Raw genomic sequence first — 72,089 nt, 5'->3', positions numbered from 1 at the left:
ACATCAGGAATGGTGCCTCTATCGGGTTCCTAATGTAGAACCACTCGTCGTGCCATCTCTGGTTGGAGTCACTAGGGGAGTACGTCGGGTAGGGGACCGATGGCTTAGGCCACTTCTGTAGGGCGAACCCACTGACCAGAGCGATTCTAGGCAGTTTCCCCTCGGACAGGGCCCGCCCGCTGAAGATCCGCCAGAAGAGGTCCATGTGCGGCTCCATCCCAAGGAAGGCCTCATAGACGGTGATGAAGCCGACGATGTGCAGCACCCTAGTCAGGTTGAGGTGCTGCAACTCTAGGATCCACTTGTTGAGGAGCCTGCGCAGTAACCAATGCGCGGGGTACTCAAGTCCGTGCTCAAGGAAGTCAAGGAAGGTGACGACCTTGTTCGCCTAGGGTTGCGGAACAATCTCCCTCGGCATGGGAGCCCTCCAATACGCCACTTCCTTTGATGGGAGTAGCCCCTTCTCGGCGAAGGTAGCCAACACCTCCTCATCCATGCTAGAAGGCCTCTAGTTTGACATCGCACCTTGGATTTACAAACAAATCTATGAGTTTTTCCTCTCCCTCGCTCTGCCTCCCACTCCCCTAGAAACCGTCGTGGCACATGAATAGGCTTGGCAAAAGGAAGGAAGTAGAAATGGCAGTGGTTGAAGAAAGGCGAAAGAGCAGGAGGAAAACCCTCTCCCTTCCGCCTATTTAATGCAGAAAGGCATGCGACGAGACATGGCCCTGGCTGACAGGACATGGCCTACCCGATGGGACGTCGCCTGGCTAATGAGACATGGCCTAGGCGAGGCCCACCACTACCATAACCTAGGTATGGGAAACAAGGTGCAACCACACGCAAATGACCCTCCGCCTTCTCAGGTAGGGTTTGGAGGGGCCCACCAATGGAATCTCCATCGAGGAGAGGCCAGCGGGTCATCCGAGTCGATCGGACGGCTCAGGCGACTGCCAAGAGATAGGTAAGGAGCAGTATGATGTCCCATTCGGGTTATGTTGACTCCATCACGGACGATGGACCTAGATTCCACTTGGACATGTCCAATAGGAGCTCCCCGAACCCGTCACTCCAGCCATCAAGGTAACTTTACCAACTCCCATTTTTCTTTTCCAGTGCATGAGCATTCATTAATCCATTCTCATGCACGCATTCATACATTTAGTCATAAATTCATCCCATACATCCAAGCATTGCATATGCAATTAGTGCATCATAATGCTTCATGTTGCGTCACGAAGCGGTAGTCGTCTCATTTGATATGAGCTACGACCGACCAGGGTTGGAAGGCCGGCCCACGAAGGGCTCGAGGCCGCCTCGCGTCAAACAGAGCTAGGGGAGAAAACACAAATGAGCCCCAGTGTCCCTCGCCTAACCCGCTTGAGAGTGGACAGGGTCATCTCAACCTTCTTGTTTGATCCTAACCTCGAGCCATGCCCACAGAATCTCCATCGAGGGAAGGCCAGCGGGCCACTTGAGTCGGTCTTTGAAACGGCTCAGGCATCTACCGAGAGGCGGGTTAAGGAGCAGTGGAATGCCACATGAGGGCTATGCTGACCCCGTTACAAACGATGGACCTAGATTCCACTTGGAGATGCCCATTAGTGAGCTCACCGAGAGCGTCACTCGAACCATCAAGGCAAGCAACGTTAGCTCAACCCCTCCGATTGTGGAAACTATGGATGAGGTGACACAGGAAACACGACCGACCGCTACCGAGCCCAACGAGGCTCGGGGGCTCGGGCCACTCGACCCTGACTCGGGAATCTAACCAACCGCGTAGGTCATGGCCAGGACAAACACGGGCGAACACCTAGACCAGCAGGAACATAGGAGTCTGGGGTCCTAGGAAAGAGTACTAAGGTGTTCAGCCTCTGACCAACTCACCAGTCGGCCGTAGGCTCGAGGGCTACACCCCCCCCCCCTGAGTGCGCTCGTGCGTAGCTGGCAGAAGATAGACTATCAACAAGTTCCCCCTTTGGGGGATGGGCGCCTATGTCTACTCAACGCGCCTCCATGGCCTTCGCCAGTCCCCTCATCAGGGGTTGGGTGCCAATATCCCCCCGGCGTGCCTCCATGGCCTTCGCCAGTCCTCCCCGTGGAAGCTAGGTGCCTAGATCCTACTTGGTTACCTTACGCGGTACAACAAACCAAGGGGGAAAACACCAAAGTTCCAATAAATAGCCCGTCTCCACGGCGCGATGGGCACAGGAATTACAAAGCAAATACAAGTTTTCATTAAGCTAAAAACACAAGCCCCTGGCTTTTACAATAACACACAAAGCGTGTGTGAACAACCCTGGGACTGCTCTGCACGTTGGGGCATGAAGCGGAACAAGGGAGCCAAGATCCTTGTTCTCCCGCTACAATGCTCTCCTCCCTCTCTTCGTCCTCTGATCTAGATTCCAGGACAGGGGCTCGTCCGAGACATACGATGCTCTCTCCTTACGAGAGATCTTCTAGCATCGTACTCCCGTGTGCTCTCAAAAGCAGCAACTCAACAACCCCTTTACATCTTCATAGAAGCCCCAAAGGGGCTCGGGGGCTCTTGTCAGGTTCATAAACCCAGGGTGCCCAATGGACCCATTTCTCTACAATACTTGGCCCAACAGGCAGCGTAGCGACAACATGCGTCTGGGTCGGCGTAGATACATAATGACAGGCCGAGACCACGATCTGGTCCCCGATTGGCACCTCCAGCCAGGAGACCTAGTCAGAGCCCCAACCGAAAGGCCTGGACATGGTGAGACCATAGTCCGACTTCGACCCCGTTCCTCCAACTGGGGATATGTCGGACCTTTGCTCGCCTCTCTTTCCCGATCGACACGGTCGGGGCCAACTAGGAACGACCGACCAGGATGCCTACTCGATGTGGGCTCAAGGAGCAGGCGGAGCATATAAGGTAACGCGCTCAAGTCAACCTCAATATCGAGGACCGTACCTTGCCATGCCCTGCGCACCTGCAGGACGGTGCCACCAGGCCATGTCAGATGGACACTATACAGCCTTCCAGACGCGTCAGAACACAAATAGTATTATGGGTGCCGTCATTTGCCGTCCCTAACGAATATTGTGCAACCTGCTAGGTCATGAACAGTAAGGTGGGCGAACACTGTGCAGCCTATTAGATACAGGTCATGAACAGTAAGGTGGCGATGGCGTGCCGTATCCGACGGCGTGGGCAACAATACTAGGTAGCACATATACACGTTCTCTCCCTTTCCGTCTTTGACTTGTAAGACCATCCCCTTCATCTATAAAAGGGGATGCGCTCTCTCCTAAAAGGACGACGGCTAAACAGCTCAGTAGCTCTAGAGCTTGATAGCTACACAGTCTACACGCTCTCAACAGCTGATAAGCTCGGACACACAGAGCATGCGCTTCAATACTTAGCACACATTTGAGCATCCGTCACTCTCTTCCATTCGGTTCAGAGTCCGACCGGACCTCTAACACCCCCCTTCTTATTCCTTACTCGTTTGTAACCTCACAGCAAACTTCGAGCACCTGAGCTCAGGAATAAAGTCACCGACCGACTGAAACTGGATGTAGGGCACGTTGCCTAAATCAGTATAAATCTTGTGTCGTCGCGTGCTAGGCCACATCCGATCACAGCGCATGGCAAAACAACAAATATTTACTTGTTGGTCACATTTGGCACCGACAACACTTCTTTTGTATTTATTAAAATAAGGATTTTAGGCAGTATTATACTGAACTCTGAAGTACTATGATAGCAAAAATGCTCATTCAAATCTTATCATGTCGCTCAAGATTGATGGTAAGTGAGATGTAGGATAGAGCAGTCGAGCTAACCTTAAGAGGCTATTATATTTAAGCCTGATATCATTACTTATTTCAAAGAAATACCAAAGCCCATGAGTGTATTAGTTACCTTTGCTTTGCACTAACCTCTTCCACTTCTCAAGATTTGTTTCCAATTTTCTATAATTTGAATTGAATTATCGGCGTCTTTGATATGTGGTTTCTCAAGCGAATATTTTTCTATGATTGATAAATATCAAAGTAAATATATTTTTCTAATGTATGTATGTTTACTTGGTTTACATGGTGACGTGTAGCATTGTTCTTACTTTTAAATTAAAAGTGGTAGAAGTGAGTAATTTAGTATATATTTGCTTCATGGTTATTGAATTATTTTCATAATAGCTTCCATTAACATTTATATTCGTAGATTTGAGGGCGGATAATTTAGATATGAATGAAATGTGTTACTTTATGTTATCTTTCGTAGTGACATATGTGCGTAATTATTTAGATGCAAATTTAGATGTTACTTTGCATTATTTTTCATATAATGGCATATGTCATTAATTTATATACAAACTTATGAGATTATTTTAAATTATCTTTCATAACAGTAGAGGTTGCTAGTTTATGTATAAATTTAGGGAAGTTATTTTAAATTATATTTCATAATAACGCAGTTGGGTAACAGATGCAAATTTAGGGGGGGGTTTCATAATAATACAGTTTGACAATGGAATGGAGTGTCCTCGATACTCAGAACGTGGCAAGTTTGTTGAAGTGAAGTCTTCTGCAAAAAAACAAGAAAAAAGAAACTGACGTCAGGGAAGCTACGTATGCACAAGTGTTCTCATAGTGGCGTTACAACTCTTGATAGGAGAGTTAAAATTGTTGTCCTCCAAGAATATGACCTCAACGAGTGGACAGCATGCGCTTGACTTGTTATTAACAGGTAAAAGTCATAAAAGAAGACGTACTTATGATTCTAAATATCTAGTGTCAAGCGTACGTGTCGATAATGACGAGATAGAATGTTAATGACTTTGAATCACGAAAGTACAAATCTTTATGTTCGGGTCACAGGAGGTACAAAAGTTTGTCCGAAAACCATGGAAAAGGAACCCAAACCAAAGACTATATGCAGAGTTAGGCTTGAGTAGTTGTATATGTAGAACACGTGTCTCAGCTCTACTTTTTCTTTTTCTTTTTCCAGTACAACGCGCACACATGGAGATTAGGGCAACTTCAACAGTTATAATGTCTCAACGCGGTAGGGGTGGTTGTGGGCTTGTGGCGGCAATTGCCTAGTAGGGATTAGGGCAACTTCAACAGTTATAATGTCTCTTTTGTTTTTTCTTAAATTGCTATAGAGGTATATAACCATTTTTATTATATTATTATATAAAATAAAAATATATAAGGATGCGTGGTGCAACGTGCCATCCCTTATAAGTGAGACCCATATATATAAGTGTCCTAGTTTATTTTACTCTTTTATTTTTCCTCGCCATATCTCCATCTGTTCTCTCTCCTAGTTGATACCTCATGTCCTCTTGTGCTCCTCCATTATTCTCGATGCAGCGTGGCAAGAGCGATGGAGGTGCACACCTTGGCAGTGGAGAGAAGCGAGCAAGGCCAAGAACTTGTGGATCCGAGGACTTGCCGAAGCGGACGGCCATGGCCATGTTTCCCACAAGCTCCTTTTCACCATAAAGTAGGAACAATGAGGGGATTCATAATGTGGTGTGGCTAGCAGTGTGTGAGAGAGAACCACGAGCAGCATGACAACGAGGTGCTCGTACTGCTCTTCACTAACCATGACGTGGAGAAAACCCATGCTGCTCCTGGATGAGCGGTGGTAGGTAGCTTGATTCACGTCATTACTGTTGCTCGAGGTGATGAGATGTTTCACCTCTTATTGTGCTTGTATGCCTACACTGGCAACACTAACCTAGATAGCTTCGCCTAGTGGTGGATTGGGGCATGTTGCGGTTGTGGATTGCAGGTGGAGGGGAGAAAAAAAACTATCACCGGAGAGCAAAGGGGATGAAGGTGGTATCCCTTTTGTCTGAGGGAGAGATGAGAACTTTTGAGGGACCGAGAAAACAATTTAGGGAAAGGGGACTATTTTCTCAGTCTCCTAAAGCATGCTATTACCCTTCAGTTTTCTGTTTGACATTTCTTTTAAATAAGGGTATGAATTTTCTTATATTGCTAGAGAAGCTCCAATGGCGAGCAGTGAGGGCATGATGGCATGCGATGGGTGAGGAGCATAAGGCCATGTGACTTAGGAGGGGGCCCAATGGTGGTGGAGCATGAGGTATAGTTGTCCAAACGGGCCGCCCAGGCACGACATCATGGCACTGGCACGACGAGGCACGGCACGGTTAGGCACGGCGGGGCTGCTGTGCTGTGCCTGATAGTGCTACTATGCCGGCAACTCGGCCAAGGCACAGCACTACGGCCTATTAGCCGTGCCATGCTGATGGGCACGGTAGCCCACCGTGCCGTCCCGTGCCAGCTTGAGCACCGCCGTCGCGCCATCGAGCACCGCCGTCACGCCATCGAGCAATAGGCCGCACCGTCGAGTAGCAGCAGCGCGCCACGCGGACGCACACCACCGCCTCCATACAGTCGTCGCAGATCCCGCGCCTAGATTCGCCGCTGCTGCAGATCCCACGCGGATGCACCCCTGGCAAAGTGCCGCCGCCGCAGGGACGTGCCCCTAGCCAAGCACAGCCGTCGAGGGGACGCGCCTCGCTCGAGCGTTGCTGCGGCACGGACATGCCCATGGCCGAGCGATGCCACCGAGGGGACGTGCCCCAGCCACGCGCCTGTGCCACAACCGCTGCGCACCCTCGGCTATCGCCTGCTCCTGCGCTTGCGCTGCCGCGTGCCCTTGGCCCCGCGCCGCCGCCGCTGTTAGTTTGTGTGGTAAAGAAAGGAAGGTAGAGGCAGTAGAAGTTAGGGTTAAGGGAGGAGGAGATCATTATATATTTGCATCCAATGGCTCTGGTCCATCCAACGTTCATCCAATGGTACAAACAAATCGGCCGTATAGTGCCAATCCATTAACCATGCCATGCCCGGACGGTATGATGGCCCAGGCACGGCACTACCACCGGGTGGTTCCAGGCACGGGCACGATGGACCTCAGGCTGGGCCGTGCTTTTTAGTTCCGTGTCAGTGTCGGCCTAGCGGGCCTGGCCCATTTGGCCAAGTATAGCATGAGGCCATGTGACTTAGGAGGGGCTCCGATGGTGGTGGAAGAGCCGAATTAGGGTGGATTTCGTAGCAATTGGAGCATCATTGTGGTGTAGTAGAAGAGTAGCGCTGAGATTTTAGTAGGTGCGCGCTTTGCTATTGCTTAATCTACTTCGATTAAACCAAAGGCTAACCTAAAAAGGGTTAACCAAACTTTCGATCCCATTTATACTTTGGTTTCTATTTTTCAAAGACTGAACCTTACAATTCCGAACTACCAAATCGAGATATCTGTTTAGACTGAATGCCCACCCCCTGTCTGGCACTAAATTTAACGCTAAAACTAAGCTTGACTTAGATTTTAAATGGTATGGTTTCTGAAAATATTTTTTATTCGTTTTCCTGATCAAATACTTTGTTTAGTTGGAAACTTACCCTGTTTAGATCCCATGGCAAAACTTTAGCCCTGCACTTTTAGCCCTTTTTTGCCATGGGGATCCAAACATGGGGGCTAAAAATGAGCAAATGAGTAAAAACTAGGCTAAAATACTTTGCTCCCAAAGAGGCCCTAAACTGGGCTAAACTCCCTCGGGGCGGGCGCTGGACGCCCCATACCCCTTATCGCTCGCATGCATGGCTGTGCATAGATAATTAAATAAGAGCAAATCAGTCATTGTAGATTAGAGGACTAAAGTTTAGCCCCATGGATCAAACAGCCCAGCAGGACTAAACTTTAGAGGCTAAACTTTAGTCCTAGGAACAATGATCCAAACACCACCTTAGCTTTGTTGGTTAGGTCTGTTATGATAGAACATATCTATCGGAATTCAAGTCTTTAACTTGATATGGATGCACATATTTTTTTTCTAAATTCATTTCATGAAGAAGAAATATTATTCTTTTAGTGTTAAGTGGTTTGCCTACTATCGACGCCTCAGCAAGGTTTGTACGGTGACATTATGAGGCTTAAGATTTTCTAGTGTACTATCTTGAAGATATTCAGTTCTCACATGAGTGAAGTGTTGTGGTTCACTCTGCTTGGTGTCGTGGCTGAGGGTCTCCTCCCACAGCTTTTTCTTGCTGATCTTTGTGTCTAGTGGTAATCCTCAGATTATCGTTGGCTAACATGTACTAAAACTTCTGCTTTTCTTAATGAAATACATGTCTAAGGATATGATCGCAAAAAAAAAAAAAAAAATTGGTAGATGCGCTTACATAAGTGGATGGTATACCGTACGTGTTTCCAAAGTACCTTGTTTGGTTGTTGAACTTGAACCTAATTTTACTGGCTCACTGCACTAACCCTTGTTCCGTACTTTCATGCATCTCGGCTAGCTTCAGTCCTCGATGTCGTCACCACGAAAACCACGGCATGCGTCAGACTGGAGGCGTCATCGAGGCAAGTGGAGCACGGCTCGGGTGAAAAAGATGCTGTGGAACCATAACATGTTGCCATGTTGAAACATGGGGTTACATGATTTCCTTTTTCAATAATGACTTCCAGCGGACTTGACCAACCTCATCTCAAGTCCTGGCCGTCTATTGCTCCACTAGTAGCAGTAGGACACTGCGCCATCCTTGTTGGCTTTTTTCTGAAGTGAACACGGAGAATTTGGAGCAAATCATCTGACGCATGATCGTCGCGAAGTCTCATCGCTCATGGTGGGGGGCTGACAAATTGCGTACGAATTTTCTGCGGAAACAGTTGCTCCAAAAGAAAGAAAGAAAGAAAAAAAATTGAAGATTATAATTGTAGAGACTGGAAACCCATTTCGGCCTTATGCGTTCATAACCAAAATTTGGTAGTTATTACATAGCTTAAGCGCCGGTAGAACAAATGGCAGAGCCAAAACATGTGAGAAACGATTCCACGTGTCACCTCTCGCGAAGCACATGAGGTGTGGGGTACTCGTCAGCAAAAGGGTACGTCACAAGACGACCAATAGAAAACGTCACGCAACCGGACTGAACGGATGTTCCCGTACGCCGCGCAGAATAGGACTTGAAGGGGGTGTTAGCATGTGCTTGACTCTCCGGATAGCACAGGCAGCCCTGCATAATATGATTTGAAGACTTGACTGACTTGACAACACTTTAATCCTTTCTTAACTACACATATCTAGTCAGGACTACGTGTTATCAATATAGATAAGATAATATATACTATTGTCTTGTCACCAAAAAAAATATAATGTTTAGGCTACCAAAAGTAACAACTTTTGGAAAGTAAATCACGGAAAAGTAACTACGTGTCATTAATTAGCTTGATCAATTAAGACGGACTATTACAGTAACCAAATAAGCTTAAAAAGTTATGTCACGGAGAATAGCGGAATAGCTGATGTGAGGATGCGTCAGACTCGTGACATCAGCAGAGAAAATATCATCAGTACTTCGTCTTCGTGCCAATTGCCAAGTGGAACAGCTTGGCTGAAAAAGACCTCTACTTCTAAACGACTTGACGACGAGCATCGCTGGAGACAGATTTGTTTTGTAAGGGCCTACTACAGCTGCCTGTTGACTTGACCTCGTATTCCCGAGGGCTTTAGCCACTACGGAGTACTACTGGTGGCTAGTGGGGCAACTGATTAACTTTCTCAAATAGGCAAGGAAACCTAACATGGGACATGTCCCCTTCCAGCAGCAAGCCGTGCACGATGATGCAGTGCATTATACTAGTATATTCTACGAGTGGCAGTGAAACTATGTCCGCAATTTCCATAGCTATCAACTCATCTAAAAACTGTCTCTAGAAGCTACTTTCTCAACCCACTATTTCTACTCTATATTTTCTTCTCACTCCCCTATTCTGACCGTTCTCTCCTATCCTCTTCCTCCCCCCCCCCCCCCCCCCCCCCCCCCCCCCCCCGCCCCCCTCGTGCTGACTTCATGGGCACAAGCACCATGACCGAGCGTGGGCGGCAGGTGTCGAACGGTGCACGGGCATGAAATGGTGTTGGAGGGAGGCAATGGGAAGGGAGGCACAGACGTAGGGGGAAGGGTGGAGGGCACGGTTACAACCAAGGCAGAGGCGAGGAAGGCGGCGCAGATGAGGAGGAACGAGCAGATAATAAAGAGAGAAGGGAAAGAAAAGAGGCATAGGAGTGAAGGAAAAAAATAAAGGAAGAAAAGATGAAAAGAAAGAAGAAAATAAAAAAATAATTACGAATATTTTACTCTTAGCAATTGTTTTACCAAATGTTCTGTCACACCCGATTTTAAGATAAAATGAGATGCATAATCTTATGTGTGCTCAGAAATCAGTCACACACATAAGCCGATAAATTAAAAATAGTATCATCACAAGTGTTTATTATATCACGAATAATATGACAGTCTTCACATAAATACATCAGAAGTATAGAGATAACTCTCTCGCGGAAGCTCCATAGCACATGGACGTCAACTGGTTGACCACAAGTCTAGTAATCCTCAGGAAAGTCGTCATTACCATTGCAATCTGTTACCCATCCAGGATTTTTATCCAAATAATGAAAATAAACAAGCGTAAGTACATGTCGTACTCAACAAGTGTAACATGAGGTTCATGAGACTCAAAAGGATTGACACGGGTTTAACAACATTTAGCTTTTGGTTGTCATAGTTTTAGCATAAGAGTAGCAACAAGTTGTTTTAATCCCAAAGTAAAACACATGATCAATGTAAACATGAGTAATATATAGCAAAAACAATTACTTAATAGTGATCATCTATTCCATAAGGGTTCCAAGGCTGCTCGTGACCATGAGCACAATAGTTATAACAGTTTTACACTCTACAGAGGTTGTACATTTTCACTATGAGTCGCGATACCCATATGCCCGGGTTTATAACTCCCAAAACACTTCCAAGATGAGCAGACAGTGTACACTATGAAGCATTTTAAAGGTTCGTCTAACACATTAGGGCCACTAGGTTTCCAATTGGCAAGCAGATATAGGAACCCCCTGTCGAATGGCATAATTTCTTTATGGCTACACACAAAAGAGTAGAGGTTGTCCTATACCCGTCTCGGCAAGCCCCTCTTGTGCCATAAAGGTAACTACTAACAAGCTAGAAAAGATCCTCATACTTAACTAAAGCCAGAGCCATGTGGCCCTCACAGCTGTACTGTAAGTCCCGGATGATCACTTACAGATAAGTCCTTAGGGAGAGGAAAATGAAGCATTTAGAAAGTAGCTAAACACTCCAGGTCCCTTTTTCCAAGTTGCTAAAAAGTCATGTTTTAATGTTTATTGCATATACCATTAGTCAAGTTACAAGATCATGGTTTAGTTGAGCATTAGCAAAGCTACCCAATGTATATCCCATAGGAGTCAAGGCATAAGTACAATTCTAGAAAATCCTTATCAAGGTGACACATGTAAATATGGATTGATTATTAAAGTGAATAGGTAATAAGGATGATCCCATACTATACTTGCCTTGACCAAAGTGTTCCTGCTGATTCTACTCGTCAAAGTAGTACTCTTGATCACCCATAAATTGCTCACCTTCTATACTCGATAATCACAGCAACATACAAGCATCTAGAGCAATCATACATAGCAAACAAAGACTATATATTAGAACAGTACATTAATAGCATAAAATTAAGATGAAAAGTTTGTAAAACGAATCTACATCTCGCTACGAATACACAGATGCGAAGATCACAAAAATCAGAGCTAAAACGAAGAATTTATGAATTAAACAAGATTTCCTTTAACAAAATAATAATTTAAATCTAATCTCGAATTTCAAAAGTTGAAAACATACTTAACAATAGTATAAACATGTAGATTATGCAACTACGAATCTAACGCAACTTGAACGGATCAAATCAGAGTTAAAACGAAGATTTTAAGGCCTAAATAAAACTAGTGACAAAACTTTAAATAAATGAAAGCGTATTTTGGATCTAACCAAAGGAACTATGTTTTCTCGAAGAGAAAACGTATTCTAGGAATACGTTTTGGACCGCGGGTTCGAATCTACAAACATGCGGGGGTTCTTCTGCAAAACTACCGGCCAAAACGGTACCGGTGAATATCGGTTGTTGGATCGATAATGGACGACCAGAGAGAGGGAGGGAGGACCGACGGCAAGCTGATGGCGGCGCCATGGCCGGAGATGGAAAGCTCGCCGGCGTAACTGGATACCGGCCTATGGGTCACGACAGCACAAAGCGAGGGCACTGGAAGACAGAGAAAGCGATGGCGAACTCACCACGGCAAAAAACTACAGCGTGGAGTGGATGGAGACGGCGTGCGGCTTGGGATGGCGAACGGCGGACGGCAGCGCTAGGGCTTTACGGCGGCTGAAAGGTCCTAATATGGCTAGAGGGGGGGTGAATAGCCTATTTAAAAATCTATAAATCAACTAGAGCAATTTGATTAGTATGACAAATAGCGTAATGCAAACTTGCTCTAGCTCTAAAAGGGTTGCAAGCCACCTATCCAATAATTCTAGTTGCAATGATTACTTAGGCACACAAACTTGCTATGTAATTACTCACTAAGTGCTCTCAATCTTGCTACTCTAAAGAGCTCAACTAGATGAATGTAAATAATAAAGCAAGCTCTCAATTCTAATTACACTAAAGAGCTTGTATCAACTAGTTTACAAGAAAGTAAATAAGTGAGTAGGGTGATTATACCGCCGTGTAGGGAATGAACCAATCACAAGATGAATATATAGCCAATCACCGGGAGAATGCCAAAGACAAGAGACAATCGATTTTCTCCTGAGGTTCACGTGCTTGCCAACACGCTACGTCCCCGTTGTGTCGACCAACACTTGGTGGTTCGGCAGCTAAGAGGTGTTTCACAAACCTCGTCCACATGATAGGACACCACAAGAACCAACCCACAAGTGAGGTAACTCAATGATATGAGCAATTTACTAGAGTTACCTTTCGGCACTCCGTCGGGGAAGATACAACTCCCCTTACAATCATCGAAGGTGGCCACGAACAATCACCAACCCATGCCGATCCTTCACCGCTGCTCCAACCGTCTAGGTGGTGGCAACCACCAAGAGTAACAAGCGAAATCCGTAGCGCAACACGAATACCAAGTGCCTTTAGATGCAATCACTCAAGCAATGCACTTGGATTCTCTCCCAATCTCACAATGATGATGGATCAATGATGGAGATGAGTGGGAGTGCTTTGGCTAAGCTCACAAGGTTGCTATGTCCATAAAAATGTGCAAGAGTTTTGGCTTGAGCCGGCCATGGGGCTATAAATAGAGCCCCCATCAAATAGAGCCGTTATACCCCTTCACTAGGCAAAACGCGCTCTGACCGGATGCTCCGGTCATATTGACCGGACCCTGGACTCAGCGTCCGGTCCACTGATTCATGTCACGTGTCACTAGCTTCAAACGTTGTTTGTCAGATTTCAACGGCTACGTAGTTGACCGGACGCTCCGACTAAACTGATCGGACGCTGATGCCCCAGCGTCCGGTCGTTTCCAGTAAGCTCCCCGAGGCGTATTTCTTCGACCGGATGCGTCCGGTCCATCTTGACCGGACACAGACCAGCGTCCGGTGCAATACCCTAGGTACTGTGCCGACCGACCAGTTTGACCGGACGCAAGATGCCAGTGTCCGGTGCTTTCAGACCCAGTGTCTGGTCAGTTGACCGACGCCAGCGTCTTCGTGACCAACTCGTTTTCACTTCTAACTTCTTCACCCTTGCTCTAATGTGCCAACCACAAAGTGTATTACCTTGTGCACATGTGTTAGCGTATTTTCACAAACATTTTCAAGGGTGTTCATACTTCACTAGATCCTAAATGCATATGCAATGAATTAGAGCATCTAGTGGCACTTTGATAACCACATTTCGATACGAGTTTCACTCCTCTTAATAGTACGACTATCTATCCTAAATGTGATCACACTCACTAAGTGTCTTGATCACTAAAACAAAATGGCTCCTACTTTTTATACCTTTGCCTTGAGCCTTTTGTTTTTCTCTTTCTTCTTTTTCAAGTTTAAGCATTTGACCATCACCATGCCATCACCATTGTCATGATCTTCACCATTGCTTCATCACTTGGAGTAGTGCCACATATCTCATAATCATCTTTGATAAACTAGGTTAGCACTTAGGGTTTTATCAATTAACCAAAACTAAACTAGAGCTTTCAATCTCCCCCTTTTTGGTAATTGATGACAACCCTTATACAAAGATATGAATTAAAGTACAATTGAATCTATGTTGCTTGCCCAAGCATATTTACCATGTGTAAAAGATATGGACAAGTTTCATGAACTCCAAATGGTAGCAATTGCTCCCCCTACATATATGCTAAGAGTTTGGATTATAGCTTTGCACATATGATTAGATAGTAAATATAGGAGTCAATTTCTACCAAATGATGCTAAGGTATAAGAGATGGACCTTTGAAGCGTGATACCAATCGGAGTGCGCCAATATATCATCCTTAGCACCATTAGTAACTAGACATATACAAAAACTAGAATACCCCGTGAGATCAATATTACATGCAAGGGTCTAGTTTCCATAGAATGAACATAAGTCTAGTTACTTAGCCTATGCATGCTAGTTTTTTATTTCAACATTCAAACCTACAACTAGCATATACCACACAAGCATGGATATTTAAAATTAAAACTTATGCCATGCAAGCAAACATATGTAATGCTCATTCAAATGCACCATACAAGTTTATGAGCTTGCTCCCCATATTTGTGTGCTCAAAATTTTAATTGATCCCCTTCTTTTGTCATATATTATCTCTCCCCCTTTGTTTTCACTATCTTTGTATACTATTTCTCCCCCTTTGTCATCAATGCCACAAAGGCTTAAAGTATAGATAGGGTAGGATTATTAATATCAATAATTTGCACAAAAGGTGGCCTCAAATTATGAATATGTTGGGGTGAAATCACGTGAAATGAGGATCATTTTTCCAATTTGGTTTAATCTAGATTACTTGCTTAAGATATTTAACTCGGTTTGATCCAAGGACAAGCTTCTTCACACCTCTAAATAAGGGTTATCTTGTACCATGTTGAGTTAAACACTCATAGCTCATTTTCTAAATCAAAGACTAGGTTTATAAGCCCATAAACATATCATATGCTACCACTAGACCGTTTAGGTGAACAGTGATATGACGCCATAAACCTGATGTCATAATGAAAGGTGGAAAAGGCCGAAACGTCTACACCGTGCAAAGAATCCAAAGAAAAGGTAGAGAAAAGTCTAGGCCGTATATAATCGAATCTGTTAAAAACGGGAGGCTTCGATGCGTCAGATCTAGCGGGTCGTGCTCACCTTTCTAATCTAAGGGTCAAACTAAATTAGCATTGCTGACAAATGGCTATTAGGCAGTACTAGATCCAATGCAACTTGCTCAATTCGTCAGGGAAAAAAACACTATAACAACGGTTACACATACGGAAGGGCCAGTGCACAGACATCCGGCTGCAGGATTCGTCCAGACGTTGCTTGTGCATTTCGCATCGCATCCCATGCCCCGCACATTCCGCATCCTATCCCACGCCAGCGCTGCATCAAAACGCAGCCCCTCAACGACCCCCACTCCATCGCCAACGCCGAGGCGAGATGGAGGGAAGGGAAGGAAGAGGAGGGAGATGAAAGTAGAGGGTGAGGCACGCCGCGCAAGGTAGAAGCCGAAGCCCTGCGGAAGGCCGCTGTCCGTCAACCACCGGTGCTGTTGCAACATGTACAATATCCGATCTACTTTGAAAACATACAGATGCAACACTTGCAACATACGTCTGAAGACAGATGAAATATTTGAAATATGCGTCCAAAACACTTGCAAAAACACCCGAAAACACATGAAAACCCACTGTAAAACATACGCAACATTCAGATAAAACACTTGCAGCATACAAATGAACACACTTGCAATATACGTCTGGAAAACAGATGAAACATTGAGAATAGAATCTCGCAACATACGTGCACAACCCTTGCAACATATGCAACATCTTAATCTACCTTTGCAACATCCATATGAAATACTTGCAACATACCTATGAGACATCTGAAACACTTGAAACATAAGGCTTGCAACATGCGTTTTCCACCCTTCTTCTATACGACGCAGCGCAGAGCGGGGGAATGGTCGGTTCTGGCCCGCCGGCGGCGTAGGATATGGTGGCGCGGCCTAGCAACGGCCAGCTGCGCCTGCGCTTGGCCTAGGCCCAGCCAGCGACAACCCCTTCTCCTGACCGCCTGGCCTTGGCGCGGCAGAGGACGGCCATGGCGCGGCAGGGGATGGAGGCACTGTGGGGGATGGGGGCGCCGCGGGGATGGCGGCGGCGGCGTGTTGGAGTGGGCCACAACGTGGGATGGAGGCGCCGCAGGGGATGGCGGTTGCGTTACAGTGGAGCAAGGTGGGTGGACGGGCCGCACGATGGACGAGCGCGGAGTGGGGAGACAAGCATAGAGTGGGGAGATTTGATTTTTTTTATTTTTCAGATCTGGACGGACGGACGCCCGAGCGTGAGCATTATCGTTACACTGGTGTTGCTTGGCAACTTTTAAGTACCAAATGACCTTATTATTTCTTGAGTTGGCGCTAGCTACAGAAAGACATCCTTCTATGTTTCTATTGTCTTCTAACAGGGAGATAGGAGTGTTTATTTTTTCCTTCACATTCCCACGTGACTATGTTGAGAGCAAGAAAATCACGAGAACCACAAAACAAATTAAAATATATTTAAAATGCAGGGGCACTAATGATGGTCACATTAATACTATAATTTATGAAAAAGAGGCTATTAGCAGAGTTTTTTAAACTCTAAAAAAGCAATAGTTTTAACAAAACTACGGTTTTAAAAAATTACAAGATTTGTTGTATTCATTCAAATGTCCAGCTGCTTTTAAAAATCATAGTATTTTGAAAACTATAATACATCTTTAATACTTGAAAGATAGTTCAAATCGTGGCTTAGTTCAGTCTCAATGGAGAGTTTGATGGCGCTGTTTCCTAGACTGTCACGTCATATGAAATAAAATTAAGCTTAAATGAAACATCAACTCTCAATGTAGAGTTTAATTAGTATTTAATTTTATGACTCATAGAGAGTTAGTAATAGTACAAGAGTTTCATCTAGATGAAACTTATTTTTTCTCTCTTCTTAAATACGCTATCGTGTCATAAAAATAACTATTATTTAATGCAAATAAAACTCACCACGGCTGGCCTTAGGGGGTGTTTGGCACGGCTAGTCTTGAAGGGCTCCTCCAGAGGAGCCAGAGCTGTTTTTGGAGAAGCTACGATCTCCGGCTCCTCTACTTTTTACTGAAAAACGGCTTCTCCAGAAAAACGTTTGGCGGGACTCCTTCGCAAGAGCCAGAGGCAGAGCCGGAGAAAAACCCTACCAAACAGGCCCTTAGTCTGTGACCAGACCAGGCCGGCATTTTTTTTTTTTTTTTGTTAGGGAACGAGAAAGCCCGAGAGTGCACGCAAAACCAGAAGCGATGACTTGGCCCAAGTCAACCGCGTTCACAAGACTCCACGAAGAATTGACGGGGCAGAAGGGAGAAGCTATCCCTTTCGTCTGGTCTACGGAGTACTGTCGTTTGCGCGATTGTGCAGCAGGGCACGCCGCGCATGACAAAAAAGCAAAATCAGAAATAAAGTGGGCTGGAGCTAACGATCTATGGGTAGCACGCAGATTACAGCGATTGCTAAATTGTGGTGTTTCGTTCGTACAACTTTCTTGGTGGAATCACAAACTTCTTTTACCCACACAAGTCGTCAAGTGTCAAGCCGGCTATTCTTCCCGGAAAACTTGTAATTAAACTAGAGCACCCCTACGAGTTCACGTCTACGAGATGAACCTGAGCCTCCCGAAGCGTCTTGTACTTCCTTGGTAAAATATCTAGTGGAGTTTCTAAAAAAATTAAAACTATGGACATGCCTAACGTATCTATTGATATACATGGTTTTTCATTTGATTTTTCTAGATTGAGTTTGAATTTTGCTATAATAGTACATCTATTGATGCACTATACATAGTTCCAAGTTTCTAATAACTCCTAAGTATATTTTTTTAAAGATTTTTATGATTTCACGAGTAAAAGATTTGCGCTCAATATTTTTCCGTCCTTATTATAGTTACTAGCAAATATGCCCGTGCGTTGCCACGGGTGAAAAAACATCAAATGATCATGAAAAACAACAATAGAATGTTACATATCTATTTATGTGTTACTCTTTTTTATAAAATTTGAAGGCTAAATTTATTTTATTGATAATCATGACATCCATGGTATTAGTTAATATTTGCAATAATATGTAGCTTGGACGCATATATATTTTGTTTATATTAATTGGATAACAAATTGTTTAATTCAGTTCATGTTTTGATTAGTTGAACCATTTAGCTAATCTGGGTTCTAATAAGAATAAATTTCATTCATAATCAAAACTACATACTTAGTGGTAAAAATGTTTGTCTCTTAGTGATTATTGAAAGATCAAGGGTTGAAAGACCAACAATATTTGTACATTTGGTTTTTAAGTTGATAAGAAAAAGGGAAAAGAAAGAGAGGCGGAAAAGAAAAGAGCGGTGGAATACTGAAATGGCAAAATTGGCACAGATGGACTGACGGATGGAATATGGATTGGGAAAAAAACACGCACAGGGAAAAATAAAAATTGACCGAAATAAAAAAATCTTACTACAACACTAAACCTTCGTCTAGCATCCGAATCATATAGTGTCGGTGTTTTGTAAACCGAACTAATAAATTTATATAATTGCCGCGGTGCTCTAGGAATACGATGGTAGCATCCAAAAGACACGAGGAGCTATACTGGTTCAGGCCGGAGGCCTACGTCCAGTCTCAGAGATGATCGAGTACGTGTTTCTCGCTTGAATACTCTAAAGTTCTTACAATGGGGGTGCAAGAAAGGTGGAAGAGGTCGGAGAGCTAGAGCTAGGAGATGGACTGCATAAAGAGAAGCTCCAGGAGCCTTGCTACGATGGAGAATGAGTAAAATGGTAGAGGATGAGAATGTCTGGAGATGGTGCCCTGGTTACCCTTATATAGAGTTCGGGGCCAGGGCATTTACAAACCAGTAGGTTCCACCGTCCGAAGGGTCATGAGCCCAAGGGAGGGCCTAGTTAACTTAGCTTGCAAGCTACGCCGTCTTGAGGTACAAGTCCAGGCGTGGTTATCATCATGGTCTTGTGGCCACGTCGTGGTATGGTGTGGCGTGATGTTACTGTGCCAGCCATGGCAGCACTGTAGGCACACTGGTGCTTCGCCAGCCGTCTTGTGCGACGTGGTCTCCGCCGTGGTCTTCGTCATCGTCTCCTGGTTTCCTAGGACGTCGTATAGGAGTTGGTAGCCAGCCCCATGGTCATCGATACCTAATTGGCTTGAGGAGCTGAGGGCCACGATCCCAATCGTTGGGGTCATGGCTTCGCTGATCTGGATGGCCTCTAAGTCAAGGCTCTCGTCGTGGATCCCATCCCATAGTGGGTGGAGTCGTACCTTCGTCTTGTCGGGCCGTATTTGGATGGTGGGCTCCATACCGGTCCTCACCGCCGTGCGGTGTTGTCTTGTCTGTGCAGTGTGGCACAGGGATGGCGTCTGACCGGACTGAGGTGACCACTGTCCCCTCGGTCCTTGCGGGGTCAATGCGGCGTGCTTGTTCTTATCAGAGCAGGCATGCTTGGCGGGGCTCGACCTCTCCCCGTTCCCTTCGGGGGTTGTGATGAGGGAGAGGTCGTGCGCCTTTCGAGCGTCATGAGGCTAAGGCAGGAGGAAGGGGTCATGGCTGACCTCGGCCTTAGCGTCCGGCCTGGTTCACTTGGCTTAGCTGGGCCTCGATCATTCGGGCCTTCGCTAGCTGAGAAATTGCGGGCCGCATGGCCTGCTAACTAATTGATGCCTTGAGACACCCTGGGGTTATGACCCCGATAGTAGCCCCCGAGCGTTTTTACGACCACTAAGTGATCTGAAAGCGCTGAGATGCATGTGCGTTGTGCGATGGTTCATAGTCTTGACTTATTCGAGCTTCGTCGCTCGACCCCTCACGGGCTGGTGCGTTCAATGCGGTAGGTGGCCGTTGTGTCCCATCCCGTTCGGGTGCCCTGATGTGGTACGTGACCGCCGAGCCCTATTATGTGTTGTGTCAGTGTGCTGCTTGTAAGGCTTGTGACCTAGGTGGGACCAAGTAGTCTCGTCGACGTCGTACCAATTCGCCTTTGTGAGGGTCTCAATTTTCCTGACCTTACACGGGCATCTAACGATGGTTGCGACCTCCCGTGGTTCACCACACAGCGTGGGGTTTTAGGCTACTCAGTCCATCCCGGGCCTATAAATGGAGACCTTTCTACCATTTGAGGCACCCATGGTTGTAGCCATGAGCTATTCTGATCGGTTAGATGTTAAGAGAGCAAGGGAAGAGGAGAATTTCTAGGAGAGAAGGAGTGTTTTTCGGGCGGCGCCAGGGTTTCTGAGATGCCTTCCCTGACCGAGGATCGATGTCTCGACCTGGCGCCGTCTAGGTTGTGATCCTCGGTGGATGCGTTGCTATCCATTTGAAGGCCGAGAATCCAGGTCTCAGGGAGGAAGCGGTTGAGGCTGGGCCTCGTCCTAATAGTGGGGCCACTGGCGCCCACTTCCTTCTTTCCTTGATGCCCTTCATGACCCGAGCGGTCGTGGTGTCTTGCTATAGGCAAATTTTGGTTTCACCCCACGTGGGGAGAGCCATGTCCACAGTAACCACGTGGTCGGAGCAGTGTGCCTCATCGGAGTCGATGGGTAATTCAAGCAAGACTCGATATCCTCCCCAATCGACGTGGAGTTCGGTTGTGCCTCGTTGAGTGACGTCCCATAATTCATCAGTCATCAATCTCATCGGTCCCCAACCGCCTTCGTAGTGGCCAAGGGGCAAGATGCCTCCCCGCCAGAGGGGGTCAACCCGGGAGACTTCGAAGTGGATGACTCGAACATAGAGAGAGATGGTCATGTGGCTCTGCACCACCGATTAGAGCCACATGGGCCCACCTCCTCCCTATCCCTATCCCTTTGTGGCCTCGAGCCCTTTTAAGGATGGGCCCAACAGTGGATTTCCTAAGCATGACATTGGGTCGTGGTCATGACCAGTGACCTTGCACATGGGCTTAGGGGTTGTCGAGCCTCCCTTGCCGCGGTCGTGGCATATCGGCATTCACTTGGCGTGTGATCGCGTGCGCGTTCTGCGGTCATGATGACCGTGAGGCGCTCTGTGCGTGAATCCTAGGGGCGGTCGACCTCCCCGGATTCTACGTCTTAATGGCATCCCTACACGTTATGGTGTGCTAACTCATTTCTAAAGGGCTTGTAGGGCCCGTACTAGGGTGAAATCCGCGCGGGTGCGGTTCGCTTCCCTGATTGCCGCCACATAAATAGATCCCTCTATCCGAGATGATCCCTTACCTTGTTCTCGCCTTCTACCGCCGCTCCTGCAATATGAACAAGAGATACAAGGAAAGGGGTCGAGTTCGTGAGCTTTACCTCTAGGTCACGTGGGTCGCCGCCATTGCCATCTGCTCCACTGCTTTTGCCTCTTCTTTCACCTGTGTCATGAGATGGGAGAGTGGATACCTTCGTTGGTGATGGAGGTGAAGCTGTAGCGCCTCATGGCGAAGGGTCACCTTGCACTAAAGGAAGTCACTGGGTGGAGGGCCCCTACCGGCGAGGTGGTGCCTCACCCACAGCTTGGGGAGGTGGTGTCATTCATCGACCTCCACAAGCACGAGTTTGCGATCTTGGCGTCTGACTTCCTCCACGGTTTCCTTCGCAAGTATGGAGTCCAGCTGCAGCACCTTCCTCCCAATGCGGTGTCATAGCTGGCGGGCTTCGTCATCGTGTGCGAGGCCTTCCTGGGGATAACGCCCAACAAAGACCTATTTCGGAGGGGTTTTGAGGTGAAACCCCGCAAGGTGTATGGTTCTGACGACAGCGTGCTTGCTCCCATGGGTGGGATGAATCTTTTGATGTGCCACAGTGTCTCTCGTAGCTACCCGTACTTGCCGCTGAAATCTTCGAACTCTGGCTGGCACGAACACTGGTTCTACATTTGGGATGATTCCACCGCTCCCCACCCTCCTTTCTCTGATGTTGCGTCGGTGAGGCTAGCCATGTGGAGTTAGGGGTGCGAGAAGACGTGGCCGTCGAAGGTGACGGAGATCTTATAGATCCTCGAGGGTCGGGTGTCGGCCGAATCGGACGGCATCGTGGTCCTACGGACTATGATCGAGCAGCGAGTCCAACCCTTGAAGCGGTGGGCGACCTTGTTGTGTGACTACTTGGGAGTTGAAGACCCGACCCGCGAGACCATTGTTGGCGGTGCTTATCGACCGAATCTGACCGCCAATTAAGATGCAAAAAGAGGAAAACTAGCAGGACTTACACATATATGTAATTTATATTGACACGTTTCCACATGTATTGGAGAATTAGTATTTTGCAGGACATATATCTGGAATACGTGGAAAATGTGATCAAAGTGCGCCTTTCGACAAAGCGTAAAGCAGAATCCGCGCAAATGAATAAGTAGAATCCGGGCCTAGCTACCTTGGCTTGCAAGCTACGCCGTCTTGAGGTACACGTCCAGGCGTGGTTGTCGTCATGGTCTTGTGGCCACGTCGCAGTATGGTGTGGCGTGGTGCTACTGTGCCGGTCGTGGCAGCAATATAGGCATGCTGGTGGTTCGCAAGCCGTCCTGTGCGACGTGATTTTCACCGTGGCCTTCGTCATCATCTCCTAGTTTCCCGAGGCGTCGCACATGAGTTGGTAGCCGCCCATAGGTCGTCGATACCTGGTTAACATGAGGAGCTAAGGGCCACGATTCCAATCGTTGGGGTCGTGGCTTCGCCGATCTGGATGGCCTCTAAGTCAAGGCTCTCGTCATGGATCCCATTCCGTAGTGGGTGGAGTCGTACCTTCGTCTTGTCGGACCATATTTGGACGGTGGGTTCCGTATCGGTCGTCACCGTCGTGCGGTGTTGTCTTGTCTGTGCAGTGTGGCACAGAGATGGCATTTGACCGGACCGAGGTGATCGCTGTCCCCTCGGTCCTTGCGGGGTCAGTGCGGCATGCTTGTTCTTGTCAGAGCAGGCACGCTTGGCTGGGCTCGACCTCTCCCCGTTCCCTCCGGGGATCGTGACGGGGAAGAGGTCATGCGCCTTTCGAGCGCCGTGCGGCTAAGGCAAGAGGAAGGGGTCGTGGCTGACCCCGGCCTTAGCGTCCGGCCTGGTTTACTTGGCTTAGCTGGGCCTCGGTCGTTCGGGCCTTCGCTAGTTGAGATTTTGCGGGCCGCGTGTCCTGTTAATTAATCGATGCCTTGGAAGACCTTGGGGTTATGACCCCGACACATAGCTTGCAAGGAAATCAGTTGCACATCCACGTCATGCACGTGTTTAAGAGAAACGGAATCTGTTGAAAGAGATCAAGAGGGATCGAAAACAGCTGTAACTCTTCCCTGCTCTCGTGAAAAATAAATAAAAACTGGACGGAGGACAAAAGAAAAATAAAATAGAAACGAAACCAACAAACTTCTCGTGGTATAGAAGGTAAGATTAGAGTAAGATAAGGTTTGCCTAATTTTAATTTTTATTATTTTTCTATTTAGATTCGGATTCCTATTTAGCTTAGCATTCGTAATCTATGTCCAAGCCATGCATATTATGCCATATAAAAAAAACATGAGGCCGTGAAGAGACCACCATAGAATTCCACATTCACTTGGTTAGTCAGAGGAGGACCGGACCGAAAAAAAATAGGAGAGAAATTGTGCCTCTTTAATATTAGATATAGATTTTTTTTCCCCAGAATTGTTACTTGATCTATTCTATCCACCAGGAGGCATACTCTAGTCCGTTATGATTTCCGCTGTTCAACGAGTCAATCAATAATCTCAACTTTAAGCAAATATATAAGAGTGATAATGATGTTTATGATGCACAATAAATATTGTTAAATATTTTTTTTTATAAATTTGGATAAACAACTATTGATAATATATTTTTTAATAAATTTACATCAACTTACTAAAGATTGGCTTAGCTCAAACCTAAATTTTTTTAGATCATTGCAAGGCATAACTTTAACAGTGACATTTGGGTATACTCGTTTTTCATTTTTATTTCCATGCGTGGATAGCAGAACGAATAACAGAGAGCGGACATCTTAGCTCCACCCACTTCGCCATGTGCAACTAGGAAGGCGAAACCAAAGCCGTTCTTCTCTCACACCAGACACGAGCGAAATGCGAACACGATAGAATAGTAGAATAGATCCGTGTTGACGTAAATCCGGGCCCGTGCGTGCTTACACACCGGACTTTGTATTATTATACGGAGTATTACCCAAAACAAGCAGAATTGAAGAAGGCACCGAGCGCGCGCTCTTCGTTTCGTTTAAACCCCCACGAGGCCACGACACGAGGGAGACGGAGAATGACGCGTACAGTGACGACACACGGGTGACGCTGTGCTCCGTGACGATACTGTACAGCGAGCCACGCGCGTGGCTTCTCGTATCCCGACCGGTCACGGCACGTCGGGGTCGCGCTCCACTTTTTTTCCACTCAATTGCGTCACAATTTTCACGACGCCCCGGCCCGTCGTCGTCCACCCTTCAGCGGCTTCGCCCCTTCCGGCCTTCCCCTATAAACCACGCCCTTCCCGCGGAAAGCATTCGTGGCGATCCGAGTGTCCTGACTCCATCCTACACGAGCACTGCAGGCTCGCTTACGCGGAGAGACAGACGCCGCGCAGGTCATCGATGCTGCTCATGGACTCGGCGCGCCGCGCCGGCTGCTCCCCGGTCTGCTTGGACCTCAGCGTCGGCCTTTCGCCGTCGTCGCCGGGGAGCAGCCCGGAAACGACAGCTGACACCGAGAGGCTTGACCGTCCGCCCGCCGCTGGCTGCAGGGTGACATCGTCCCTGTCTGAGGAGCAGGTAACTGACTGACCAGACCGACCGTGCCTGTCTGTCTTCCTCGCCGCTCCATCGGCTTCCTTGCTTCGCGTCGTCCGGTCCCTGAATCTATCGGTGGTGTGACTGTGACAGGCCAAGACTCTGGAGGCCAGGCTCACCCAGGTCAGCGAGGAGAACCGGCGGCTCACCGAGATGATCGCCTACCTCTACGCCAGCCAGGTCGCGCGGCAGAGCCCCGACAGCAGCAGGAAGAGGAGCAGGGACAGCCTGGAGCCGTCAAATTCGAGCGACGCCAACGGCAACGGCAACGGCAACGGCAGCGGCAACACCAAGGCCGAGCCCGACCATGCCGTCGAGAGCGCCCTCAGCGACGAGGGCACGTGCAGGCGGATCAAGGTCACCAGGGTCTGCACCCGGATCGACCCCGCCGACACCACGCTCACCGTCAAAGACGGCTACCAATGGCGAAAGTACGGCCAGAAGGTGACCCGCGACAACCCGTCCCCGAGAGCCTACTTCCGCTGCGCATACGCGCCCTCCTGCCCCGTCAAGAAGAAGGTACTAATTTAATTTCACGCATTTTCGCGGTGATCGATCGTCGGCCGCCTCATTACGGCGACTTCTTTTTCAGTCTGTCGCTAATGATACAGTAACTCTGTTCCTTGGAACAGGTGCAGAGGAGCGCGGAGGACAGCACCTTGCTGGTGGCCACGTACGAGGGCGAGCACAACCACCCGAGCCCGACCCGCGCCGGCGAGCTTCCCATCGCCGCCTCCGCCACGGCGAGCGGGCCAGTGCCGTGCTCCATCTCCATGAACTCCTCCGGCCCGACCATCACGCTGGACCTCACCAAGAACGGAGGGGGCGGCGTGCGGGTGCTCGACGCCGCCGAGGCGCCCGACCTCAAGAAGCTGTGCCAGGAGATCGCATCGCCGGATTTCCGGACGGCGCTGGTGGGTCAGATGGCGCGCTCGCTGACCAAGGATCCCAAGTTCACCGACGCGCTGGCTGCCGCGATCCTGCAACAGCTGCCGGACTACTAGTGCGGTAGTGCCTAGCGTCCCCCCTGTTTTTAGTACTTCAGAGTGTCCGTCTTCGAAGAGCGGTTCTTTCATCATCAGGAAAGAGAAACCTTGGTCGGAACAGTTTTAAGTTTACCGAGATTAGAGCCAAATCTCCCTCAAATCTATATTCGTAATTTGAAGTTTCTTTGTTCTGGTTCGGATCTGAACTGTACTAGCACTGTACATTTCACATGTCCATAGACCATAGTTCCATCACGAATTTAAATAAGGGCCATTATCAAATATGACAACAGCTTTCTTTTATCTGAATTTGATCCGTCTAGGTATCTATGACCAAAATTGCACTACGATTTCCGCATAAAATACATCCTCCACAAGATTTATCCTCAACATCTTACGGTGTTTGGAGTACAGTTTGATTAAAGGATGTGGGGTGATTAATTAGTTTGAATATAGCCACAAGCTTGAAATGCATCTTTTGCTCAAATCGTGATTCTGATTTGATCTCATTTGTATGTTTTACATTTTTTTATGCAGAAGTCGACATTCTCAAAGTATATGCAACAACCAATTGATTCAATATCTGTGTTTTACATTCGTACAACATTTGTACAATATCTTTGTTTTCCATTTGTACTAATTTAAGATCCGGTATCGACTCCATTCAGCGAGGAAGATGTTAAAATGGCAGTTTTTATAGGGAACATAACAAAGCACCTGGTCTGAATAGTTTTCTCGTTGAATTTTATCAATTCTTTTGAAAGGTTGTAAAGCCGGATTTAATGAACCTTTTTTATGAATTTCATGTTGGGAGGCTGCCTATTCATATCCTAAATTTTGGAGTAATTACGTTACTACCAAAGATTGCTGATGTGGCCCAGATACAACAATACAGGCCAATATATTTATTAAATGTCATCTTTAAGATTTTTACTAAAGTGCTAAACAATAGAATTTTGAAAGTGACAAATAAGCTGATAGGACCGTCGCAGGCGGCCTTTATCCCGGGTCGCTATATCATAGAAGGAGTTGTGATGTTGCATGAAACGATTCATGAGTTGCATATGAAACAACAAGATGGTATGATCTTAAAACTAGACTTTGAAAAAATATACGATAAATTAAAGTGGCCTTTTATAGAACATGTCCTCGTAATGAAAGGATTCTTACCAACTTGGTCTGAATGGATTTCAAAAGTCATGTGTAGAGGGAGTGTTGCACTAAAGGTCAATGATAATATAGGCCATTATTTCCAAACTAGGAAAGGAGTGCGGCAGGGGATCCATTATCTCCAATCCTATTTAATATAGTGGTTGACATGCTGGCTATCCTTATTTCACTAGCTAAAGAGGTTGAACAAATTCAAGAGGTTGTTTCGCATTTGGTAGATGAGGGACTTTCAGTCCTTCAGTATGCAGATGACACTGTTATCTTTATAGACAATTGAGAGGGCAAAAAACATGAAGCTTTTATTTTGTGCTTTTGAACAGCTATCAAGACTCAAGATCAATTTCTATAAAAACGAAATGTTTTGCTATGAGCGGCCAAAGCCAATCGAAACAAATATGCACAATTTTTTGGTGTGATTTGAGGTTGTTCCCGTTTAAGTATCTAGGAATTCATATGCATCATAGAAAACTCATGAATAAGGACTAAAAAATATTGAAGAAAGATTTCAAAAGAGGCTGAATTGTTGGAGAAATAAGATGTTGTTGGTAGGAGGAAAGCTTGTTCTAATTAACTCTGTTTTGAGTAGTCTCTCCATGTTCATGCTTTCTTTTTTTTAAATACCTAGAGGGGTTCTGAACAAGTTGGATTATTTTAGGTCATGGTTTTTTTTAGCAAATTGATGAACACAAGAAAAAATATAGATTGACTAAGTGGGAGGTAGTATATACGCCGAAAGATCAAGAAGGGTTAGGAGTCCTCAATTTCGATGTTCATAACAAGTGTCTCCTAAGCAAATTGCTTTTTAAGTTGCTGAATAGAGATGGGGTTTGGCAACATTTGTTTAAGAATAAATATCTAAGGGACAAAACTTTGACATAGGTTCAATACATGCCCGGAGACTCCTAGTTTTGGGCTAGCCTCATGAAGGACAAGGGGGAGTTTCTCTCGTTAGACAAGTTTGATCTAGGTGATGGGTCTCAAGTGCGATTTTGGGAGGACTCGTGGATAAGACCATGTCCACTAAAATCTCTCTTTCCCGTACTATATAATATTGTTAGGAGAAAAGACGCATCTGTAAGAATGGTGTTGTCTATGACACCGTTAAACGCGGCTTTTAGGAGATCTCTAGTAGATGTTAATTTACAAGCGTGGTATGATGTGGTCGCTATGGTTGCAGATGTACAATTAACAAACCAAATAGATCGTTTTGTGTGGGGGCTTCATCAGAATGGGTTGTTTTCAATCAAATCCATGTACAGAGCCTTATTAGGAGCCAAAGCTATACCATATAACATATTAATCTGGAAACTAAAACTACCTCTCAAAATCAAAGTTTTTATGTGGTGGCAAAGAGATAGGAAGTATTGTTTCTGTTCTTCAGACGAGTCTATACAACATTTACTCTTAGACTGTCATTTTGCTAAATTCATGTGGCGAATTGTTCATGTTTCCTTTAATTTAATATCTCTAACTAGCGTACACAATTTGTTTACAGGCTGGTTAGAAGGAATAAATAGAAAACTAAAATCTCATATTCCTGTGGGTGCAAGTGCAATTTGTTGGGTGATATGGTTAACCCAAAATGATATAGTTAACCCAAAATGATATAGTTTTTAACAAGGTCTCAGCACCATCTTATTTGCAGGTTATCTTCAGAGGAACCTACTGGACCAGGTCCCGGTCCCTATTACAGGAGGAGGGGATCGTCAAATGATGAAGATGGGATGCAGGAATATTGAGACAACCGCGACGGAGGTGTTTGCAAGACACGGTTGGAGATTTAGCAGTATAATTGCTTTATAGATATCGATTTTGGAAACGTTTCTTTTATTCCCTGTGGCTCAAAACTTTGTTTTTGAGATTTCATGGACCGCAGTGCTCGTGTTTGTAATAAGAAACAGGTATATACATTGGTCGATGTATAAGTTGAGATATTAATATATTCCTTTTTTTTAAAGATCCAATATCGGCTTAACTCAATTAATTCGGTCATCCCCATGTTCTATCATTTGTAATGCATAAAATTATGCAACCTTTGTCCGGGATCGATTGCACAACAGAATCCATAGTTTAATACAAGTTCACATCACACTAAAAGTACTTAAATTTACATCAAATGTTTTCTTCCACACTTAGTTTAGCACAAAGCACATATCCATACATCAGAGTTCTACTACTGAAAGCTTAACATACTCCCTATGTCCCTTTATATTTGTCGTTATGGAAAATGTACGGGTCAATCTTTCTCAACTTTAACTAAGTTTATCCAAAATATTAGTAATATTTCTATCTCCAAATAAATTTACTACGAAAATATATTAAACGATCTATCTAATGATACTAAGTATATACCGTAAACATTAATATTTTCTTATATAAATTTTATCAAAGTTGAGTACAATTGACTTTTCAGTCAGTAAAATGACAAATAAAAATGGACGGATGGAGTAAGTTTGATACATTCTTATGGCGCATACGACACCAATAAGCTACATCTCACATGGAGGGCACCCTAGTACTCCAAACTGTCGAGGGATTGGGGCATAGAAATATCCATAACTAGGAGCGTCCTCACCTGCAAAACTCCAACCGTAGTATCATGAGTGTACGAGTGTACTTAGTATGACTTATAAATAAGTAATAAAAAAGAATTATGTACTTAGCATTAGTAAGAAATAAAAGTTGGTTTTATGTTTATACGAAAGAGTAAAGTTGTCTATGCTCTAACCATAAGCATGGCATAGTTTAACAGTTATGAGCAACAAGCAATTGAAGCTCGACCTCTCACGAGTCTTTCCACAAATTAACTCTACTCAGAAGCTAGAAGACATGAGCAAGATCATGATAAAGTAACTTTGTAGAGGGGTATATGTTTTACCCACGAAACACCTCACAGCCCATACGGCTTGTCGGTGCATAACGAGTAACTCGAGCATTGACCTTTCTCGAATCCGACCAAATCGTTATTCCCTCCATTCTGACATTTTAGGTTTTTAGATACATAACTTTTGCTATGAACATAGATATATATTATGTCTAGATGCATAGTGAAAATAATGTATCTAGAAAAACTAAAACTTATTATAATTGTCTATTTATAGGTTCATATTACATTATATTGTTAATAAGAAACTAAAGTTAAATTATTTTTTGAATGCAATATTAGATTAAGGGTATGTTTGGATAAAGGGCTAATTAGTAGCTAGCTAAAAATTAATCAAATTAGCTCTAGCGCATCCACACATAAGGGCTAAAAGATGAGCTAATTTTAATAGACAAATATTTAACTAGCTGTTAGCCAACTAGCTAGTCAACCTTAACTAATTTAAGCTAATTTTTAGCCTAACAAGTAAATAGCCTTAACCCTAGCTCATCAAACAGGCCCTAAATCAGACCATCATAGTTTAAATCCCTCAATACCCATGGCCACTACCGACGCTAGAGCCGAGGTCCCTACGGGAACCTCCAAGAGGCAACCACCATCCATCTCACGCGGGGTGAGCCAAATCAATGAAACTAATATGGATGAAAAGAATTTAGGAGAGATTTTTGTTTAGAATAGTCCGATATAAAAACATTAGGAAATTAATGGCCTGTTTGGACCCATTAACTACTAATAGTTAGCTAGTTAATATGTTATAACTATTATTAGCTGCTATTGGCTATTTTGGTTTAACTACTAAAATAGTTATTAGTTGATTATAATTAGCTATAATCTGTTTGAATCCACATAACTAATCATTAGCAGCTAATTACCATCTCAACAGGGCCTACATTTAGGAGAACTCTAATCTAGTCTCAAGCGGCAACCTGACAAAGAGGTTTCACTCACTTCCCGTCGAAATCTGTACCCCTCCAAATTGACGAGAACTTTACCAGCCCTGGACGGCGGAAAGAAGTTGTCATTGGCTCCATACCTGGCATTTAGCATAGGCCCAAACTCAGCCCAGCCCATATAACGAAAGCGTTCTGGTTCTTTCAGCGGCCTGCTGCCAAAGCCCAAAGGTGCTACAAGGCGAATGCTGATCCTCTCACCAAGAAAACAAGGCGAATGAGGATCAAGGCTAACAAGTGACAACTACTTTAGTCCGGAGAGCCCATGTTGGGCTATTTGACAGAGGTTTTGCCGGCTTCGGCTCCACCGGCCACCGCTTTAACTCTGTTTTTTTTCTTTGAGAATACGCTTTCGTCCTGTTCGCTTGGCTTATAAGTCGTATTTTTTCAGCCAACGAACAGTATTTTTCTCTCACAACAAATCAGTCAACAGTACTTTCGAACAGGGCATTTAACTCTATTGCCGCTGCTGGCTTGGGACGGATGATGGAGTAGGTGAGTCGTGAGGCGCTCAATAGAAGGGTTGTTTCTTGTGGCCTTGTGGGCCATTCATCCGTGGGCTTTTGGTCCAATTAGACAGTGGGCTCTACATGTACACTATATATATATAAAGAGAGAGAGAGAGGGCATGTTCGGATCGCAGGAATGCAAAACAAAGAAATAGAGAAAAATGCTGGAATAGAATAGAGCGAAAAATAAAAAACTACAGGATTTGAAAAGAATAGAAACTTTGGGGTGTTTGGATTGCAGGAAAACAAAAATGTCACATGTGCCCAAAGAAGCAAAGGTTCCATGCTTGAGAACTTGAGAAAACATTGTAGGAATTTTTTCTTTAGGTTTCCTTGGATGCTTTTGTTCCCATGTTTTGTAAAGCAAGGTTAGCCTTTCCTTTGGAAAGGAATGCAGGTTTCCTTTGTTCCAAACAACAAGTTGAAAAAAATTTCCTATGAAATTCATTCATTTGCTTTTCCTTTAGAAATTCTCCATTCCAAGCAGACCCCAAAATCTTGGCTATTCCACGGAATACAGGTACCCCTGGCGCCGATCCTGATTCCTGACGGTAACGTTTGTTGCGGCCCGAATATTCGAGTGAGGAATCTAGATGCGTCTGAAAAACTCCGAATGACCAAAACAGTATAGTTTCAGTTTCACCCTTTCACTTCACACAGTTTGATGCTAATGGATGCAGTCGACCTCGATCACATTCAGCATTCAGCTAGCAGGTCTAGTGGGTTACAGGAGGTACCCCACGTCCACAGAAGAAAGCATCACTTTCCGTCTCTGTTCTTCGTCTGCAAACAGAAACATCTGCCAACCCTAGGATCGAGCCGACTACGGCTGTTCGTTTCCCTGAAAAGTCAGGATAAAGAGTACTGTTTCGTTGATTTATCGTGGGCAATCAGGTAGTAGCTAACTATAAATTAAACATAGTTTACCCAGTTATATTAGGCGGTGTTTGGATATCCCCTTCTAAACTTTAGTCCTGTCACATCGGATGTTTGGACACTAATTTAGAGTATAGACTAATTACAAAACTAATTGCATAGATGGAGTCTAACTTGCGAGACGAATCTATTAAGTCTAATTAGTCCATGATTTGATAATGTGGTGCTACAGTAGACATGTGCTAATGATGGATTAAGTAGGTTTAATAAATTCGTCCCGCAAATTAGTCTCCATATGTGCAATAGTTTTACAATTAGCTCATGTTTAGTTCTCTTAATTAGCCTCCGAATGTACTAACCTAAACTTTAATCCTAAATCCAAACACCACCTTAGTTTAAATTAGAGCCGGAACTTCGGTAGTTGCCATTTGAGGCTGGACTGTGGAACGATTTTTCAGCATGTCCTAAAAGCACCACAATGGGATGCACGCCCTGGCTCTGTATATTAGGTTGTATATTTGGACGGACAAAGCTCGAAAATGGCAAGTGAATACGTACATCTACGACGCTACAGTATAATTACCTAGTATTTAGTTATTTAATATACTGCCTCTTATCTAATTCTTGAATGTATTATGAAAGTCAATGATACTTCCGTGAAGTAGTACAGAGGACTAAGACTGGGCTGGCATGACACGAAGCGCAGCGGCGTGCATGAAAACTGCACATGTGGACTGAGATAAAGATTTGTCGTGCCATACCGACATGGGCTGACGTGCCTAGATGTCATGTCATGATCCACAGCAGCACTATGCTTGTTGAGAGGGTCGTGCCATGCCGGTAAGGCACGGGCCAAGTCCAAGTCCCACCTGTAGTTTCAATTCCGACTTACACAAGTCCATATTTTCCTGCTTTATTATTATAGGCTATTTCTTTCGTCAATCTCAGGATCTGTCAACTTCATCTTTCAAAAGTGATCATATGTAGAAATATTACGTGTGTGCGTTTACCGGGACGAATGTGCCTGTACGTACGTTGACGTCTGCGTATGTTATTCAGGGGCTAGCTGCTAGTTCTTCATTGTGTTACATTGTTCCTGCTCTGAATTTTCGAAAATAAACAGGGTATATACATATATATCTTGCAGAGACGAGAGACCTAACAATGACGCGCAAGTCAGCTTGTTAGATCTCGGCGCGTTCGATCACGGCCACACTGTCCAATTGCTGGCTGTCTTTTGCATGCCTAACTCCCGCTCACGTGATGAGCACTGCATACAGCTCGATCCCCGACGGGAATGTTCGGCACAGCCGCGCGCACAAGCTACACAGCTAGCGATCGAGGGGTCCTCTGCATACTAGAGCTTTCGTAACGAGCAGAAGATGCTGGAGTAATATAGTCACACTTCTGTTTTGCCGACGAGATGAGCTCGAGCCCTTTGCTTGCGTCGCTCGGCGCTCGATCTCCCACCAGCAGACTCGTGGCGGCATGTCCACCAGCAGACTCAACTCTGAAGTCGGCCAATGATCAAGTGTGTGACAGACGCTGTGTGCAAAGTGGTTAGACATGGTCAACCTAGTTGCGGCCGTATACTTAGGGCATGTTTAGTTCTCTTCCAAAACGTCAAATTTTTCAAGATTTTTCGTCACATCGAATCTTTAAACGCATGCATGAAGCATTAAATATAAATAAAAAATAAAACTAATTACACAGTTTAGACGAAATCCACGAGACGAATCTTTTAAGTCTAATTAGACTATAATTGGACACTAATTGCCAAATAACAACGAAAACGCTACAGTGTCGTTTTGCCAAACTTTTCGACAACTAAACTGGGCCTTATTGTGTACCACGTTGTTTTTATGCAGAGGCCGGACGATGCCGACGGCAGGAGTCAGGATCCCTTTGGAGTTTATCTGGACGGCCAGTTGGCTCGATCGGGACTGGTGTTACAAACTAACTGCCCAGCCTGACTGCATGTCTGCATATGCATAGCGCTACTGCACAAACGGTTCGGTTGCCTGGTCCATCGAGCTGGACGAGGGGACATATATACGTACATGATACATCACTGATGATTAGCTCGTGATTCGTCAGGTCAGCAGGCTACAAGCCTACAACTACAATGTTTCTTTTTCTCCTTTGGCAAATAAACCATAAACATTGGTGGAATAAAAGCTGGATTACTGTCTACCGTTTACACGAATGTTAGTTCAGCCACAACATGGGTAGCTTTGTGTTTTTTTTTTAATGCTTTGGGTTTCTTCAGAAGTTCAGAATCTCAAAGGTAGCACCTGGGACGAGACAACAAGGCTTTGACCGGGTCGGCGGATCCACCGTGCTTACGTTAAGAAAGCAATGCGTTAGGATCTCATTGGCATAACTCACAATAGCTCAGTTTTATTGGTCAAACACTCGTCTAAATAAAACAGAATGGCAAGAAAAAGAGAGCCAGTTTTGACAAGGTGAAATTATCTCTCAGAACATATAGTAACGAACAACTGAAATGACAGCAGACATATGTGTGTGCACTAGTTCATCATCATCATTAGGGCACTTCCACTACAGAAACCATTATTTCTATAGACATTAATTGTATCGTCACTTAAGCATTTTGCTAATGTGGCAAGATAGTTATTGAAGAGAGAGAAAACAAAAATCATAAAAACCGGGTATAAGTTAGAAACCATATCTACACGAGAATCAAGACATGAAAGCACGTGATTGGTAGAGAATGAAAAGAGAATGTATGTGATTAGATAAAAAATTATTTTATAAAAATTATTTATTAAGACCACAATTTCTGCAGTGTGTATAGAAATTAATAAGCATGGAAACTAATAGCACTGGGACTGCCCTTACCGCAGACACCGAGAATCCGGGACACCTTCTGCATCTCGTCCGGACACGCATGTGTTCGTCCTTTGCTGTTCCTCAGGGGACGAGTCGACAGCTGCCGTGTGGCGATGCTGACAACGTAAAGAGAGGCATCGGTACGGGCGCTTACGGAGAAGAGAAACATCTTTCGTCCTCGTCTTTGTTCGTTTCTTTACCTTGAACACATATAGGGTTTTATTTAACTGTAGTTCGGGCAAAAGCACCCCTTCGCTGCGTGTGTACGTGAAGATACAACAGTTCCTGTTAAAATACTCCCACTGCCACGTCTCAAATTCTTATACCATCTGCAAAAGGATAACATATTAAGGCCCTGTTCAGCTGGCTGAAAAACAGCTGATGCTGAATTGTTGTGAAAGAAAAATATTGGGCATGTTCGCTGGTTGGTTTCTGGGCTGGTTGGTGCTGGTTTATTGTGGGAGAAAAACATTGTTGGCTGGCTGGTTTGGGCTGGTTGAAACCAACAAACGAACAGGGCGAATATTGTTATTTCGCTGAAACGGTACGACTGATAAGTTCAAGCTAGCCGGGCCTAAGATATTCCCTTCATTGCAAAACTTCTAGAGTTATCCTAATTTAAACTTTCTTAAGTTCAACCAAAATTATAGAGAAAAAAGCAAATATTTGTTACACAAATCAGTATAATTAGATACAACATGAAATGTCCTTTTATGGCGTACATACTTATTTAGTGTTATAAACATAGGTCTTCTTTTTATAAAAAAAACTAATCAAACTAAAATAGTTTTACTAGGCACAATTCTAGAATTTAATTTATCATGAGACCATGGAGTATTTTATACTCCCTTACTATTACTAGTTGGAGATGAGACTCCATATTTGTTTTTACGAGAGCTAAACTACATAATCCATAGAAAATTTCATAAAAATGAAATATCTAATCATCATTTTTTAAGATCACAATCATCATCTTAATATTACAAATTGGAGACCTCCAACTACACATTAATTTTCATGAGTTAGCAAAAAGAAATTTCCTAAAAAATTACAAAAATCTTGAACATCTAGCCTTTAATTTGTCAGATTATAATCATCATTGTCAATAATATATATACATTGGACCCTTTTTTCAAAAAGTTATCACCTCTGTCATAAAAATAAACAAAGTAACTTCTAAATTTACAGCTAAACTAGACACCTCTGTCATTATGAAGGAAATTTTACATCATTGTCTAAATCCTACTAACTTAAGGCCCTCAATTAAGCCTCCACATTCATCCTCACAAGATGCATTAGCAAAAGAATCTTAGAAGTGACCATAATAATAAAAATAATGGCCATGGATCTTAACACCATAGATGATACTATCCATTGGATCTATCCTGTTCTTCTAAAAAAATTACTTACTTCTACCTTTACAAAAAAAACATAAATAGCCCTAAATCTATATCTAAACTACTAACATATGCTATTATGAAAGATAATTTTAAGTAACACTAAAAATTGCTTTGCAAATATCCATCTCGGCCATTATAAAATAACCTCTTTTATTTGCATTTAAAGTGTCCACATTTGTTGTCATAAAACATAAACTAAATATCCCTCAAATCTAAGTTTAAATTACTGATATAAGCTACATAACAAATAATATATAAGCTACTTAAATCTAAAATATTTTTTGAATCATAATACAAAGACTCACATACATGCACGCCACTCACTCGTACAAGCACCCCTCAAAAGACTGAGCCAACAGATTTTGAGACAAGCGAAGTCATCAATGTGCGCTCGTATATGTGAGTGTCTGCGTCTGTAACTGAGTCTCGCAAAAAAAACAAGAGTCTCATTGTCTATAATTGAAAGAAGAACATTGTTAAGTCCTAGAATAAATTCGAAAAAGTGCAAGAGCACATGTCAAGTCATGGGCTTACTCGGATAGATAGGTTTCACCGCAAGAAATCTAACCAGCAGCCGAGTTGGTGAATTTGCATATGTCACCATAGGTACAAAGTACATTAGCGATAAATATATATGTTGTAGTTTATCGGCCATGAAATAATGTTTCCTTAACAAACGAAATATAATAACACTAGCAAGTCATTTTAAGTTATACTAAAATTATAGAATTTTTTAAGTTGTTACTTTATTATATCAACATTGGTAGTTTAATTCTAAAAGCTCTATTTTTATAAAACAATACTACTACACCTATAACTTTTTGATATACAAAATTCAACATCTTGAGTGCCATGGTGCATGCTTAAAACAATTGTTCATGCCAGTGTATAGGAACTAAGAGTGGATACTAGGATCTTGAATCTATTTTTAATAAAATATAATGTACATTCTGAATAAAAACGAGAATAAACTCTTAGTTTGAACTTAGGACTATTTTACTTAGTTGAGGGACAAAACCGAGCCTAGTACGATTTATGACTACACATCTATTGAGTAAAATAATATGCAACATAGACCATAGAAAATATATAGGTCTAGAGTTATATAGCACATGTATTAGTGTATTACAAAATTTCAGATTTTTCTTTCGGTGGACGAACAAAATAAGATATTCCTCCTTAAAGAAACCTGAAGATGTGTGGCAAAGGAGTTAGCATTGCGACTTCGTTGCTGCTAGCTCACCCTATCCATTTTCCTGGGGCATACTACGACTTCATTATTGACCCAGGCTGAAAATTCTGAAATAAATCGAGTTCATATATATCAATCATCTTTTTTTTTTCCAAAGCGAAATGACAATTTGAGTTGTTGATTGAAATTTCCAGTCCAGAAAGCAGTTAAGATGGTAATCATGACCTTTCATTTGAAATGTATTCAGTTAGTCTGCATAGAAGATCCACCCGTCTATTTCCACCACTGTCAACCACATGATACGGTACAACTTGTACTAATCTACTGTCAACCACTGAATCAAACACTTGACTAGTCACACACTAGTCATAGCCGTATCCAGTCTACACGCAGCTCATCATCATCCATTCCACTCCATTCCACGATCCATCCCGTGGAGTACTCGTAAAACAAATAGCTAGCCGCCGCCCCCGTTATAAATAGCCGGCGACGCCAACCCGGTCTGCTGCTCCTGCTGCTTGTCTTTCCCTTCCTTCGAGCCAGCCACCACCAACCTTTCCTCAGCTTAGCCATCCAGCTTCCTCGTAAACCCTAGCGACTAGCGAGGGATGCAGCCCACGACGCGGGAAATGCAGGCCATAGCCGCCGCCGGCCAGATCTCCCTCGACGACCTGCGCGCGGCAGCAGGCGCTGCGGGCGGCGGCATGCACGACGACTTCCTGGACCAGATGCTCGGTGGCCTGCCGCCGTCGGCATGGCCGGAACTGGCATCCGCGGCGGGAGGGAAGGCGCCGGATGGCGGCGCGCAGGCGGAGGGGATGCAACACCAGGCGCAGCACTTCGGTGGGGGCTTGTACGACGAGTCCGCCTTGCTGGCACGGCTCCGGCAGCACCAGATCAGCGGCGGCCCTGCAGGCGGCCGCGCGGAGGCCGCGAAGCACGTGGTGCTGCAGCAGCTGGCCGATCTGAGGCAGGGACACCATATATTGCTGCAGGGCATGGGCCGCTCGACGGGCGGCGGCGGCGGCGGCAGCGGAGACGGCGGCCTGCTCCTCCCGCTCTCCCTCGGCAGTGGCGGATCGGGCGGCGACGTGCAGGCGCTACTCAAAGCTGCCGCCAACTCCGCTGTACTGATCCATCGCCTTCTTTGCTCAAATCCACTTGCAGCCTTTTTCCCCGTCAAGAATCTAGTATCTTTTGCGAAAAAGTTCGCGTTTTTATTCGGAGTTCGTTCGTTCCAGGGAGGAGAAGCCGGCGGCGTCTTCGGCGGTTCCTTTGCCGGATCGCTCCAGCAGCAGCAACAGCAACAGCATTTTCAGTCGCATCCGCAGGTTCGCAAGATCAACGAATCACATGCGTACATGGCTTAATGCTTGCAGCACACATGCCGCCACCTGTATAATCTCTAAAGCGAGCACGGTTTTGATTCTCGCAGCAGCAAACGCCGACGTTGCCGGGCCAGGGCTTCGGTGGAGGAGGCGGAGGCGGAGGCGCGGGCGCATCCGGCGGCGTGTGGCAGCCGCAGGCCGGGCCTGCGGGCGGAGGCGCGGCGGCGCCGCCCAGGCAGCGCGTACGGGCGCGGCGCGGCCAGGCCACCGACCCCCACAGCATCGCGGAGCGGGTGAGCTACGCGCGCGACGACGCTCCTCCTCCCTCTCCCCTCGCTAATAATATAATTGCCGCTCTGCGTCTCCAATTAGTCACGTCGTCGAGTAGTTAATTTTCAATTCGGCTAATAAAATCCTCGACGGCAGTTGCTAATCAGCTCCCGTGTCTGACTGCCTGTCTGTTGTTGTTTCCTGGGTTTGGATTGTTCTCCGTTCCGACTCCCAACCCCAACGTCCCAACCACTGCTATTCCTTTGTCCGTTTCTTTGTTCTCATATTCTTTCCCTGTCGTCGCCGTCGCCGTTTTGCAGCTCCGGAGAGAGAGGATCGCGGAGAGGATGAAGGCGCTGCAGGAGCTGGTGTCCAACGCCAACAAGGTGAGATCAATTGCATACACGCTTGCTTTGAGAAGACGAGAGAGGAGAGATTGCACAGGCGGCGGCCTAGGGTTTTGGTTGTTGGGAGATAATCGATGCTGGTAATAAAGGTTCCCCCAATCACTCGTAGCGAGTTTGTGCCGAGGAAAATGGGGGATTAAACAATGGAAGACAGCACGCAGCTTTACTAGAGTCCAACCAACGCCGTGCCCGGCCGGAGAGCTGTAGGAGTCGTCAGTCACCAGATTGAGCTAGCAGCCGCGTGGGCGGGAGGTGTGGCCGGTGGTGGGCGCGGGTGCGGGGCACATTTACCCGCACGTTGGCCTACGTACTTGACCAGCACCGTGCTCCCTCGGCGACCGCGCGGGGACGAAGCAGGGCATCGCATGGCTTTTTCTCCGCCTAGAATTCCTGCCCATGTCGCGCGCGGCGCCGCTTCCGAAGAAGGGGAAGAGACTCTAGCTTTAGCGCTTTCTTTTCAGCCGTCCACCTCCATCCTCCTTTTTGTTCGATCTTTGCGCTTGGCATGGGCTTGCTCGCCGTCGCCGAGTACTGATCCATGTCGTATGGCTGCGCCGTGCATGCAGACGGACAAGGCGTCGATGCTGGACGAGATCATCGACTACGTCAAGTTCCTGCAGCTCCAAGTTAAGGCAAGCATGAAATGTTGAATGGCAGTACTGTACTCCTAGCAGCAGTGTACTCGATCCATGTATGTATGATACGATGATGTTGTTGATGGAGTTGCTGACATGCATGTAATCTGCGTTTACCAACCCACGCAGGTGCTGAGCATGAGCCGGCTAGGTGGCGCCGCTGCCGTCGCGCCGCTCGTGGCCGACATGTCCTCGGAGGTAACTCTAGCCTCCCCCAAGCTCTCCTTCTCTCTGCCCCACTTGCATTGCAGTCGATCAAGTGGCAAGGCATGCAGCTTCTGCTTCTCTCTCTAGTCTAGCTTTTGCCGCACTCGAAAGAATCCAGAGCGGGATGTGAACAAACTTTCCAGTGCCACGGCTGATGGCTACTGCCACTGCCGCAGCAGCCCACAGTGCCTCGCGTGCCTCCGCGCGAAATGACGCGGCTGCCCCGCGCCAGCACCACGCCGCTGGGTACAGTAACAGTACACGCGTGCCCGATGAATCTCTTGACCTCTGCTTCTTTGTGGACCGTGTTGCATGCAGGGTCGAGGCGGGGCGGCGGCCGCGGCCGGGAGCGATGGCCTGGCGGTGACGGAGCAGCAGGTGGCGAAGCTGATGGAGGAGGACATGGGCGCTGCCATGCAGTACCTGCAGGGGAAGGGCCTGTGCCTCATGCCCGTCTCCCTCGCCTCCGCCATATCCTCCGCGACGTGCCACATGCGACCGCCGGTGGGGGGAGGCCTCGCGGTCGCCGCCGCCGCGCACCACATGGCCACCATGCGGTTGCCCCACGGCATGAACGGCGGCGCTGGAAGCGGAGCCGACGTCGTGCCGGCCTCCCCGAGCATGTCCGTGCTCACGGCGCAGTCGGCCATGGCCAACGGCGCCGGGGCTGATGGCGAGGGCTCGCACTCGCAGCAGCAGCAGCATCCCAAGGACGCCGCGTCCGTGTCGAAGCCGTGATCCGCTCGAGGAGGCGACGGCTGCCGTTTCACTAACGGCGAAACCACGATATCCTGAGATGACGGCGTCGGCCTCCACTTCCGAATCCGTGGGTCGTCTCTCTCTCGCTCACTTGGTTGGACTCCTGGGAAACGTGGGCTCCTTGCGCACCCCGGCGGACCCACGGGCTCTCAGCACTGCAGGTCTGCAGCTGTGCGGCAGCAGCCTTCAGACTTTCCCTTTTCCTTTTCTTTCTTTTTTCTTATTTCTTCCTAGTGTTATTATTGTTTTTCTTGTTTAATATTAATCCCTGTATGCTGTTTTTTAAAAGTAAATAGTATCAATTAGCTAATCCTTGGTTCTCCTCTGCTGGCTTTCTGCCAGCTTTACCCTCTCTTTTCCCGCCATCCGCATCAACTTTTTCCCCCTCCTTTTTCTGTTCCTGCCCTTGCTTGCTTTGTCTGGGCCCACTTTCTCTTCAATTTACGCTCAAATTTGTCCTTTACGGTTGGACGGGGAATTTGGTCTCCCAGCTTTGGCTACTAACCCATTCTTTTCCAGTTTTATTATATTTTTATATTCTCAAGTGTATCTTGCTATATCTTGGTACTCCTGGGAAGTTGTTCTCGGCCCCACCAGTGAAGAACAAAATGTGCTGGTATTCTAGCTCGGTAGGGACTTGGAGGGATATATCAGACTGATGCTTGGAATTTTAGGTTGAGGATTTATTGTTTGTTTAAGTTATCGTTTATTTTATGGGTTAATAATCTCTAAAGTGACTTGGACTCGGAACTTTCTCGAAAAGACCTATGGAAGGAGCAAGGAATCAGTATACAAGTGGAGACAAATAAAGTGGGAGAGGATTTGCGACTAACTGCTGAGATACGGATGTTTTGTTGACGATTCAAGATCACAGTAAACCAGTGGCAGTAGGCCGGTAACATCCCAAAATAAATACATATCTCAAATTTTGAGAAGTTAATTAATCTCAAATTTATAACTAAAAATGTTTTTAAAATATTGATACATATGGTATACCAAATAAGTATTATTAGAGTGATCAAGTCATATATTTTCATAGAAAACCTATCCAAAATTTTAGATATGTGTAAGTGGTGATACTATTTTCTATAAATGTTTTCAAATTTAAAATTAGTTAACTTATCGAAATGTGAGATCTACACTTCTTTTAGAATGGAGGTAGTAACGAAAAATAATGGGAACGGGGATCTCGATCTTCCATCAGGTACATGTAACTATCGTTGTGGCGAAGAATAACACACCGATCCGGCTTCAGATCGAAAGATCGAACCCTGCAATCTTAGCATCACAACTCCTCTAATTATCAACCGAGACACGTAACCGGTTGACCTCGCCAAGAAGGCTAATCCTTGTCTGCGCAACGAAGAACACAAGCAAGAACAAGAAAGAAAGCAACCAAATTGTAGATGAATGATTAATCTCACGAAATTGGGGTCTCACAAACCGATGAACGGCAAAACTGTTCTTGACAGATTAATCTAAGCAAAACCCAAAACCTAATGACGGCGGCAGCGTATGATTATAAAGGTCTTAGGATCATCGCCTACCCTGGACGCGCCCCCTAATGGGCCCAAACACGATACACGGTCCAACGGACCAAAAGACGGTGTCGCAGCACCCTAACAGATTCTGGACGCTGACTTATTTCGACGATTCCTGTTGATTCTAAAGTCCTTTTGACATGAGACCACTTGGATTGGCTTCCTTATCAAATTAGCTTTCCAACTATATGTGTATCGTCGAAAACGGAGTCCGGATGCGTCCTGGGTGACCAGTTCAAGGCAGACTGGTCCTAGAGGCCGAGGCAGACTCGAAATCATGTTGGACCAGGCCTCCGGTTTCTGTTGAACGTCTTTGCTGGTCATCAACACCTCCACCTCTTCCTCTAAGTCCCTCATGACCCTCTCCAATGTTCCTAAGAAAGATAACATCATTAGGTAGTAGTCTATTCTCAAAAGTATGAAAATGATCGCTTAAGAACAAGCTCACCTCTAAATTGAGTTGACGCATTCGAGCTCGGGTCATTGGACCTTGCATGACGGTTGGAGGATCAGTGGGTACATCCGAAGGAGTGATGTCCTCATCAACGAAGCACCCCCATAGTCGATTGTTTGCTTCTATATATATCTTTTCAAGTAAAATAGATTTTCTCCCTTTTTAGCATCCTCCAATACTTTGTTGTTTCTATTTGCCCCGCCCCCCAATATCTTTTTCCTGGCTCCATTCTTGCGTAAAGATAAAACAATGCACATCTCTTCCCCATTGTAAGTGTTGCAACGTGTAAACTAAACACTTATACCTTAATATAATGACGCATAACCCTCCTATGTATTTCGGGGAAAAACTTTACAAGAGCATCATGCCATCAAAATCCTCGCTTGACATTCTCTCTTTTTTTTTCTCATGGAGATGGTCACCCTAATGGTTTGGAGCATTTGGGCAAGCTATAGTGAGTAATGTCTAGTTTCTTAATGGATAGGATCTTTCTGCGAACTCTTGTAATCCTTGTTGTACCAATTAATTCACCTCTTTTATCCACATACTTCCTCTAATCATAAATATAAATTCATTTAGGTTTGTCTTAAGCAAAACTTATCTAACTTCAACTTTCAACATCTCAAATTTATATGGATGTAGATGACAACATGACATTAATTAACACTACTAGGTTCATTATGGAAAATGCTTTGTAATACATGACTTCTTGGTTAATAAGAACACATTTCTAGACATCGCTTTCTTTTTGAAAAAAAAATATTTGAACAAACCTAATTGAATTTGTATTTGTGATCTAACTAGCGAAGAGCACCTACCTACACTCCCATCAGAGAATGACTAGAGTTCTGTAATTTATGCTTTCTGGGTTCCTTTTTTCAGTTTTCTCAGGTTATATACTTTGAACCTTGTACTTTTTTCAAATAATTTACATAATGATGATCCTACTGTTTTAATCTAGCATAAAAAGAGAAAGCATAGAGATCACTTCAGGGCATCATTTCAGCTAGTAAAAACTCTTGTCAGCAAGTAGTGGAGATATTAGTGAAACTGAGAAACATAAAATGCATCATTTTATTACATAACGGGCCTATTTGAAGGACTCGATTAATTATTTAGCTCTAGATGAAAATTAGGCACCTAAAATTAGGCATTTGGGCCCCAGCTAATAGTTCCATGGGTGCCTAGAAAATAATCTATCTCACCTTCTCCTTATGTACTTGTCTCTTCTCTTTTGTCCCACCTGGCACCCATCCACCCACTACTCCATCTCATACCCCCTCTTTTTCTCCCGCCACTCTAGCAAGCACCTCTAGTCCTCAATTGCCACACCTTTTCTTCTCTCCTCAGACCCCTCTTTCTCGACCGACGCTTCCGGCACTTTTTTCAAGCCGGGGCAACGCATAGAGCTTTTCTAGTCCGAAGCAGAGTCTAGAGCTCCTCTAGGTTGAGGTGGTGGGCAAGATCATCTAGGCTAAGGCGCGGTGGCCACCTCTAGGTAGGAATGATGGGTGAGTTCCCGTTGACGAAACCACCTTCTGACGGTGGCGTGGTCCGATACAAAATATGGAGTGCACGAATTGAATCGGCATGAGCGAGTCCGTGACTAGGGCACGTATATCAATGCCAGCAGAGGCACGTCCATGGTTAGCTCACTGGTGTCTACGGGCACAGTGGCGGCTGTGCAGACAAGAGACACGCGGCGTGCGTGACTAGGTGAGGGAGATGAGAGAGAAACCGAGAGAGGGAGAGGGTAATGTAGAGGGGCATGTGGTTCATTTTAATCCAAATTAATCCCCCCCTCTCTCTCCCAATTAGTGATTGTAACACCTCGGTGTTACGCCTTAAACCAACTACTAAAACATGTGATGAGCATCACGTTTATGTGTAAGAACATGTGGGAAAATTAAAATAGAATTTTGGTTGTACTAAAAAAATGCCCAACGAAGATTTAGTTACGAAAGGTTCTAGTGCTTGTGTGTTATCGAGTAGGCTTATAAAACAATTTTTATTAAGCAAAAATGTTATAAAACATGTATGTGACATTTAAATAAAGTTTGGAATATGAACTTTGTAAATAACAATGAAATACTTGCCATGAAAAAATAATATTGCTAGCTAGCATTTCTAATAGCTTAGAAATGGAACTTGAAATTAGATCTAGCTCAAGACTTAGAAAAATCCTTAAGTTTGAAAACAGTGTGACAAGGCTATGTTGGTGAATTAATTTTGAAAAATTTAGCTAAATGTCAGTGCTATGTTTTTGTTCCGTATCATAGTTTGATGTACCCTCTTTAGCATAGTGAAGGCGGTTTAACTCCAACTTCATTAGTTTAGTTTGTATCAACGCTTTAAAATTCATGCATGACACGACCTCGAGATGTTTGGCGCCGTGCGCACGGGCACCGCGAGGCTACCCCACACCGCGCCCATGGCCATGTCCCGCATGGCCACCCCATGCCACCACGCTGGATCAGTCGAGCCCGCCTGGGCTTGGCCGAGGCCGGGCGTAGCAAGTCACTGGCCCTGCGCCCTGCTGCCCTGCCTCGCGCTGCCACCATTGGTACCGTCATGACCACACTACGCTATCATCGCCTCGCCATCGCATCCGCATCTCCCCTATGGCTCTTCACCGCTGTCCACCCTACCGGTGGCCCTATCGCTGCTGCGCGCACGCTTGGCGTATCCACGACATCAACACATGGCCGTACCCACTGTCATCTCGCCCATAAAGGCAGCCAGCCGCTCGTGTAGTGTCAGTTGCGGACACACACATGCCTTGTCCGTAGCGCCTACGTGTGTGCGTCCTGATCGCGCCGCAAGCATCCCATCAAGGTGAGGACGAGCCGAGCGCTGACTGCCTCTCCTTTGCCACCATGGCCGACCGACCTTGCTCGCCCAATTCAGCATAGTTAGATCACCTCAACTCAATTTGACTCGTCCATGGCTTCTCCATTAAGCCACCAGACCCCTGACCCCACCCAGCCTTGAAGCAAGCATGACCAAGCTCCAATTTAGAGTTTTTCCCTGCCGCTGTGCCATTATGGCCGCACTCGGCCATGGTTGAGGGCAGCCCTCCTATAGTCCCTCCCGAGCCAATTCGTCTACACCACTAGCTTCGTCTTGCCTCCCTCTCCACCTTCTGCATGCTAGTGGAACCGCTACTGCTTCCTCATCATCGCTGACGCGACCGTGCCACTGCGATGCACCGCCGCACAGCTCGACCACACATGGCCAGTCGTCGTCATCCTCTGCCCCAACCGTCACCTCAGCCTGATCCATGGTAGCCTCATGATGCTCACGCGCTAACCAATTAGGTCTGTAGCTACCCTAGCTCACCGAAATAGTGGCACCACCATCGCGGATGGTCGCGCGCCGCTACAGCCTTCCCCAGCAAGTTGTGTCACCCGCACCGCCGCTTAGCGTAGCCGCTCGGGTTGGAGATGGTGCCGGACCATTAGGTTGTCTACCATAGGTCCCAAGTGGCTGGCGCAACCACGCTGTGTCATTGGCCGCCGCACCGCCACTTATGCTTCATGCTTGTTAATAGTATCAATAGATAACTTAGTGCCATGGTCGGTAGCACTTAGTGCCAGGAGAAGGAAACGCGAGCCAGGATGTAGCAGTGCGGTCTAACCATGGTGGCGGAGGTCCTGCAGCCATGACAATGGCATTTCGGTGAATGACAGCGAAGCCAGGGCAAAATAGGTAGCTAGTGAGCTCCAGTGACTTACCATGGAACCCTACGAGGTGGTGGTTCATGCAGAGGTGGCCCAAACTGAGTTAGCCACGTGCGCACAGGTGGTGCGGCGGCGCACAACGATGGCACGACCGCGTTAGGGAATGCTATACGGCGGTAAAGCTTCGACCGAGGTGAGCAGGGCGATTAGCAGCTGGAGGCAAGGCTTAGCAGCACAATGAATTGAAACAAGGCGCTTTGGGTACGTGGCTTGCCGATGGCGCACAACCGCCCGGTCTTAAGGACCCGGCGAAGCGATAATCCCAAATTGGACACTGTGCGGTGGTACCAGCAGTGAGGTGGGATAGGTGGTGCATCTAGCTACCTAGCGAAGCCGAGGACGCGACTAATTGGATCATGGTGGCTTTACTACGGTGAAATCGGAGGGGCGGTTCCGGCGACACGATGACTGGGCAACAGGGAAGTTAGGCTGGCTCGGCGCTGAGCATGGCAACGGACACAGACGTGAAGGCGCAGTGAGTCAGCCATCCCACACGCGTGCAGCTACGCTACGTCAATGACAATAGTGACGCGTAGACGATGCGTGTGGACATGCTAGGGCAAGCGGCGACTCTGGTTCGGACGAGCCAAACACGCAAGCAGGCGCGGCAGCGGGCAGTGGCGTAGGCGGATGGGATGGAGGAAGCAACATTCAGGCCCACTGGACCCTAGTGCATGTGTGTGTGCATGCAAGTCGCAAGCCAGGCACGCAATAGTGGAGCGGACTGGGTAGCAGTAACGGTCGAATGACCAACGAGCGTCGGTGCCGGGCAGCAGCGCATCAGGGCGCGCACGATGTGCGCGAGCTATGCCAGAGCATGGTGGAAAGGCGGCCAGCGTGGCAGCGCAGGGGCCATGTGCATGGCGTGCATGCATAGGCATGGTGGTGGGGACGCGGCTGGCATGACAACATGCTGGGCAGGCCAGCAGCGGTGCCCCGTCGAGAAGAGTGGTGACCGCGCCCGAGGATGGACAATGTGACTGCACGCTTTTTAAAGTGGCTCAAAAACTCTAACCCGATGCTCCAAATGCCAAACCAGTTGTTCTATGCTCTAGAGGGTACATAGGGCTATCAAACTAAGCTAAAACACATTGCCATGACTTAGCCCAATCCTCCTCTAAAAATGCCCGAACTTTGCCTCGTCAACACACTCTCCAACTTAAGAAACGACTAAGTCCTTCGTTCGGATTCGCATCACTTTCGGTTTCCAAGCTACCCACTAAGCTAGCTAGTGACTCTCGATCCTGACCGCGAGTAATTCCTCGTCCAAGCGAAACAACGTGACATACCATGTAACATTCGGTTCATGTTTCAAATGAACGTTTCAATTTCCTAAATTGATTTACACCCTAGATTACACACATTCACATACAAGTAAGATGCTCATGCAGTGTTTTAGCAAAAACAGTACAATGTAACACTGATGGTGTTACATTTGTTAGTTGAACCCAACGCTTTGCTTGGTAAAGATGATAGTTTGCTTAATACCTTAGTCATTACAGCTAGCTTAGTAGCTTAGTATGTGTATTCTTAGTTTAAGAGTTGTTGTTGCCTAAATGTTAAGTGTTGCATCATCATTGCATGCACGTAGAAAACGAGTTAGCGAAGATCGTGACCACCGGCGATCATGAGTTCGAGGAGATCGTCGAGGAGTTTGAGGTGGAGATTCTCATGCAGGAGGAGGTCCTAGAGCCACCACTGACTGACTCAGCTGACACCACGCCTGCCTAAGGCAAGCCCTGGTGCATAACCCCTTATTTTTTATAATCACTGTTTATATATGTTATGTGCATTTACGGTACAGGAATTTTATAGAAACCACATGCATAGATATAATTGTCCTGTGAGTCCTACTAGTACAGGTTCGAGTAGCTGCTATGCTTAGGCTTTTAGTAGCATGAGTAACCTACCGTTACTCACAATAGGTGATTATTATTACTCTCATAAAAAATGATGAAAGAAAAAATGGATATAGGGCAGGGCTATGGTATGGGTATTGGTGGGTGTAACAGGTTGTGTCCTGCAGCCAACGAGGCTTAGCTTGGTTACACTGTTTTCCCTATTCATGTCGATTAAGGATCATCCATTGCTATGGATAGTAGTTAGGTTACAGACTTATTATCCTGAGCACATACTTGCTTATGGGAGCGGGAAGGCTCATTACACTCTTGTCATGGGTTCTCACTCTTTTCGGATTGACATATTGGAGGAAGGGAAAGGTGGAGGTCTAAGCACCATACTGAGACTAGGTCTCAAGTGCAGGGGTCTAAGCACCAGCTGGGATACATTGGTTCATGAATCGCCATTTTCGTGATACGGTATGACTTGGCTATGCTCTAGCACCATAGTAAGAACTGGAAGATGAAAGATGGTGAAGTGGTTCTAATTGCTTAACCCTTTCTTGAAAGTAGAATAGGTGCTTACCTGGAATGGTTAGCTAATGAAGTAATGATGACTGCTAATAAAACTTGACTAAAAATATGAACTATTAGTAAGGCTTTCCGCAATAAAAAAGAAAACATCAAACCCATATTGTCTACCATATCCTTGATAGTTGGGAAACTATTACCACTAGTCGAGTAAGTCTTGCGAGTACATTGTGTACTCAGGGTTTATTTTACCCATGTTGTAGGTGTAGCTTAAGGAGTAGCTCTTGTGTGGAGGATTCTTCTGGTGGGCACAGATGGATCCTTATATCATTTTTGCAAGATGTTTATTTTCATTCCGCTATTTAATTATCGCACTCTGAACTCTAGTATTGTAATAAATAATTTTCAAGAACTCTTGTTGTATGAAATGGACTAAGTATTGTATGCTCGTACTCATTATTGGATTCTGTTGGTAAAACATGGATTGATTCGAGTTCTCCCATGGGGTGTGCTCGATGAAACTATCCGATGTAGCTAACTTTTGGGGTGTTTAGTGTCTAGTGGAAGACGAGCGCCTCCGAAAGCGTGTTATTTTAGACAATTCTGCCACTTGTGGTATCAAAGCCAACAATGAGTCTACGAATTTAGAAACTCTTTTCAAAAAATAAAATTTGACCAACAAAAGTTTTGTGAAAAGTAGGATACGATAAATTACGTAAATAAGTATAATCCCTAGTAATATGGTCTATCTAGGATAGTAGCACTGGTTTTATCTAATCAATCTTCTGCTTGTACACTAACTTATGTTGCGTAAGAGTCGTTTAGCGTATGGGAAGTGAGTGTGCGCTATGCCAAAAATTATATATGAATGCCGCTATATTCTGGCCTAAGCGAACGAATAGGTTGATCCATGCATCATGAAAAGAGAATCTTGCTTAAACTAAACTCCCCCACATGTATAATTTTTAGATAGTAAATTGATAGGACAATAAATAAAGAGAAATGCTTTAACTCTTAAGGAAAAGTTCTCGCTTAGAACCATTTATTGGGCCTTATCATCTCTCTAGCCTTTTGTTTCTAAATATGGAGGCTTTGTCCCTAACAGTGGGTTCCTATCTGTTTACAGATGAACCTGAGGTTTGGTCGTGGGAGCACCAGTGCTGGGATAGGCCGTGGTCTTGGTGAAGACCAAGGCAAAAACGGTCATGACGATGATAACTGCAATGCCAACAGGGAGATCCATGAGGCCCCATTCCTTGGTCCTCCTCCGCCACCACCACCGCCTCTGATGACCCATGCCGAGATGATGACTCAGATGTTGGCTGCTCATCATGAGTCAGCCCATGCCCTGGAGATGATGGCACAGGCTATTGGTGGCTTTGCCCATGGAGGCCCTAGTGGCAATGGCGGGAACGAGGGTGGTGCCCGCGGTCCCGAGAGGCCTTGTTCCTATCAATACTTCTTGGGGACATACCCACCCATGTTCATGCCGACTGCTGAGCCTCTAGACATGGAGTATTGGCTTTGTATTCTAGAGCAAAAGTTTGAGTTGATCAATGTGACTGACGAGCAGAAGGTGCGTCTTGCCACACAACAGCTTCTAGGATCTGTTAGTGCTTGGTGGGACACTTTCAATGTCATGTAGCCTATGGACCACCATGTGATTTGGAGAGAGTTTACCACTGCCTTCTGTCAGTACTATATTCCTACTGGTCTGCTGAATACGAAGTTGTCTGAGTTTCTAGAGCTGAAGCAAGGAAATATGATTGTGATGGAGTATATGAACAAGTTCAACCATCTTACACAGTATGTTGGGACTCATGTGGATACTGATGAGAAGAAGATGGACCGTTTTAATCGCGGCCTCTCTTGCATCTTGCAAGATAAGCTATATACAGGGGGCTATCAGACCTTTGGTGCTTTGATGAATACTGCCATTGCTATGGAGGGACTTCTACATGACTCTCAGGCTAAGTGGAAGCGCAAGAGGGTGATCCCTATGTCTTCTAGTCACCCATAGTCTCAAAAGGTATAGGTTGTGAGGAGGGTGTCCTATCCCTCTATGGGTGGACAGTCGTCTCGCTAGACTCAGTAGACTCACTAGGCACCTCTTACTCAGTACCATGCACCTACTCAGTAGGTGCAGCAGCCTCAGGGATAGCAGGTTCTACCTCGTTAGGGATAGGGGAACAAGTTGGGTGCTTGTTTCAAGTATGGCAAGGAAGGTGAAAGGTCCTTATGTGGTTTTGGTAATTGAGTGACAACCTAGGTGGACTAATTGTGTTTATGTGAGATACACAGGTAATTAGTCCACAGGTATATGTGTGTGAGCAACATATGCCATGAAGGTGAAAATGGCTTGGAGATGTTGCAAAGCTCACACATGTGATGATGAAGGAGCTCATTGCACATGAGACATGACATTGAGTCATGTGATCAAGGTGGAGAAGATCAGGACAAGACTTGGCTTGATGGACCGGTTGCAAGCGTGAAGGGCAAGTCAGAGGCTTTGGAGCGATGGACCGCGTGGCGGTGAAGCTTGAGCAAGACTAGGCGCCGATGGATGAAGGCAACGGTGAAAAGCAAGTAAAGTCAAGATCGATGAACCAATATGATCATGTGATGATATGAAGTGGATCATATCATTGTTGATCGTGTTGATGCATGTGTTGCATCAACATTGAAGGAGATGGAATAGAATGCGCAAGGCAAAGGTATAACCTAGGGCATTTCATTTCACCAGTCATAGGTGTGTAGAGAAGTTTATGACCGGGTTTAGGATAGATAGCCATACTATCAAGAGGGGCAAACTTGTTTGCATATCGCTCATCTAGTGCCACTCGAGTGATCTAACTTTGCATCATCACTAGGATTGAGTGGCATGCCAAGTTGAGTGGCTAATTCTTTGAAAAATGATTGTGAAAATGCTAACACACATACACATGGTGGTGTACACTTGGTGGTGTTGGCACATTTACAAAGGAGATGAAGTTGGAGTTGATGTGGATCAACCCGGCGATGGAACGGAGGTGAGAAGGGTTTAGAACTCCACCGGTGGAGTGTCCACCTGTATAGTGCGGACAGTCCGATAGTGCCACCGGCGCCCTGTTTCGAAAAGATAGGGTCTCACAGAGTGGACTAGACACTGGTCACGTAGTGACTGGACGTTGGGTTCCAGCGCCCGGTCAGTAGTGGCAGTCAGCGGGCAGGCGTCGGTCTTCGACCGGATGCTAGCGCTGGAAGTGACCAGATGCTGATAGGGTGCGTCCGGTCAAGGTGATGTGTGATGATGCAGGTAGAGCAGTGTTGCTGGAGGTGACCGGACGCTGGTGATGTGTCTGATCATGGCCGACCAGACGTGTCTGGTCATGTCTGGTACCTTACTGGAAACGACCGGACGCTGGGGTTGCTACGTCTGATCAGTTCAAGCTAGAGCGTCCGGTCGATAGATGACTATTGAGATATAGTGAACAGCATTTGAAGAAGGGGACACATGGCGTGCATCGCACGATCGGACGCTGAGGTCCAGCGTTTGGTCGATCAGACCAGAGCGTCCGATCGTCCCGACTTTTGCCCAGTGAAGGGGTAACGGCTCTATTTGTTTATGGGGTTATAAATAGAAGCCATGGTCAGCCTTGGGCCATGGGTGGAGCACACCAGAGCATTGGTGGCTTATGTAGTAGTGCTTGGGAGCCCTCCATCTCACATATACTTGATAGTGATCATTCGATTGTGTGAGAGAGCGATTCTAGTGCGATTGCATCATGAGGTTGCATCGAGTGGCACTAGGTGAATGAGTTGCAAGCCAGTGGTGCTTGTTACTCTTGGAGGTTACCACCTCATAGATGGCTTGGTGGTGGTCTCCATCAAAGCCCGCAAGAAGCTTGTGCGGCGCTCCAGAGAAGTGCTTTGTGAGGGGCATTGTGCTCGCCCCGCGGGAGCCACAAAGAGCAACTTTAGTCAAGCGTGTCATTGAGCTACCCTCACTTTCGGGTAGGTTCTTGCGGTGCCCGATGTGCGGGCTTGGTGGGTGATGCCAATTAGCCGCTGAACCACCAAGTGAGCGGTCGACACAACGGGGACTAGCGTGTTGACAAACACGTGAACCTCGGGAGAAAAATCATCGTGTCAACCTTGTTCTTCCCGTTGGTTTGCATCCCCGTTACACAAGCTTGCGATTATTTTCATATACATTAAGCTTGTGTTGTTGCTCTTGTAATTAGTTAGCTTGTGTAGCTTACTAGTTACCTTCTTGCTTGTGTAGCATAGAAGTAGCTCCCTTGCGTGGCTAATTAGGTTTGTGTAACCTTGTTAGTCACTTTGCTTAGTTTGTGTAGCTAAGTATTTGCGCTCTCTAATTTGGCATTAGTTGCCTTGTTATTGAGTATTGCTAGTGAGCTTAGTTGGCTTTGTGGTTTTGCTTACTAGCATGTGTAGGAGCTCCCTTGTTGCTTAAAGTACTAGTGGCATAGGTTTGTGTGACCTTGCTCTTAGAATTAGTTAGGTGAGCTCTAGCTAGCCTGGCATCTTTGTTGCTTAATTAGTATCCTTAGAAGGTGCTAGAGAACATAGATAGAGGGGTGTAGTCTTGGCTAGACCGATAGTTCTAATTCCGCACTTGTTTCGGTTAGCCGACGCGATTGATTTTAGAAAGGACTATTCACCCCCCTCTAGTCCGCCATCTTGACCCTACAAGTGGTATCAGAGCCCGGTCTCTCATTTGTGGTCTTCACTGACCTGAGAGGATGGCGGCTTATGGGCTAGATGTTGGTTGTCCACATATTTTTAATGTCACACACTTTACACGATGGAAAAATTGGATGATATGCAATTTTAAGTTTATTTGCCCTCAAATATGGTGGATGGTAGATGTAGGCTTTTCTCATGTATTGGATGAAGATAATCTAACTCAAGCACAAGAGAAATGTCTAGATCTCGACATCCAAGCTACTAACATCATGTATAGATCCTTGCATGATAACATCTTTGGAGAGATCATTGACATGAAGACCGCCCATGAGATTTGGAGTTATCTCAATAAGAAGTATGGGATGGTCTCCGATGATGATGATGAGCCCAAGAAGGAGGTGCATGAGCATGTTGAGCATAACCACAATTTGGTGATTGTGGAAGATTGCTCCATCTCATGGTCAAGTGATGATGATGATGATCGATCTACTACAAGTTCACTTGACAAGGTTGATGATGACGCCACAAGTGTTGCAAGTGACGATGCTACCCCATGCACACTTGATGGTGATGATGGTTCATGCTCAAGCCTTGATGAAGATGCTACTACAAGCTCTCCAACTACATCACCACATTGCTTCATGTCATAAGGTGACACCAAGGTAACAAGTGATAATGTGGTTGATCATGTTGATTCATATGATGAGCTTGTTAGTAGACTTGCTAGCATGACCATGTCTTTAGAAAATGAGAAAGCTAAAACATTGAAATTAGAAAATGAAAACTCATTTCTAAAGAACTCTTGTGAAGAACATAAGAAATTACTTGATGCTTATAAATCTTCACATGATGAGCTAAAATTGAATCATGAGACACTACTTGCATCTCATGATGAATTATTAGAACAACATGCTTCTCTCATTAAAATGTTTACAAAGAAACTTAAAAATAATGAGAGCTCATTACATGGATCAAATGATAAATCACAAATTGTTGCTAACCCTTGTGATGTAGGCAAGAAACATGTATCCACCTCTTGTGATGATTTATTAGATATGCCATGCTCTTCACAATTAGATGCTTGTTCTACTTCTATGTCTTGTGAGACTAACCTTTTGAAGGAGAACAATGAGCTCAAAAATGAAGTGAAGAATTTGAGCAATAGGCTAGAGAGGTGCTACAACTCAATAGTCACCTTTGAGCACATGTTGAAGACTCAAAGAAACTATGGTGACAAGTATGGTCTTAGCTTCAAGAAGAAGATTACAAAGGGCAAAAGAAAGAGAGAAAGAAAGATGAAGAAGCTACAACAAAGAAAGCTCTCTCATACCATATGCTACCGGTGTCATGAAGTGGGACACCTTACAAATGGTTGCCCTAACATTGAGAAGCTCAAGAAGATAAAAGAAGAAGAAAGGCTCAAGCATGTCAAGTGCTTCAAGTGCCACACTTGGGGTCATCTTACCTCAACATGCCCAACCAAGCAATTGGTGAAGCAACAAGTGAAGCCTCAACCAAAGCCACAAATTGAGCAAGAGAAGACACCCCAAGTTCAAATCAAGATCAACCATGAAGATGGTGGTGATTTGATGATAAAGAAGAAGAAAACAAGAAGGGGTGGAAAGGCAAGGCATCCAATGCAAACTCAAGATGCCAAGATGATGAGCAAGAATGAAGATGATAAGAAAGATTATGCTCACATCAAGTGCTTCAAGTGTGGAAATATAGGACACTTTGCCTCTAAGTGTCCTACCAAGCTTGAGAAGAAGGCTCAAGCAATCCATGAGAGGCAAGGCTACTCATGCCGGGTAAGGGGACACATGACATATTCATGTCCCCTAGGTGATATTTCTAAGCCTACTTCAATTATTGATAATAATATGCTTAGAAAAGATGGTAATGGTACCTCTATGGTTGCTATTGCAAAACATCCCGCTACTCATACTAAGGCATTGCCTAAGTATGTTGCTCCTAACTTGAGAGGACCTAAACTTGTTTGGGTACCATCAAAAAGTGGATGATTGTTTGTAGGTATCATCGGCATTGAAGGCTTGATTCAATTGATCTCACATTGTTCATCATATGTTGAATCAAGTTATGAAGCTTAGTGCTCATCCAAACCCAATGCCAAGTGAAAATTGAGTGAAGTCCAAATGCTATCAACATACAAGTGCTATAATTCAAATTGTTGGTAATTCATTAGATATTTTAATGACTTGCAAATGATTAAGTTGAAGCTTGCTAGTTGGATGGTAATAAGCTAACCAAGGTATATCTCTTGTTGATCATTTTATTTGGGTGCATATGAGATGATTGAATGGATAATTGATTAGTAGTCAAGGTTGGATTGATTTATGCTGGATAAATTTATGAGATGACTTTTAGTAAGTGGTTTGAATGGATATATGTCTTATGGAAGTATTCAAACAAGTTAGTTTCAAATTTGATTTATATTTGATGAAGTATAGCTCAATTGTTGAAATCTATCCTATAATTGAGAATCTGAGCTAGCTGTGATCTTTGCCATATTTGAGTAATCAAAACCTATTGGATTGGTATAAAAATTACTGTATATGCTCTAGACTTATGGTATAAGATGTTGTACAATTTTCATAAGAATTGAATAAGAAATGCTTTAGTTTTGGAGTGGATCTTGTCGGTTATAGTGCAGCAGTTTTCAGCATGTAGCAGTGGTGGAAGAATTGAAATATGGCAGCAATCTAGAAGTCAAATGAAGCTCAAATTTTTATAGCTTCTAGATAACTTAGTATTGCACACCTCCACCAAATTTAGTGGTATTTGGATTTGTACTTTGGGAGATATGCTTATTTCTTTGAAGGGTACAAAATCTGTTAGAAAAGTGACAAATGTTGGATTGATCTAGAGTCACTTTGATGAAAAGGTCCTCAAGTTGGAAACATGTTTACAAGTGTTTGAGGTACCTAAGTCTGGTTTTGAGATGATTTAGAAGCATGACAAGCAAAGAGTACAAGGCTATTTGATTGTGGAGTGTACTTTGCACACATTCGGTACTCAAATTGAAAGATCAAGATCAAACTCAAGATGAAGTTAAAGTTTAAGTTCTAGTGACTATTGGAAATCATTTGGTAGAAAGAAAAGGACTTAAACAAGAAAAAAAAGAAAAGGACTTAAAGAAGGAATCAAGGTTACTCACCAAGTTAAGACCATCACTTGGATCAATCAATCAAGTCATTTCAAGTGAGTATCAAGAATGATTCTTAGAGAGAGGTCACTTCTCCCTAGTGTAGGGGCTTGCCGCCTATGTGTAGGTAAACCAAGTATGGTACTTGGAAGGCTAACATGGAAGTGGTGATCCGAGGGACATTTGAGATGCTTAGTTGAAGAAATCAAAAGGATTGATCAAGAAAAGTAAGCAACACCCAAAAGAGAGCTAGTCATGATATTTCAAGTGGTATTCTCAAATTGATGCTCTCATGCAAGCAAAGATCAAAAGATAAAGCAAGCCAACCACAACAAGAAAGAGCACTTGATCATAAGTGGTATTCATTTTATATGGGTGAAGAATGAATTCAACATGGTATCTATTGGTCTTCACCAAGCTTATAATTGAACTTCACATTGCTATTGGAGTAATGAATTGGAATCTATATGACTATCCTCTACTCCAACATAGCAAAGGTATCATTGTAATATGCATGATTATTTCATCCCTTACTAGTATGCGGTTAGTGCATATAGTACATGCTTCATAGGATCATACATAACAAATGAAATGTTTAAATTTATAGCCTACCACTATTGTTTGAATGATTACTTGATCTAGTGGTTAGCCCATGAATTTGTTCATGAGCTAGTAAATCCAAGTACTTGACTCAATTTGGATTGCTAATAAGTGACAAGTACAACATTGGCAAGATAACCCTTGCAAGAGGTGTGAAGAAGCTTGTTATTGGTTCAAATTGGACTTGGAAGCTTAGGCAAATCAATTTAGCTTAAGTCAATCATAGAAGCTCATGATAGTGATAAGGGTACAAGCACAAGACAATAATGCAAATGTATATCTAGTTTGTTTGTTTCAAATGGTATCTAGACTCAAGTATTTTATCAAGAATCTACAAATGATGTCTAGATCAACTCATAAGTGATATCCTATAAGTGGTACTCATGAAGATAGCAAATGTTCAAGAAATGATTTTTATTGAAAAATCCAACAAGTGGTTCCATACTAGAAGATTCTTTCAAGTGATATCACATCTACACATAATATCAATCATGCAAGAAAATGGTTCCACAAGTGATCCTCAACTTTAAGTGATCATCAAATGAAGAATGCATCCCTCACCTACAAGACCTCAAGTGTATCAAATGGATGACCCATGCTATCACATAGGGGGATGTGTCACATAAATTGGTATAAAGATAAAAAATCTTATGTGTGGTATCTCAAGAAGCCCTACACAAGATACAAGTGGTACAAGTTACAAGTGGTATTTACAAATGGTGTTATTCCAACAATCAAGTGATTTCCATCAAACATGCAAGATTCAAGCCTCAACCATCTACCCTAAATGCATACCTTTGTATCAATGAGAAGCACACCTTTTATAGAAATTGATGACAAAGGGAGAGAGATTGTACAAAGATATGAAAGCTTTGAGATTGAGATTGTACAAGGGGGAGAGATAAGATATAAAAGATCAAAGAAGTAGAGGTTGGACATGGACATGGACAAAGAGGAAGCAACATTGAAGAAAAGAGTTGGATCAAAATTCTTGGACAAGAGAAGCACACAAGTAGGGGGAGCAAGCTCATGAACTTTGATTGATTGCATTTGATATGCGCATATTCATGTGCTTGCTTGCATTGCATAAGCTTTAAAGTTCAATATGCATGCTTGTGTGGTGTATGCTAGTTGTAGAACTTGAATGATGATTTGATAACTAGCATGCATAGGATGATAGCTAGACACTTGGTATGCTTTTCAAAGTAATGCTAGCACCTTGCTTTTAATGTTGATCTCATGAGGTATCTAGTGCTTTTATGCCCAAGTGATATCTAGCTAACCATGGTGCTAAGGATGAACTTAAAGGTGCAACTCCAATTGATACATGCTTCAAAGGTTTATTCTATATATCTTAGTATCATTTTGTAGTAATTACTCTCCCACAATTTTAATCTATGCATATGTGCGACCTTCAAATCAAACAATCTAGCACATATGTAGGGGGAGCTAATACTACCATTTCGGGTTTGTGGTCCTTGTCCAAAATCATTTTCATATGGTAAAATTGCTTGGGCAAGCAACATGAATCCAAAAGAGCTTAATTTCCATATCTTTGTAGAGTTGTCATCAATTACCAAAAAGGGGGAGATTGAAAGATCCTTGTGTGGTTTTGGTAATTGAGTGACAACCTAGGTGGACTAATTGTGTTTATGTGAGATACACAGGTAATTAGTCCACAGGTACATGTGTGTGAGCAACATATGCCATGAAGGTGAAAATGGCTTAGAGATATTGCAAAGCTCACACATGTGATGATGAAGGAGCTCATTGCACATGAGACATGACATTGAGTCATGTGATCGAGGTGGAGAAGATCAAGACAAGACTTGGCTTGATGGACCGGTTGCAAGCGTGAAGGGCAAGTCGGAGGCTTTAGAGCGATGGACCGTGTGGCGGTGAAGCTTGAGCAAGACTAGGTGCCGATGGACGAAGGCAATGGTGAAAAGCAAGTAAAGTCAAGATCGATGAACCAATATGATCACGTGATGATATGAAGTGGATCATATCATTGTTGATCATGTTGACGCATGTGTTGCATCGACATTGAATGAGATGGAATGGAATGTGCAAGGCAAAGGTATAGCCTAGGGCATTTCATTTCACCTGTCATAGGTGTGTAGAGAAGTTTATGACCGGGTTTAGGATAGATGGCCATACTATCAAGAGGGGCAAACTTGTTTGCATATCGGTCATCTAGTGCCACTCGAGTGATCTAACTTTGCATCATTGCTAGGATTGAGTGGCGTGGCAAGTTGAGTGGCTAATCCTTTGAAAAATGATTGTGAAAATGCTAACACACATACACATGTTGGTGTACACTTGGTGGTGTTGGCACATTTACAAAGGAGATGAAGTTGGAGTTGATGTGGATCAACTCGGCGATGGAACGGAGGTGAGAAGGGTTCAGAACTCCACCAGCGGAGTGTTCGCCCGTAGAGTGTGGATAGTCCGACAGTGCCACTGGTGCCCTATTCCGAAAAGATAGGGTCTCACAGAGTGGACCGGACATTGGTCATGTAGTGATCGGATGCTGGGTTCCAGCGTTCGGTCAGTAGTGGCAGTCAGCGGGAAGGTGTCAGTCTTTGATCGGACGCTAGTGTTGGAAGTGACCAGATGCTGACAGGGTGTGTCTGGTCAAGGTGACATGTGATGATGCTGGTAGAGCAGTGTTGCTGGAGGTGACCGGACGCTGGTGCTGTGTCCAATCGCAACCGACCAGACGCGTCTGGTCTTGTCCGGTACCGTACTGGAAACGATCGAACGCTGGGGTTGATGTGTTCGATCAGTTCAAGCTGGAGCGTCCGGTCGATAGATGACCATTGAGATCTAGTGAACAGTGTTTGAAGAAGGGGACACATGGCGTGCATCGCACGATTGGACGCTGAGGTCCAGCGTCCGGTCAATCAGACCGAAGCGCCTAGTCGTCCTGACTTTTGCCTAGTGAAGGGGTAACGGCTCTATTTGTTTGTGGGGTTATAAATAGAAGCCATGGTCGGCCTTGGGCCATGGGTGGAGCACACTAGAGCATTGGTGGCTTGTGTAGTAGTGCTTGGGAGTCCTCCATCTCACATATACTTGATAGTGATCATTCGATTGTGTGAGAGAGCGATTCTAGTGCGATTGCATCGTGAGGTTGCATCGAATGGCACTAGGTGATCGAGTTGCAAGCCGGTGGTGCTTGTTACTCTTGGAGGTTGCCACCTCCTAGATGACTTGGTGATGGTCTCCGTCGAAGCCCGCAAGAAGCTTGTGCGGCGCTCTAGAGAAGTGCTTTGTGAGAGGCATTGTGCTCGTCCTGTGGGAGCCGCGAAGAGCAACTTTAGTTAAGCGTGTCATTGAGCTATCCTCACTTTTAGGGTAGGTTCTTGCGGTGCCCGATGTATGGGCTTGGCGGGTGATGCCAATTAGCCGCCGAACCACCAAGTGAGCGGTCGACACAACGGAGACTAGCGTGTTGGCAAACACGTGAACCTCGGGAGAAAAATCATCGTGTCAACCTTGTTCTTCCCATTGGTTTGCATCCCCGTAACACAAGCTTGCGATTATTTTCATATACATTAAGCTTGTGTTGTTGCTCTTGTAATTAGTTAGCTTGTGTAGCTTACTAGTTACCTTCTTGCTTGTGTAGCATAGAAGTAGCTCCCTTGCGTGGCTAATTAGGTTTGTGTAACCTTGTTAGTCATAGTTTGTGTAGCTAAGTATTTGCGCTCTCTAATTTGGCATTGGTTGTCTTGTTATTGAGTATTGCTAGTGAGCTTAGTTGGCTTTGTGCTTTTGCTTACTAGCATGTGTAGGAGCTCCCTTGTTGCTTAAAGTACTAGTGGCATAGGTTTGTGTGACCTTGCTCCTAGAGTTGGTTAGGTGAGCTCTAGCTAGCTTGGCACCTTTGTTGCTTAATTAGTATCCTTGGAAGGTGCTAGAGAACATAGATAGAGGGGTGTAGTCTTGGCTAGACCAATAGTTCTAATTCCGCACTTATTTTGGTTAGCCGACGCGATTGATTTTAGAAAGGACTATTCACCCCCCCTCTAGTCTGCCATCTCGACCCTACAGAAGGTCACTATGCTCGTGAGTGCCCTCAGAACTAGCTTACTCAGTCTTCTTAGCCTTCATCCAACTCTTGTTTGGTCAAGAGGACTATCATCAGGAAGAAGGTGCCCGCGAGCCACTTGGGATAGGTTAACTTCACTGAGGCTAAGGAAATCTCACAGGGAGAGCCTATGATGGCTGGTATGTTCATCATTGATTCTCGCCCAGCATATGTATTATTTAATTCTGGTGCATCACATTCATTCATGAGTATGGGATTTGCACATTGGCACAATATATCTACTATGTCTATTCCTATTGCCTATAGAATCAGAACCCTAGGTGTGTAGTTGTGTGTTAACACTCAGATAGACACAGTAAGACGAGTGCTAGCAACTCACTCTTATCATCTCTAGTTCATGTTGTTGCTAGGGCAAGGCATAGATGCAATTTTTGGAATGAATTGGTTGAGAAACTATGGGGTAGTCTTGAACCTTAGGCAAAGAATTGTTGAGTTGAAGCTTCCTCCTTATGAGGATAGAATGTCTCTCCTTATGTCTTCAGTTTCCACCCAACTAGTTATTGCTCATACTAAAGCCTCTCCTGACCTTGCCTCTATTCCTATGGTCTGTGAGTTTCCGGATGTCTTTCCCAAAGATCTACCTAGGTTACCATCGGACCGGGATGTGGAGCTTGCCATTGACTTAGAACCTGGTACTGCTCCTATTTCATGGCGTCCTTACTGCATCGATCCAAAGGAATTGGCTGAGATGAAGAAACAGTTAGAGTAATTATTGGAGAAGGGATTCATCTATCCAAGTTCTTCACCATGGGGTTGTCCAGCTATTTTTATGAAGAAGGACAACACTCTTCGAATGTGTGTGGATTATCGCCCTCTCAATGCGGTAACCATTAAGAACAAGTATCCTTTACCTCGTATTGATACTTTGTTCGATTAGTTGTCTAGTGCCAAGGTGTTTTCAAAGATTGATCTTCATTCTAGGTATCACCAAATTAAGATCCGACCACAAGATATACCAAAGATAACTTTCTCTACTAGGTATGGGCTCTATGAGTACCTAGTCATATCTTTTGGTCTCACCAATGCTCCTGTATTCTTCATATATCTCATGAATTCAGTCTTTATGCTGGAGTTGGACAAGTTTATAGTGGTGTTCGTTGATGATATTTTGATATACTCCAAGAACAATGAAGAGCATGCACAACATCTTTGGATAGTACTAACTCAGTTAAGGGAACACAAGCTGTATGTCAAATTCAGCAAGTGTGAGTTTTGGTTGGATCAAGTATAGTTTTTGGGACATGTCCTGACACCTGAAGGCATCTCCGTGGATCCTAGCAAGGTGCAGGACATGTTAAATTAGAAATCTCCAAAGTTAGTGCATCAGATTTGTCAGCTCCTTGGTCTTGCTAGGTATTATCGACGCTTCATCCCTGATTTTTCCAAAATAGCTCAACCAATGACCAAGTTGCTCTAGAAGGATGTCAAATTTATATAGAGTCCGGCTTATGAAGAAGCTTTTCAAGCCCTGAAGAAGTTTCTTACCTCTGCTCCTGTTCTTGCCCAACTAGATATTGATAGGCCGTTTAATATGTATTGTGATGCCTCTAGGACTGGACTAGGATGTGTGCTTATGCAAGGCAGATGTGTGATTGCTTATGCTTCTCGTTAGCTGAAAAGGCACGAGTTGAATTATCCCACCCATGATTTAGAGCTGGTTGCAGTGGTGCACGCTCTAAAAATTTGGAGACATTACCTATTGGGAAATAAAGTACACATTTTTACGAATCACAAGAGCCTCAAATATATTTTCACTCAATCCGAGTTGAATATGAGGCAAAGGAGGTGGCTTGAGTTAATCAAAGATTATAACCCAGAAGTTCATTATCACCCAGGAAAAGCTAATGTGGTGGGTAATGCCTTAAGTCAGAAGTCACATCAAGTTGAAGAAGAATCTTTGTCTCTCAACCATTCTGAGGTGTTAGCCCATATTGCTCTAGTCTTGGATCTGCTTGAGCAAATTCTTATAGAGCAAAGGCAAGATGCTTTGGAAATTTCACATATCAAGAAGTTAATTGCCAAAGGGCGTGGTCCTCATTTCAGTATTGATGATCAAGGTGTGGTGAAGTTCAAGAACCGATTGATGGTTCCCTCAAGTGATGAGCTTAGGAGAAAAATTTTGGATGAAGCTCACAACTCCAAATTATCCATTCATCCGGGAAGTAACAAGATGTATCATGATTTGCGTCACTTATATTGGTGGCCAAATATGAAATAGGATATTACCAAATACATCTCAGAATGTAATATTTGTGGAAGGGTTAAGGCGGACCATCTACATACGCCTAGATTTTTACAATCGTTGCCTATCCCTATTTGGAAATGGGAGGATATTTCTATGAACTTTGTTGTGGGTTTGTCCCGCACGGCAAAGGGGTATGACTCTATTTGGGTCATTGTGGATCACCTTACCAAGTCCACTCATTTCCTTCTGGTGGATACAAGGTATTCAGCTAAGAAGTATGCCAAGTTGTATTTTGATCAGGTGGTGACCCTACATGGAGTTCCTCTTACCATTGTTTCCGATAGAGGGTCAGTCTTTGTCTCTCATTTCTAGGAGCAACTCTATAAATGTCTTGGTACTTGTCTCCTAAAAAATTCAGCTTATCACCCACAAACTGATGGTCAGACAGAAAGAGTCAATCAAGTACTTGAAGACATATTGAGAGCTTGTGCCATTTCTTATCCAGAAAAGTGGGATGAATGCTTAACTCTAGCTGAGTTTTCTTATAACAATAGCTATCAAGAGAGCATTTGAATGGCACCTTTTGAGGCCCTATATGGTAAGAAATGTAGAACACCTCTTAACTAGGTTGAAGTGGGTGACCGTGGGTACTTTGGACCTGATTTTATCAAAGAGGCAATAGAACAAGTTAGTGTTATTCAGAGTCAATTAAAAGCGGCTCAGAACCATCAGAAAGCTTATGCGGACAAGAGGAGAAGGCCCTTACAGTTTGAAGTTGATGACCATGTGTACCTAAAGGTATCCCCGATGAGAGGTGTGCATTGGTTTGGAGTCCGTGGAAAGTTAGCTCCTTGTTATGTTGGACCTTATAAATTTTTGGAGCGATGTGGTTCTGTTGCTTATCGTCTCCAATTCCTGGATATTTTATCAGTAGTCCATAATGTTTTCCATGTCTCAGAGCTAAAAAAGTGTTTACGAGTTCTCAATGAAGTGGTGGAAATTGAAAGACTTCCTCTCCAACCTGATTTTTCTTATATTGAGCATCCTGTCAAAATCTTGGATGAAAAAGAGAGTCACTAGGAACAAAGTGGTGAGATTTTATAAAGTCCAGTGGCAAAATTATTCAGAGGACGAAGCAACTTAGGAACAAGAGAGTTATATTCTGGAGCATTATCCTCATCTTCTCCCCAAAGTATCGAGGTAATGGGTTAAGTAAAAGTTTATTTCTTATCCCTTTTCCCACACTAGGCACACACATGAAATCTTAGGACGAGATTTTGTTTAAGGGGGGGAGAGCTATAACACCCTCAGTGAAGTGTTTACGAGTTCTCGATGAAGTGTTGTTGTAGAAATTTTAATAGGTTATTCACTCCCCTCTAGCCATTAGGACCTTTCAGCTATGTTGGAGAATTAATTTTGGAAAATTTAGCTAAAGGTTAGTGCTATGTTTTTGTTCCATGTGGTAGTTTGATGTACCCTCTTTAGCATAGTAAAGGTGGTTTAGCTCCAACTTCATTAGTTTACTTTGTATCAACGCTTTAAAACTAGTGCACGACATGGCCTCGGGATGTTTGGCGTTGTGCGCGCGGTCACCGCGAGGCCACCCTACGCCATGCCCATGGCTGCGTCTCGCACGACCACCCTGTGCTGCCACGCTGGGTCGGTCGAGCCTGCTTGAGCTTGGCTGAGGCCGGCTGTAGCAAGCCGCTGGCCTTGCACCCTGCTGCCCTACCTCGCGCTATCGCCATTGATGTCGTAGCAGCCATGCAACGCTATCATCGCCTCGCCATCACATCCTCACCTCCCATGTAGCTCTGCACCACTGTCTGCCCTGCCGGTGGCCCTACCGCTGCTGCGCGCGTGCTTGGCGTATCCGTGGCATCAGCACATGGCCATACTCGCTGTCATCTCACACATAAAGGCACGACAGCCACTCGTGCCATGTCGATCACAGACCAGTGCATGCCTTGTCCATAGTGCCTACGAGTGTGCGTCCTAATCGTGTCGCTCATATCCCGTCAAGGCGAGGATGAGCTGAGCACTGACCGCCTCTCTCTCTGCCACCATGACCAGCCGACCCTGCTCGCCCAATTTGACATAGTTAGATCACCTCAACTCAATTTGACTCATCCCTGGCTTCTCCATTAAGCCACCTAACCCCTGACCCCACCCAGCCTTGAAGCGAGCACGACCAAGATCCAATTTGGAGTTTTTCCCTGCCGTCGTGCCATGAAGGCCGATCTTAGCCATGGTCGAGGGCAGCCCTCCTACAGTCCCTCCCAAGCCAATTTGCCTACATCACTAGCTTTGCCTTGTCACCCTCTCCACCTTGCGCACGCCAGTAGAACTGCTACCACCTCCCCGTCGTCGATGATGCGACCATGCCTCCACAGTGCGCCACGCATGGCTCGGCCGCACGTGGCCAGCCCTCCTTCATCATCCTCTGCCCCAACCATCACCTTGGCCTGATCCATGGTAGCCTCCTAATGCTCACGCGGTAACCAATTAGGTCTGTAGCTATCCCAGCTCATCGGAACAGTGGCGCCGCCATCGCGGATGGCCGCGCGCCGCTGCAGCCTTCCCCAGCAAGTCGTGTCACCCTGCACCGTTGTTTAGCATAGCCGCTCGGGTTGGAGATGGTGACCGGCCTGTTAGGTAGTCTACCGTAGGTCCCAAGTGGCCGGCGTAGCCGCGCTGTGTCACCGGCCGTCGCGCCGCCGTGCGCTGAGTCACCGGGGTTGTGCGCGGAGGAATTCCTAGAAAGCCAGGGGGTTAAGTGAAAAGGTTTGAGAGAGGGGGAAATAGTGTTACTACTTAGTTATAATTCGGGAGAAGTTCGAGGTCTCTTCTACAAAATCGCTAGCGCGCGCGGGATTCTCCCCGCCATGGGTCGTCTCGCGCTGTAGGCCAGCCTCGCGTGGGCCGCACCGTGGGCCACCGCGTGCTCTCGCACGCACGCTGCGTCATGTGGGCTGCGTGCGTGGGCCACGTGGAAGAATTTATTTTTCTTTTTCATAAGGATTAAGAAATAGTTTTCTAATTTATTTTTTGAGCTGATCTTTGGTAAATCATATAAAATCATGTAGGTGTCCAAAAATTATGAAACAAATTTTATTAGGTTCCTAAAATTGTGCTCTATCTGTTAGTGTATTTAGTTCATATATGTACATGTTGATACCAGGAGCTATTAAATTATTTGAAAATATTTAATATTGTTAGGATAATTATTGTAGGAATTTTTGTGGTAAAATTGGTGATAGCTTTAGTCCTGAAATTTATATAGTAGCTTCATTGTATTATTATGTGCTCACTGTAATTTTTGTAAGCTTTAGAATAAACTAAGCATTAAGGTAGTTAAATGCTCTTTGTTTCAAATATATATTAAATCATTTGTAGAAATAAAGATATATCCTTCATTTATAAAGCTAGGTGTTTGTTAGTTGAACCCAACGCTTTGATTGGTAAAGATGAATGTTAGCTTAGTACCTTAGTCATTAGAGCTAGCTTAGTAGCTTAGTATGCGTATTCTTAGTTTAAGAGTTGTTGTTGCTAAGTGTTGCATCATCATCGCATGCATGTAGAGAACGAGTTGATGGAGATCGTGACCACCGGCGATCATGAGTTCAAGGAGATCGTCGAGGAGTACGAGGATGAGATTCTCGTGTAGGAGGAGGTCCTAGAGCTGCCACTGACTGACTCAGCTGACAATGCGCCTGCCCAAGGCAAGTCCCGGAGCATAATTCCTTATTTTTTATAATCACTGTTTATATATGTTATGTGCATTTATATTACATGAATTTTATGGAAACCGCATGCATAGATATAACTGTCCTATGAGTCCTACTAATACAGGTTCGAGTAGCTGCTATGCTTAGGCTTTCGGTAGCGTGCTGTTACTCACAATAGGTGATTATTATTACTCTCATAAAAATGATGAAAGGAAAAATGGAGACAGAGCAGGGATATGGTATGTGTATTGGTGGGTGTAACAGGTTGTGTCCCGCGGCCAACGGGACTTAGCTTGGTTACATTGTTTTCCCTATTTGTGTCGATTAAGGACCGTCCGTTGCTGTGGATAGTAGTCAGGTCATAGACTTATTATCCTGGGCACATACTTACTTATGGGAGCGGAAAGGCTCGTTACACTCTTGTCGTGGGTTCTGGCTCTTTTCGGACCGACTGATTGGAGGCAGGGAAAGGTGGAGGTCTAAGCACCATGCTGAGACCGGGTCTCAAGTCTGGGGGCTTGGAGTCCAAGTTTGGACGGAGACCTAGACCCTGTGACACGAGTGGAATGAGTTGGTCTTATTTGTGCCTAGAGTACAAACGGAGCGTGTGTTTTGGGATACCCAGCTGAGATACATTGGTTCATGAATCGTCATTTCTGTGAGACGGTACGACTTGGCTATGGTCTAGCACTGTAGTAAGAACTGGAAGATGAAATATGGTGAAATAATTCTGATTGCTCAACCCTTGCTTGAAAGTAGAACGGGTGCTTACCTAGAATGGTTAGCTAATGAAGTAGTCATGACTGCTAATAAAATTTGATCTTTAGGACGTACTTCTAGTAATGCTTTTCGCAAATAAAAAGAAAACAGCAAACCCATATTACCTATCATATCCTTGAGAGTCGAGAAACTATTCTCACTAGTCGGGTAAGTCTTGCGGGTACATTGTGTACTCAGGGTTTATTTTACTCCTGTTGCAGGTGCAGCTTGAGCAGTAACATTATGTGGAGGATTCTTCCGGTGGGTACGGACGGATCATTGTATTGTTTCCGCTAGATGCTTATTTTTATTCCGCTGTTTAATTATCGCACTCTGAACTCTGGTATTATAATAAATAATTTCTAAGAACTCTTGTTGTATGAAATAGACTAAGCATTGTAAGCTCGTATTTATTATTGGATTCTGCAGGTAAAACGTGGATTGATTCGAGTTCTCCTGTGGGGTGTGCTCGACGGAACTGTCTGATGTAGCTAACTTTTGGGGTATTTGGTGTCTAATGAAAGACGAGCGCCTCCGAAAGCGTATTATTTTGGACGGTTCTACCACAGTGATCTGGCTGTTAATTAGGGTGCCGGCTAAAATGATCCAGCTTTTAATCCTCGTGTTTGGCTGGACTATAGCTAATTTTGAGCTACTAGTGGTACGCTCATAAAATCCAAACATGGCCAAATTAAATCTTGTTGTGTGTCCGCAACACAAAGAACATTAAAATGGGTAATGCTTCTCCGCATGCATGATCCCCGCTCCGGCGGATCAATTTCAGATCAGACACGCAGCATCACGTGCCCTGACGAATCAGAACAGGCTATAGATCGGTGGATGCATGATTGTTGACGAGATTGCACACTTAGGCAAATAAATTTTCAGCCGTACTTTTTTAGCCAACGAATATTATTTTTCTCTCATAATAAATCAGCCAACATTACTTTCAGTCATGGCTTATCAGCCAAGCGAACAGGACAAATATCTCGCAGGTTGACTACTCCAGACTTCCAGAGCCAGCGTTTGGTAGGTATAGCTTAGATATTCACATGCCACTCCAGCTTTCTACGTTGAATTTGACACACACCACAATCAGCGCACTAACGCTCGGGCACACAGTAGTAATAAAGCTACCGACTGACGGACTGAGACGTGTGGTCGATCGACAGCGGCGAAGTCAATTTCATGCATGATACGATCGAGTGCACGTACGTCCATTTCGGTGTCATCGGCCAGGGTACAAAAGAAGACAAACATAGTACTTTCATTTCCGTCTATTTTCCAAGGGACACAGAAATTACAACGTGGAACTTTGGTTCCAAGGACCACCTCATCTCGGAGCCCAGAAAAAAAAAATTATAGGTAGGGCAATTCTAACGTGAACATAAACCAAAAGGCTTGTGGACCAAATCACACCGCTTTCACATACGACCGATTACTCAAATTATGGTTAAAAGATGCAATCACACAAATTATGGCGAAAAAGTGGATGAGATGTTATCTCAAATTTGAAGAATAAATTACTTGATCCATACATTGCATAATACAAAAACTAAGAATAGATGAACCTGTAAATTGCATGAAGGTCAATTATCTCCTCCTATCCTCCCTCCATCGCGCTTGAGCGCGCGGCGGGCCTCCGTCGGGCGGCTGCCGGCGGCCGCTTGGCTAATGCCTCGATGCTCGCTGGCCAGGGTTGGGGATGCAAGGCGGAGGATGCTCGATACGCTTTCGATCGGTGAAGGAAACCATCGTAAGGGTATCAGTTAGTGTGGGATGGTTCGGTCATTAGTGGACTGCTCCTGAGGTAAACCAAAATGAGACAAATATGCCATGTCACGGCCATGGACGCTCGGCTTAAGCACTCGATAGCCAGAGCTAAGGAAGAAGAGGGTCTGGGGTCTAGGGTAACCACGCTGGTAGCTGGGCAGCCATCCCACCAGGCCCCTAGGGTGGCTCCGCTCCTGCTTTGAGCGCCAGGGCGGGTGAGGCTCAAGCATCTCTTTTTTTTCTGGACGACAATGAAGTTTATTTTTTTAGTCCGTTCTATCTTTTTATAATGTAAAAAAAAGAAAGAAGGATTGTATAGGTTGTAATATATGACTTACACCCTCCACGTCCCTAAAAAAATATTGTCCAGGTTCAAAACTAGAATTGTGTTTTTTTTTTTGGAACGGAGGAAGTAGCCGCTTTCTACTTTTAGATCTCAAATTCTCAACGACACATAATCCCTCAAAATACATTCACCCATTCTCCAACAGTGCATCAGAGTCACTCCCCGGCGAGCACCAGTCACCAGATAGATATTTTCCTTGTGGACAATACAAGGAGAGCCGTTTGTTTTCTTCTCTCGAGGTTTCCTGTGTTAGAGCAAGCAAGGCCTCTCCCCCCTCCCCGTTGACCAACCCACTAGAACCAACCAACCAACCACCATGGGCACAGAAGATCACCGGCCAAAGCTGCCATTATCGTCAAAGGCTGTAATCATGACAGTATGGAGTGCGGAGAAAGTCAGTCGGCACGGGTAGTGCTAGTGGGGGTTGAGTAACCCGTACTGCGCGTCCTGTTGATCATACATACTCCTACTACCTTAATAATCGAATATAATCGCGACAGCTCCAGAAAACGATTGATTAGCGGCAGGATTACCTTCACTCAGCCCGCTTAATCATCTCAGCTGACACATTGCTCCTGCTCTTCTGTCGCCTTTTGCCAATGATATAGGACTAGATAGGAAGGAGAGAGGCTACCTCCTAGCGCCCCAAGTCAAACCGCCACCGGTCCGGAAATGCGCATTTGCTCGTCGATCAGAGCTTGTCAATCGTTTTTTTTAACAAAATGCTTTATACGAGTACTCTGATCCGTCCTGAACTCCTGGTGAGCGAGCGAGGGCGGCCGTCACTGATAGAGTGATAGACTAATGTAATAATAATAATAATGCACTCAGACGCAGACGCAGGGCGGGGGCGTGATGAGCTAGCTTTGGTCGACGTCGCTAGCAGCGCGATCACAGTCGCAGGTGCAGGCCGGGGTCTTTTTTCTGAGAAACGATGATGGCGACGGCCGGGCCGTATGTGTGCGACAGCTTTCAGGCTTTCATCAGCCCCCATTTCTGCCCCGTCTGCTCGCCGAATCTCTCTCTCATCACGCGCGAGAGATCTGCCGCGGCGCCGGCCGGCGTGCCAACACCTGGACCACGGACTGCAATTGCGCCCAGCCCGGCCGCAGGAGAGACGAGCGAGCGAGCGAGGTTGGTGAAGCGATCGAGTGGTTTCACACTGATTTTTTTTTCCCCTACTGCACTCACTTGATTGGGCTATGGACAGGACAGTGAAAGATGAGATCAACCTAAGATCATGCATCATCGACCGA

The 72,089-nt window shown here is 45.1% G+C and overlaps 2 protein-coding genes across 2 annotated transcripts; both read left to right on the top strand.

The window, feature by feature from the left end:
* Window positions 1-24,653: 24,653 nt before the first annotated feature.
* Window positions 24,654-26,528, top strand: LOC136551783 (WRKY transcription factor WRKY76-like). Its single transcript, XM_066543325.1, has 3 exons — window positions 24,654-24,928; window positions 25,040-25,465; window positions 25,579-26,528. Exons 1-3 carry the CDS (start codon window positions 24,752-24,754, stop codon window positions 25,948-25,950), a joined length of 975 nt encoding a protein of 324 aa, XP_066399422.1. The 5' UTR covers window positions 24,654-24,751; the 3' UTR covers window positions 25,951-26,528.
* Window positions 26,529-38,229: 11,701 nt separating this feature from the next.
* Window positions 38,230-41,830, top strand: LOC136551782 (bHLH transcription factor RHL1-like). The gene is made up of 7 exons (XM_066543324.1): window positions 38,230-38,893; window positions 39,008-39,097; window positions 39,202-39,387; window positions 39,685-39,750; window positions 40,338-40,403; window positions 40,536-40,604; window positions 40,932-41,830. Exons 1-7 carry the CDS (start codon window positions 38,375-38,377, stop codon window positions 41,349-41,351), a joined length of 1,416 nt encoding a protein of 471 aa, XP_066399421.1. The 5' UTR covers window positions 38,230-38,374; the 3' UTR covers window positions 41,352-41,830.
* Window positions 41,831-72,089: the final 30,259 nt, after the last annotated feature.

This window comes from Miscanthus floridulus, chromosome 4 (assembly GCF_019320115.1).
Source record: "Miscanthus floridulus cultivar M001 chromosome 4, ASM1932011v1, whole genome shotgun sequence".
In the NCBI taxonomy this organism is placed as follows: Eukaryota; Viridiplantae; Streptophyta; class Magnoliopsida; order Poales; family Poaceae; genus Miscanthus; species Miscanthus floridulus.
This window is presented reverse-complemented; position numbering and strand designations above follow the sequence as displayed.

Bases quoted from the DNA above. Each gene is read 5' to 3' on its own strand.
- LOC136551783 (XM_066543325.1), top strand. From the start codon at position 24,752: ATGCTGCTCATGGACTCGGCGCGCCGCGCCGGCTGCTCCCCGGTCTGC. The intron at 24,929-25,039 runs GTAACTGACTGA...TGACTGTGACAG, and splicing joins CGTCCCTGTCTGAGGAGCAG to GCCAAGACTCTGGAGGCCAG. The intron at 25,466-25,578 runs GTACTAATTTAA...TCCTTGGAACAG, and splicing joins CCTGCCCCGTCAAGAAGAAG to GTGCAGAGGAGCGCGGAGGA.
- LOC136551782 (XM_066543324.1), top strand. From the start codon at position 38,375: ATGCAGCCCACGACGCGGGAAATGCAGGCCATAGCCGCCGCCGGCCAG. The intron at 38,894-39,007 runs GTACTGATCCAT...CGTTCGTTCCAG, and splicing joins AAGCTGCCGCCAACTCCGCT to GGAGGAGAAGCCGGCGGCGT. The intron at 39,388-39,684 runs GTGAGCTACGCG...GCCGTTTTGCAG, and splicing joins CCCACAGCATCGCGGAGCGG to CTCCGGAGAGAGAGGATCGC.